The 60,948-nt window shown below is 41.3% G+C and overlaps 1 protein-coding gene across 2 annotated transcripts; it reads left to right on the top strand.

The window, feature by feature from the left end:
* Positions 1-17,760: 17,760 nt before the first annotated feature.
* LOC146986749 (sodium-coupled neutral amino acid transporter 3-like) lies at positions 17,761-55,416 on the top strand. Of its 2 annotated transcripts, XM_085775526.1 has the most exons (16): positions 17,761-17,952; positions 21,422-21,457; positions 22,468-22,561; positions 24,137-24,252; positions 35,207-35,280; positions 37,688-37,780; positions 37,923-38,004; positions 42,120-42,202; positions 42,789-42,847; positions 43,788-43,946; positions 46,982-47,061; positions 48,641-48,741; positions 51,133-51,257; positions 51,377-51,521; positions 54,191-54,294; positions 55,218-55,416. In XM_085775526.1, the coding sequence occupies exons 1-16, from the start codon at positions 17,816-17,818 to the stop codon at positions 55,320-55,322; spliced, it is 1,593 nt and encodes a 530-aa protein (XP_085631652.1). In that variant the 5' UTR covers positions 17,761-17,815; the 3' UTR covers positions 55,323-55,416. The 2 variants fall into 2 exon arrangements, with proteins under 2 accessions (XP_085631652.1, XP_085631653.1); XM_085775527.1 differs by lacking the exon at positions 21,422-21,457.
* Positions 55,417-60,948: the final 5,532 nt, after the last annotated feature.

Here is a 60,948-nt window from a genome sequence, read left to right on the forward strand (position 1 = left end):
ATTCTAGTAATATTATGACTTTATTCTTGTAAAACTATGACTTTATTCTCAAAGTATGTGAATTTTTTTTTTCTCAATCTGGCCCTAATACTCCGTTGTAAAAAACAAACAAACAAAATTATAATAATATATATTAAGCTATACAAAAATTCTTCTTTTTCCCCTCTGGCTGATAATGATGTGTAAATTTAAGTAAAGGCTCAGTCACCGGTGTATTTATTCATGTAAAACTGACTGTTATTATTACCATATTAGCTGCTAAATGCTTACCATTCACCTCCTGTTATTCTCCAGTAGTAGAATAATATAAAGTCAGTGGATTCTCTTTGTTGTGGCTCGTCTGTCTCCTCCTGTCTGTGCTGATGTCCAGCGTTCGCGTTGAGCCGCAGCGACAGAAAGTCATGTGTGATTCTATTAATAAATCCCAGTTTCAGTGAGTCACCACCCCGGTTGTGTGATGTAAAGAGAAGAGGAGCCGCTGCTGCTCGGTGCTGCGCTGCCTCATCAGCTCAACACTCAGCAGGTCACAGCACAGACACACTGGGCCTTCAGAGGAAACACTACATGTGAAGTTGTGTTAACGTGGCAGAGTGATGGGAAACAAACTGATTTGGCCTATTTGTGTGTTAGTGTTGGAGCTGTTTCAGGTTGGATTATTCTCCAAATGCAGCTTATTTCTCTCTGTGACAGCGTGAGTCAGATGCTGCTCATTCATTCCTGTGGATAATCATCTTTAAAGGGATACGCCAACATTTTTTTTTTTGTGTCTTGCCTCACTCCCGAGTCCATGACCAGCAGATAGACACCATCCTTTCCACTGTGCGTGCAGTAACAAGGGAGATAGAGCCGTATCGCCCGTAATTAGCTTAGCTCAAACACTGGAAGTGTATAGGTAGTGTTAGCCTGCCTCCACCTAAAGTCGCTAATTAGCTTAGCTCAAACGCTGGAAGTGTATGGGTAGTGTTAGCCTGCCTCCACCTAAAGTCATCAGAGAGACTTTTCAGCAACTCTAAACGGAAACCGGCGGGCCGATCTTCGTCTCAGAGCTGACAAAACTACGATTACTAAACGATTATACACACATGGGGAGTAAATTCAGATTTTAACAATAAACCTTGACAGTTTTTACACACTGGACCTTTAATGGATGACATAAAGTCATATAGTTTGTCTACCAGTCAGTTTGGTTCTTAGAATGAGACTTGAACTGTTCCTGTTGCTTTAAATGAGCTTTTTGTAGCTACATGTTGCTGTTGCTATAGCAACACAACTGTTACTGAGAAAAGTTTCTTCATCCTCAGTGATTTGATCTTTGGTAGTTAAGTTGTGATGTTGATGTGGAGCTGGATCGGTTCGGTCGTCCTCCTCTACAGAACAGAACCACCGGTTACTGAGTGGTTTCAGGAGATGCAAAGAGAGAGGCAAATTATTGCACACATGCACGCACGCACACACACACACACACACACACGCACACACACACACACACACACACACACACACACACACAATAATCCTGATTAGCGAGTCTTTCTGAAACTCTTGACTTGCTGTGAGATAATTCCTTCCACCTGATGGAGGAGTTTTAAACTCAGAGCTCAAATCCTGTGACGAGTTCTTCATCATCATCATCATCATCATCATCATCATCATCATCATCATCATCATCATCATCATCATCATCATCATCATCATCATCATCATCGCAGCAGCTCAGAGGAACCTGAGGAGAGGAGGATGAAGATGAAGATGATGATGCTGAGGAGGAGCATCAGGAGCTGACAGACAAATCTCTTAGTCAGAGAAATTAATCTCTCCTTCTTCTTCTTCTTCCTGCTGGATCACTGTGGAGCTCAGGGTCTGCAGCAGCAGCAGGAGGAGGAGAGAGAGAGAGGGGGAGGGGGCAGAGGGGAGATGGAGGGGAGACGGGGGGAGAGAGGGAGGGGGAGACGGGGGAGACAGAGGGGGAGGACTGGTCTGTAAAGAGCCAGAAACAGGGAACAGCAGCTGTAAGTTATGCTGTGTTTCCCACCAGCTCCACTCAGCTCGACTCGACTCCAATCGACTCGAATCAACTCGACTCAAATCGAATCGAATCAAATCTACTCGACTTGAATCGACTCAAACCTACTTGACTTGAATCTACTTGACTTGAATCGAATCGACTTGGCTCGGCTCTGCTCGACTCGACTTGAATCGAATCGACTCGACTCGACTCGACTCATCTTGCCCTTTCTGGGTTTCCATGAGGTAAAAGTACCTGGTCCCTGGACCTCACTTTGAGAACCATTGCTGTCGAGTAGCTATAGACATTTTGGCCCTGGATATGAATTGAGGACCTTGTTTTCAAAACACGTTGTTTTTATGTCTCAATGTAAAAACTAACTTTTAAAGTCAGTCGTGGTGTGACTTCTGGCTCTTCCTCAGTCTGAACGACGTACATCCTGACAGCCGAGAATATTCCTGTCAGATATTTTCCTTCCGTTAATAAATGAATCTGTTATGTTCAGTAACTCTCATGAATCTCTATCTGAACCTGGTTCAGGTCTAAACCCCTTTAACTCTGCAGCAGCTGGAACTCCTCACTGCTCCGGAGGTTTTGGGTGGTTTTTGTTTTTTCTGCCTGCAGCTGTTTGGGATGTTTCATTCATTCGACAACAGCACGACACTTTCTCATAATTACAGTGCATGTGTGTGTGTGTGTGTGTTCTGGGGTGTATTTGTGTGCATGCTCAGTGTTGTGTGAAGAACCAGAACAGAGACAGATGGTAGTTGGATGTGTTTTCTGGGTGTTTACTGCTCGTTGCAGCAGCTGCTGCGTTCACTGACACATGCAGCAGCAGCAGCAGCACTTAAACACAGTTCTGTGTGACATGACGTGGGGTTACACACTCAGGCTATTCACTCCTCTGCTGCTATTTATATCCTGAGTGTGTGTGTGTGTGTGTGTGTGTGTGGACCTGAGAGGTTTCATCCTGACTTCCTGCTCCATCGGTTTCACAATCAGACGTTTGCTGACAGATCTATTAGCTGCTCATCATGAGGTTGTGGGCGTGTGTAATCTCTTAATCTGCAGGAAATCTCTTCCTGTTCATGGACAGAAATGGAGGATGGATGAATTGCTTTAGATACAGTCGTTTTGTTTTTTGTTTTTTTTCCCCGCTACTGCGACAGTGAAAAACACACGACACATGTTTGGTTCTGTACGACTCCTTCAGTGAACACGTGTTTTATTAAATCTCTGAGCCGACCTGCAGATGTGATGATGTAGATGGATCAATGACGTGACGCATCCCAATGTCGAGTTGTGTTGTGTAACTGGTATTGTTTCAGAAATATCTGACTATATACAGGAAAATAAGTCTGGACTTTTTAAATACGTAAACTTTTGCAATGCAACTCTGTTTTTTTTCCACATAATTTGTCACATAGAGAAATAAAGCAGTGGTTTTAGGATAAATGCTGCTCAGTGTTGCAAAAATTCTTTAAAATTCAAGTGTATAAATACATAATTTATCAATTTCTATTCAATGTTTTTAGAAGAAAGTATAGTTTTTATAAGTTCACTTAAATCCACTATAGGTGGATCAAATATTTGATATTGATCATACTTTTGTGGTTACACCGTTTGACATTTTCAGGGGGCATTCAAAAAAATTCAAATGAACATGAGAACAAAATGCACATTTTAACAAATATGATGCTTTTAAACCAATTTCTTATTTATTTGTTTTAGAGCTGCGACAATTAATCAATTAATCGAACAATAATCTATTATTAAATTAATCATCAACTATTCTGATAATCTAATAATCAGTTTGAGTCGTTTTTTTAAGGAAAAAAAGTCTGAATTCTCTGATTCCAGCTTCTTAAATGTGAATATTTCTGGTTTCTTTGTTCCTTTATGACAATAAACTGAGTCTCTCTTTGGTTTGTGGACAAAACAAGACATTTGAGGACGTCGTCTGCTGGTTTGAGAAACACTGATTGATGTTTTTAGACATTTTTTTACATTTTATTGACCAAACAACTAATCAATTAAATGTTTAAATAATCGACAATTAATTATTATTATTAATTAATCGATAATGACAATAATCGTTAGTTGCAGCCCTAATTTATTTTCATTTATGAAACATGAATGAATTTGTCACTGACCCAGGTGAGTCTAAGGAACAGGACATTGTTCAGATTCTCATTTCTTTTATAATTAAAAATTAAAAATTAAAATTCATCTTATTGTTGTTGTTTTTTGTGAACACCAACCTGCCGGTGGGAAAGGAGAGGGAAATCAGCCTCGGCTACAATCTCATGCATATTTACATGGAAATATTCATTAATATGTATGTCCCATTTAAAAATAAATGAATAAATAAATCTCAAATCAAGATTCCAGCTCTTCTCTTTCTGTCCGAGTGTCAGAGGAGAAAAAACAGTGGGATTCATCTAATGAGTGACCACATGGGTTTTTCTGTTTTCTTATTAATTGCATTGGAGATTAGGAAAGCTTACGGAGCCAGAGGCCTGAGGGAATGTCATCAAGCAGCAGCGGCAGAATTACAGTGTGAGATTATTACTGCAGGCATCGACCACACACACGCTCAGAGGAAACACAACTGCAGCGTGCATGTAGCAGCCAGAGAGAGGAAACACAACTGCAGCGTGCATGTAGCATGTAGCAGCCAGAGAGAGGAAACACAACTGCAGCGTGCATGTAGCATGTAGCAGCCAGAGAGAGGAAACACAACTGCAGCGTGCATGTAGCATGTAGCAGCCAGAGAGAGGAAACACAACTGCAGCGTGCATGTAGCATGTAGCAGCCAGAGAGAGAGGAAACACAACTGCAGCGTGCATGTAGCATGTAGCAGCCAGAGAGAGAGGAAACACAACTGCAGCGTGCATGTAGCATGTAGCAGCCAGAGAGAGGAAACACAACTGCAGCGTGCATGTAGCATGTAGCAGCCAGAGAGAGGAAACACAACTGCAGCGTGCATGTAGCATGTAGCAGCCAGAGAGAGGAAACACAACTGCAGCGTGCATGTAGCATGTAGCAGCCAGAGAGAGGAAACACAACTGCAGCGTGCATGTAGCATGTAGCAGCCACAGAGAGGAAACACAACTGCAGCGTGCATGTAGCATGTAGCAGCCAGAGAGGAAACACAACTGCAGCGTTCATGTAACATGTAGCAGCCAGAGAGAGGAAACACAACTGCAGCGTGCGTGTAGCAGCCAGAGAGAGGAAACACAACTGCAGCGTGCATCGAGCATGTAGCAGCCAGAGAGAGGAAACACAACTGCAGCGTTCATGTAACATGTAGCAGCCAGAGAGAGGAAACACAACTGCAGCGTTCATGTAGCATGTAGCAGCCAGAGAGAGAGGAAACACAACTGCAGCGTGCATGTAGCATGTAGCAGCCAGAGAGAGGAAACACAACTGCAGCGTGCATGTAGCAGCCAGAGAGAGGAAACACAACTGCAGCGTGCATCAAGCATGTAGCAGCCAGAGAGGAAACACAACTGCAGCGTGCATCAAGCATGTAGCAGCCAGAGAGAGGAAACACAACTGCAGCGTGCATGTAGCATGTAGCAGCCAGAGAGAGGAAACACAACTGCAGCGTGCATGTAGCAGCCAGAGAGAGGAAACACAACTGCAGCGTGCATCAAGCATGTAGCAGCCAGAGAGAGGAAACACAACTGCAGCGTGCATGTAGCAGCCAGAGAGAGGAAACACAACTGCAGCGTGCATGTAGCATGTAGCAGCCAGAGAGAGGAAACACAACTGCAGCGTGCATCGTGCATGTAGCAGCCAGAGAGAAGAAACACAACTGCAGCGTGCATGTAGCATGTAGCATGTAGCAGCCAGAGAGAGGAAACACAACTGCAGCGTGCATGTAGCATGTAGCAGCCAGAGAGGAAACACAACTGCAGCGTGCATGTAGCAGCCAGAGAGAGGAAACACAACTGCAGCGTGCATGTAGCATGTAGCATGTAGCAGCCAGAGAGAGGAAACACAAATGCAGCGTGCATGTAGCATGTAGCATGTAGCAGCCAGAGAGAGGAAACACAACTGCAGCGTGCATGTAGCAGCCAGAGAGAGGAAACACAACTGCACTACAAAAACTCAAAATCTTTCCAAGAATATTTGTCTTATTTCTTGTCAAAATGTCTCATTTCTAGTCAAAACTAACCTCTTTCCACTTAAAATAAGACTCATCACCTAAAAATTAACTTGTTTTTAGATAATATTCACTTTTTTCAAACTAATTTTCACTTGAAATAAGTAGAAAAATCTGCCAGTGAAAGCAAGTTTTTTGTGCTTGTAATAAGAAAGAAAAACTTGATCCACTGTCAGATTTTTCTACTTATTTCAAGTGAAAATCTGCTTGAAATAAGTGTCTAAAAACATACATAACTATGTATGTATATTCATTCATTTCTTTATTTCAGACCCAAGGGGATCCATATCGCCATATAAATACACTTATTTTAGGTATAATGAGATTTGTTTTGACTAGAAATGACATTTTGACTAGAAATAAGACAAATATTCTTGGTAAGATTTTGAGTTTTTGCTGTGCATGTAGCAGCCAGAGAGAGGAAACACAACTGCAGCGTGCATGTAGCATGTAGCATGTAGCAGCCAGAGAGGTGAATCAGCATGCACGGCCTCGTTTTCCTTCAGCTTCCAGTCGAGGAATAACAACGAGGCGAAACGTCCGCGTCCTTCCCGTCTCCCTGCGGCGTGACGTAGGCTGACGTCAGAGCTACACACACACACACACACGCTCGCTGTGTGTTGGCAAACGGAGGTGCTGTTTTGGACGAGGCCTTGAATAAACACAGCCTCTGCTGTTGCGGTGAAAAGACTCCTTTCCTCCCACCAGCAGCATCACAATGTGGCTGCAGCTCCTCCTGAGGACGAGGACGTTGGGATACGTATCAGCGCAGAGAGAGAAACACATCCCTGGAGCTTAATCCCTCCTCGTTCCCAGGTCTCTCTCCAGTACTCTGTTTATTGTTCTCAGTGTTTGGTTTGTGTGGATTCTCACAGTAGCAGAAGAAGCTCCGTTTCCTGTTGCAGGAGAAGAGAGAAACTGTGGAGGCTGATGGGAAACTCAGGATGTTCAACCTGGAGAACAGAAACCCTGCACGTAAAACGGGGGAAAGAAACACATGATATTTGATAGTGTCAGATCAGATTCAGGCCCCTGTTATATGTGAAAATAAATAGGATATCAAATCAAATCAACTTTATTTATATGTGTCTGTTGTCTTAACAGAGTCTGGCAATGAGAGTCGTACGTCATCAATAATCGATAGTCGATAGCGCACATTGATGACAGTGTGTGTTGTTTACTGGGCCAGCTGACTTCCTCTTTGTAGCCAAACAAAGCAGGTGTAAGTATCAGATATGGGTCACTTTAATAGAACATGTTAAAGGGATAGTTCAACATTTTGTCAAACTGGCCCATCACCATAATCCCTATAGTCATAGCAGTAGGTTCGTTACCTTTAATTGTCGGTGCAAGCTGTTTTTAGAACGGCGGAGCAGAGCCGTGAGCTGCTTGCTCAGAGCTACGCTACGGAGGCTCATTATGGGATTTCTTGGTTTCACCTCATCAAACTCATCAAATACACAATCCAACAACTCCACAACGCTCTGGTGGACAAGTTGTGAGCTGCACATTCACCACGCTATGAGATAATAACACAACGTCACCACACAGAGTTGTTTTAGAGGGAAATTCATGCAAAACCACTGATGCACGTTGCCTTCAGGGACAGTTTTTCATCAACAGTCTCTGTATTTCCCTCTAAAACAACTCTGTGTGGTAACGTTGTGTTATTATCTCATAGCGTGGTGAATGTGCAGCTCACAACTTGTCCACCAGAGCGTTGTGGAGTTGTTGGATTGTGTATTTGATGAGTTTGATGAGCTGTGATTACTGAAAACACATGTTAACGCCGGTGTAAACGTGGTGATGAAGTGTCTTCATGTTCCTACAGAATTAAACCTGTTGTCAAGTCAAGTCAGTTTTATTTATAGAGCACATTTAAAAACAACCAAGTGCTTTACAATTATGTGCAAAACCAGAACAACAATGACAAACGAATATAAAAAGTGTTTTATAGGTAGCCGGTGAAGAGGGGCCCATGCAGGGGAATATGGTCACTTCTACTGGTACCAGTAAGGATTCTTGCTGCTGGACTGATTCCAGTGTAAAAGGAGTTACGAGAGTCTAAACGGGAGGAAATGAAGGTGTGAACCAGAGTTTCTAAGTCTTTGATGGACAGGAATGATGTGAGTTTGGCAGCAGATCTCAGATGGAAGGAGCTTGTTGTGGCGGTGGCGAGCAGAGCCGAGGCCGAGCTGCTGCTGCTGCTGCTGCTGCTGCAGACAGACTCGTGTGTTAGTGGATGACATCGTGTCTGCAGAGCAACAGAGCGGCTCAGTTTTGCTGCCAGAGCATGGTTTTCTTCTGGACGCACAGCGCTGCCTCTGTCTCACACCACAATGGCTGCTGCTGCTCTCTGCTTCCATCTACTCTATTGTTTCTGTGCTTCGGCCTCATGCTTCCTTCAGTTTCTTGGTTGTAGCCTCCAACTGTTGGTGGCTCATCATCATCATCGTCATCATCATCATCGCTTCACAAGTCTGAGCATCGTCCAACAGTGACGAGTCTGATCATTGTGAACTTGTAGTTGTAGTTTGAGAGTTTAATGACATAACCAACACGTCTCTATGGAAGTTGTGACTCCCAGTAATCCTCAGTGAAATATTCCACACACTGGATTTGACCTCTTTGAAGCTCTTTACATGACACGACACAAGTGTTATTGGCCTTTGTCCTCTGAAAATCACAACTCAGACTCAATGCACTCATTTAAAAAGACTCATTCAGATTCAGAACTTCATTGTCATCGTACAAAAGTGCAACGACATTGGAGGCAAAACTTTAAAGTGCACATAAAAACACAAAAACATACAATCTACATAAAACAAACATACACACCACTCATAAATACAGGTAGATGTACATTCATACTATAAAATACAACACAAACTCAAATTTACTATGGAAAGCTGCAGATAGAGCCATAAGAAATGAATGCAACTATTTATCTATTTATTTAATTGTTAGGTGATAAATAATTTAGATTTGTTGTATTTATCCTGATTTCATATATTTGAGGTTATAAGAATGCCTATTAGTTAATAATAACTGCTCTCTTCTTATTGGCTGAGACATAGGTATATAACGTGATGTGAGCGTACTTTGGTTCAGTTGTGACTATGGAGACGAGGAGGCCACACTAACATTAATTAGTGTGAATGCTGGAAGCATTCACACTATTGTTCTTCTGTTCGGCCATTTTCTTTATACTTTTGACACTTAACTAGTCCTTCATACTTTGTGCTATTTCAACAATTCTCACATCAAAATGTTCAGCCTTTTCGGGACAGGTGTGCTATGACTTTTCTCTTTTCAACTATTCATACTTTTTGCAATATTCAACTATTTCTGATTTTTTTTCCACATAGAGAATGCATTGGAACAGTCTTGAAACTCTTCAAATCTTCTTACTTCTTTCAGCCTTTAAAGCGTCCACATACTTTCAGCTAGAGACTTCATTCAAATTCTGAGCTGTAGACAAACTTCTAATGTATTCATCCTGTATGTACAACTTTTTCATAGCTTGTACCGTTTTTGAGATAAATCCTTTAAAAGCACATGAGGATTTCTGACAAATTTCACACTTTTCAATGAGTGTGTATGGGGTTGGGTCAGAGTGGGTGACGTAATCGTAGAGTGCAGGAGATCCAAAAAAGCGACTGGAACTTTTCTTCTGAAACTGCCAGCAAAGCTACAAATGACACTACACTCATGATTTTGGAAACAGTTTGTAGCCACGCTTGTCTTCTTTCTCACAATGCCGTCAAAAATGCACAGAGACTCAGAGAATAATTTAAAATATTTTTTAAATGCAGCCTGGTTGCTCTCTCTCTGCCATTCAGCCCAATGCAATTGTCTTCACAGCAGAGTAGCAGGAGCTCAACTTTTTAATTCGCTGGAATGGGCATTATACTTTGTTTGATTTCATCAAAAAATAGTCACAAGTCACAAAAAAGTCCTCTACTTACTTGTTGTGGCTCATTTATACTATTTTCTTTTTTTTTTAAGCATCACTGAAAAATCTCACATTCATCAAAGTCTCAACCTCTCTTCGCACAACTCCAGTGTAGTGTAGTGGTTAAGGTGGCTGCTTGCCAACCTCAAGGTCACTGGTTTGAATCCAAGGGGAGCACTCTTGTTATGTTATGTTGAATTCTGCTCCCCTCCCCCGCCCTCAATTGGTTACAGGTGTTCGTTAAGAGACGCATTAATTGCTAATGCCACCGTTTGCAGCACATCATCACATTACAATGGCAACATGCTTATGTCTGTGCTCTCTGTGGCGAAGCGGCAGAGTAAAGGTTTAGTGATCATGAGGTTGTGGGTTAGATTCCTGGTTCAAATCTTGCCTCAACAACAATTATAGTGAATTATTTTCCCAGTCGTCCTCTGTTGACTTCTGATAACTTGCTTCATGTTGAAACTGCTGCTCTCAGCCTGAAATTCACAGAAATTTTCATTGTAAGTCATTCAAGCTTGACTCTCAAGCTTTCTTGGTGTTGACACAGTGTGTTTCCAACAGGTGCAGCTTTGGGCTCGTTAACTTCAGAGTGAGACAGAGTGCAGCTCATCAACAGACAACAGTCTTTGCAACTGTGTGTACACTGTGGCTTTGAGGCAGAGTGGAAGTCTAATGACCATGAGGTTGTGGGTTCAATTCCTACCTCACTCAAACATTTGTATGGTTTGCACTGTTTGCTAATTCTGCAACAGCGTTCAGCTGCTTTCAGCATTCACACCATTTCCATTCTTGGAAATGCTTTTTCTAGTTATTAATGTTGTTTTATATGCAATAACTTTGTTTAGTTTAGTTTATTAGTTTATTAAGGGACAGTGTGCAATTACATTAATCATTTGCAGAAAAAAAATGAAGAGATGGTTGCACCAGATTTAGCTCACAGCTAATTTCCATCTGTAGTCGCTACACATAACATAAAAAATGTTATACTTAGAGGCTTTGTTAGTTTTGGGTTCAATATGTGCATTAAGGTAATTTCAATAACTTCTCAATAAACACTGAACCAGTCGACTTGTACCAATTTTTTTTAAATTTCAGCCCATGGTGTATCTGAGTTTGACACCTGCTATAAAATATGTTGTGGTTAAATAAAAACCAGATTAAAACTCAACTTTTCCAGAAATCCTACATGTCCTGACTCCACTTCATCTCAACCTGTGTTACTTGTACTTGTCTTGGTTATGTAAGCAGCAGACTTGGCGTGCTCAACTCCACGTATGAACAAGTAAATCGTGTGCCAGTCCAAAAAAATCAAAGTAAAAAAAGGTTGTGACAGCACTCACTTTCAGTTAAACACTTTTTAATTCATAAAAACTGCTCGGCAGCAAGAAACGGACGCGTTTGGGCAATCAGCCGACCTCAGCGTTACCAGGTCAGTGGGTGTGTCCACTATTTAACACAAAGCCAGCTGATTCCAATCTCCATTCACGTACATACACAGAACATTTATAGGCTAAATACTGTATTGAAACAGTCAAAAAATGTCAGAAAATATCATACAGAACCATGAAGAACATTATCATGTAAAAAACATTAACGAAAATACAATCAAGCACTATATTCATAAAAATCGACAAGTTGTGAATGTGACAACAACACTTGTCCCTACTGTTTGATCCTATTAGACCTACATCCTAGACAGTAATAGAAAGAACACACATGGGTCTGTATAGTAACCTCGGCTCTGTGTTAAATAGTGGACACACCCACTGACCTGGTAACGCTGAGGACGGCTGATTGCCCAAACACGTCCGTTTCTCGCTGCCGAGCAGTTTTTATGAATTAAAAAGTGTTTCACTGAAAGTGAGTGCTGTCACAACCTTTTTTTACTTTGGTTATGTAAGCGCCTGAGAAAAGCTCCAGCCTATATAAATCTGAATTATTATTATTATCAGTATTGTTATTATTATTATCATTCCAGAACAGAAATAACAGCTGAAGTTTCTGCTGGATAAAAAACAACAACCTTGTCCTACTTTTAAAGGAACATTTCCCCCACGGCGTTTTAAACTTTGTCTCTTTCACATTCAGTTTGCTCTGAACTTGGACGGAGGAGGAGGAGGTTCTGGCTGATTGAGTTCGTTTCCTTTGTTATTGAACATAATAATTGTAGAAGCCACAACTGTCCAAGCAGCTCTGCAGCTTCCTCCTCCTCTGACCTGAGCTCCGTCGTCCTCTAAAGCCGCCTCGTGATTTGTGCACGGTGTGAGTGGCGTCCCGGTTTCCGCGCCGTGATTGGTCCTCTGCCTCCGCTGTCGTCAGCAGCTCTACAGCTACAACCGTGCATGAATACAGGACACTGGCATTTGCTGAATTCAAGGTGGCGTCTTTTCAATTAGAGCCACAGTGAAATACCTTTTCAGCCTCTCGAGTGGCGCGGCGAGCAGCGGCCAAGAGGCCCCCGAGGCCGGCCGTATAATGATGCCTGGCACAAAGAGCTCCACTGTTCCCCGACCCGTTCCCAGGAAACCACACAACATGTCTCATTGTGCTGTGTTGCTTTGCTGCCCGGCCACGTTGCACCGGCTTCAGCCAGAGAGACACACCGAGAGAGAGAGAGAGAGGCACCGGCTGCTCAGTGAAGCTCGCAGCGCCGCGGTGGGGAGGACCGGCCCAGGTCTGGGTCTAGGTCCAGGTCCAGGTCTATAGGTCTAGGTCCAGGTCCAGGTCTATAGGTCTAGGTCTAGGTGCAGGTCTAGGTCTATAGGTCTAGGTCTAGGTGCAGGTCTAGGTCTATAGGTCTAGGTCTAGGTCCAGGTCCAGGTCTATAGGTCTAGGTCCAGGTCCAGGTCTATAGGTCTAGGTCTAGGTGCAGGTCTAGGTCTATAGGTCTAGGTCTAGGTGCAGGTCTAGGTCTAGGTCTAGGTCCAGGTCTAGGTCTATGAAGACCAGGGCTCATTCATCTCACACTACGAATGAATGTTATTTTATTCATGTGTCATTAAAGGACAATTCCAGGCGAATTCAACTCAGGGGTGTATTTTCATATCATTTTAGGTCTAAAAGAATGAATCTGAAGATTTTCAGTTTAATGTCTCCTGTTTTGCGGTAGTTGTGTCTGTCCCTGCATCGCCACGGCAGCAATGAATGGGAGTGGATGTAAGTTCTGCTGTTTAGGCTGTTTCCATCCCTCAAAGCCGCAATTTTTTTCCACAGACAGCGTCAGATGGAGACTCAAACATGCACCGAGAAGTTTATTTACTTCAAGCAAGCCGACATGTTTGTAAAACTAGATCTAATTCAAAGTCTCCCGGAGTCTCGCGCGAGACCCAGTTGCCGTGCTCGGTGTGTTCAGGTGCAGTGGGAAAAGCTACCGTTTGTGTCATAAACACAGGAATATCAACTCTTGACTTGCTTCAAGTAAAAAAAACTTCTCGGCGCATGTTTGAGTAGCCACCTGACGCTGTCTGTGGAAAAAAATGTACACTTCAAGCAAGTAAAGAGTTGATATTCCTGTGTTTATGACACAAGCGGTAGCTCCTACTGCGCCTGAACACACCAGCACTGCAACTTCGGGCTCGTGCCAGACTCCGGGAGACTTTGAATTAGATCGACTTTTACAAACATGTCGGCTTGCTTGAAGTAAATAAACTTCTGGGTGCATGTTTGAGTCGCCATCTGATGCTGTCTGTGGAAAAAAATTGCGGCTTTGAGGGCTGGAAACAGCCTAAACAGCGGAACTTACATCCACTCCCATTCATCGCTGCCGTGGCGATGCGGGGACAGACACAACTACCGCAAAACAGGAGACATTAAACTGAAAACCTTCAGATTCCTTCTGTTAGACCTAAAATGATCGGAAAATACACCCCTGAGTTGAATTCGCCTGGAATTGTCCTTTAAGGTGCCCAGCCTATAGGGCAGATTTCATACTCATTCAACATATTCAGCATAATACAAACCAAACCAAACCAAACCACATAGATTGTACATTTTGAGTACAAATAATTAATTCTTTCTTAAAGCAGAAGTCAGCGATCCGGTGGTTTTGGCTAATGCTGCGTTCCAGGCAGGCTTTTGAAACCGTAAGTTACAGCTTCAAGTCACGACTTACGACTTTGTAGCGTTCCAGGCAACCCACTCGTGTTTCTCCGACCTGTTTTACCTGTGAAAGTCACTATAACGGCCACTCGTAACTTCTGACCCGTGAACTCGTACCAGATCGAACTGGTACCACTTCACAGGTCGGAAATACACGAGTTACGAGTTGCCTTGAACGCACCATAACTTCTTGTCAGCCGATGGAGTTAGCAGCCCCCGCCCTCGTCATGGATCTATTGGCCCTCGTCCCTACGTCACCACATTCAGGCGCATCCCTTGGCTGCACACACAGAGAGGACTGCCCCTTTATGCCGTTCTCTCTCCTCATTGGATAAAGGTTGTAGGATACAAGGAAAGTTTTCTCCTGGGCTCAGAGCAGAGCAGAGTGACTGACAGACCCGTGTTTCAGACCAAACACTCTATAGAAGTGATTGCTGTCGGAAAATACAACTATTTAAGACTCATATTAACACAAACATTCACCTTACTTCTGCTTTAATTTCCAAGCACTTTTAAAAAATAAATAAAAGTAGCTATAGTAAAGTAGTTGCTCTTCTCTAAAAAAACGTAGGGGCCGTCCATAGGAGGGTTAGGGTTAGGAGGGTTAGGAGGAAAACCGCGATTTCTAGTTGACATTGTTTGACGTCACACTGTGCGAGGGTAAACAGTGAGTTGTATCCATGGAGACTTGTGGAGCTCTAGACGTGACCAGCTGACGGAGTTGCTGTTACCTGGAGCTATTTAGCATTTAGCATTTAGCATAACCATTGTTGTTTTTCCAGTATGAATTTTTCCAGCCTTGTGATTGGCTGAAATGGCCTTCCTGTTAGGAGTGCTATCGCCACCTACTGCTTTGGAATGTGCATGACATTGTTTGAGGCGGATTTTGCGGTTTCATGTGGACGGAGATATTTTTTATCACACCGGTGGTGTGGACGGGAATTTATTTTTTAACCAGGGGCCAGAAAAGTTGCTTGAAAAAATTAAAACGTGTCTGAAAACAAGCTACTTTTTAAATGTGAAGAATCTTATTTTAAGTCTAATGATATTTGTTTTGACTAGAAACGACATTTTGACTAGAAATAAGACAAATATTCTTGGTAAGATTTTGAATTTTTGCAGTGTACTTCTATTGCCAGAGGGAGAATCCCAGACCTCACACATGTTTCAGCTGACAATAACAAGTTCTGAGTTTTGCCATTAGCCAGTTTTTCTTTATAGCCTACTCAAGATTAGAAATAACTTCTGCTTCACAAAAGCCAAAAAAAGCCAAAAAAAGCCCACTACGTCTGATGTGTTAAAATATTATTACCACACAAAGCAGTTACTACGTCTGAAAGGAGCCGTCTGTGCAGCGGAAGAAGGAGCCAGAGGGAACGGTGACAGCTGATTGGCTGCCAGCAGAGCAGCAAGTGGTCGTACAGAAACCCTGAAACCTCCACCGACCCCCCCGACCCCCCCTCTGGTTAAAAAAAAAAGGGAAACGGAGAGAAAAGTGACAAGCAGAAAAATGGAGGCACAAAGACGGTTTGAGCTGGTTGGTGGCTGGTCCGAGCTGGTTCTGCTCGGCCGGGGGTGCAGCTATTTGTGTGTGTGTGTGTGGCCCCCCAGAGAGCTCTTCATTATGGAGCTTGGAAGTGAAGGGAGAGGGGAGGGGAGGGGGAGGAGAGGAGGGGAGGGGGGAGTGGGGGGGGGGTCAGCTGGTCTGAAGACGTCTCAGCAGGAAACCAGGAAGTGGAGTTCTGACGCTGAGCCAAGTGTGTCAGAGCTGAGCTGCACATGAGGAGCTGACGGCTGCTGACGAGTCAATTATTCTGGAGCTGCAGCCAAACACTCATTCATTCATTCATTCATTCATTCATTCATTCATTCATTCATTCATTCATTCACGGTCTCTGGACTCGGGGGGCCATGTGCTCTGACAGAGGGGGAGGGGGGAGGGGGGGGGGTGGACATGTTTTCTTGTTTCTTGGTCTCGTCCACTCAAGTTTACAACATCACAGAGGAACAACAACTTTAATCTACGTCTTAACCTACATCATTGATGCTTAAAGGACTATTCCAGGCAAATTCAACCTGGGGCTCTAGTTTCCTAAAACTTAAGGTCTAAATAAAAGAATTAATCTACAGACTTTGTATCACAGCTCCGTTTACAAACATGTCGTCTTTCTTGAAGTGAACAAAACCCTTGGTGTATGTTTGAAGACATCTGACGTTGTCTGTTTTTATGGGATGTAAACAGCCTAAACAGCCCGCGTGTGGCGCAGTGGGTTGTTAATGGGTCCATTTTCGATAAATATAATGTTTTGTCTTTATAGTTATTTTGATATTATTATTTAGTGGTCTTGTGCCGGTCCAAGAATTTCACCGTGCGCGCGGAGGCTCATGGGAAATGTAGTGTGAAAAAACACTTAACTTTCCAAAACTCCTCGTTGCCCCTTTAAAGGAGACATATCACTTTCTGAAGGCTCTTTAACATAAATCTGGGTGTTTGCCGCCTGGCCCCAAAATGTGAAAATTGACAAATAAATCAGTCATTTTCAGGTTCCTGAGGTTTAAATCCATGTGGTTTTACCAGCTGTTCCCTCAGTTGTCTTCCAGTGATGTAACTAGTTTTAAAATTTGCATAACCCCACCCCTACCTGGTACCAGTAGAAGGGGGCGGGGCCTGATGAGCAGTGGCTCATTTGCATTTAAAGGGACAGACACTGAAACCAGCCGTTCTGAACAGGGCTGTTTGAGAGAGGATGAAAAGAGCTGTGATGTTTGATCCTTGGGGGATTTTGACGAAGCATGTCACAGACATACGACACCTGGGAACTATTTATATATACGTATCGTATCGTATCGTATCGTATCGTATTTTAATTTGTGGAAAAGGTGCGTGATATGTCCCCTTTAAATCAACGGGTGTATTTACAGATCCCTCACTTTTAAAATGAAGAGAGCCATGACAAGTTTTGTACCATCATCGATCAGACTACTGAACAGCTGACCTGGTCTGGCTTGTGTGTGCTAGCTAGTGCGTTTGTGTGTGTGTGTGTGTGTGCGTCCTTCTCTCTTTTTAACATTTGTTTAGTATTTTTAACTTTTTAACATTTGTATTTATCAATATGTATTTATCTTGTTTAAACGTGTACTGACGCTTTCCCCAAATGACAAAAATGGAAAAATAAAGTTCTTTGAATTGAATTGATTTGTGTAAACCAGATGTTGTTCTGGTTCAGTCTGTTCCGGGTGTTGCTACTGGTTTAGGGCGTATTCACACCAGGAAAGACAGAAAGGTTCAGCTCAGACCTTTACTACTCACATGAGTCACTCTGAGCGGTGTTAGGTCGATGAACCGTTGACCTTTGACCTCCAGCCACCATGTGCTCACTCTTAATGAACCTCACAGGTTAGAATCAATAATCAACCACAGGGTCGTTGCTCCTCTGTCTGACCCGCTGCGCCTCCACTGAAGTGAAATGTTGTTTCTAACTGTCCATATCTGTTCTTCCACAGATCCCAGGAGGAGAATAAAAACCTAACGAACACAGATAAATAAACACCACATACACACACACACACACACAGAACCATGAGTGAAGATCAACCAGCAGAGACCGTGGAGACGACTCCTGCTGAGGTCATCTCCATCCCCAACGGGAAAGGCCACGAGGCCGGAGAGGAGATCACAGCCTCGGCCAAAACTCCTCCAGCAGACGATGGAGACAAGTGAGTCGCTCTGACTTCTACGTGTTCGTCTCATCATGGTTGTGTGTTTAACGTCAATCTGCATTTTATTTTAAACAATCTGAGGCCGTATTCAGACCTGTGGCCCGTTTGCTTTGTTTTCATCCAGAGGTTAAAATGATGCAACTGCTGCATTCTTCTTTTGGGGTCGTTTGTGTTCCCATGGTAACAGACCCAACCGGTCCAAAGTTGTAGACAAATGCCAGCTGTTCTCTCATTGGTCAGAAATCTTACCCTGATAAGGAGGAGGAGGTTATCTGGGAAAAACAAAAACCAGTAACCCTTTAATTTACAGGCCGTTAATTAGCTGATAATGTCTAGAAATAACGGACAGTTTCATAGTAATGTCATGTGTCTAATAAAGGAAAAAGATTAAACATGCTTCTCATGCTTTGAATTCTTTGGGGAAGGTCAGAATTTTTCTCCAATAAGTCCTTTGTAACTGATCAATGTTTCTGGACTATTTCTACATAATCATTTGTTATTTCTTGGCCATATTTCTCAATATTACTATGAAATTGACTGTTTTCTATAGACTTTATGACACAAGTTCATCCTCAATCACATTTAGATCAGTGGTTCTCAAAGTTGGGGACCCCCTTGAGAGGTTTCAAGGGGGTCCCCAACGTTTTCTTGAAATTTTACCACTTTTTTCTAGAATTGTTGCCACTTTTTTTGTTTTAGAAATTTTACAACTTTTTCTAGATTTTTTAAAAAACTTTTTGGGAGAAATTTTACCACTTTTTTTTCAAGAAAATGTTTAACTTTTTCTTTTCTTTTCTTTTCTTTTTAGAACTCTTACCACTTTTTTTCTAGAATTAAAAGAAAAATACATTTTGAGATTTTTTACCACTTTTTTCTATAAAATATTTAAATATTTTTGGAGAAATTGTACAATTTTTTTTCCAGAAGTTTCTCTACAATATTTCCAAAAATTCACACCATTGGCCCTAATTTGAACGTACATTGGCAAAAATGTCTCAGAACAAATGCTTGTGTATTTCTGGTGTTTGCTTCAAAATTTTGTCCAATGGGGGTCCATGGTCTTATTTTTGTCAATTTAGAGTCTATGATGTTTGAGAACCACTGATTTGCTATATTACATGATCCAGTACAGAGTTAAATCTACTTACTTCTAATGCCAGAGGGAGAATCCCGGACCATGATGTTTCTGGGATATTTCTACGTAATCATTCGTTATTTCTTGGCCATATTTCTCAGTATTACTATGAAACTGACCGTTTTCTAGACATTATGATGCAATCTCTTGTTATTTCTAGACATTATTGCGTAATTAACGGCCTGTAAATTAAAGGGTTTCCCAGACCTCTGGCTCATTTACTTTGTTCCGGTTCAGCAGCAGCAGCTTGATTGATTGATTGCTGCATTTTTCTTTTTGGTCGTCATTTGTGTTCCCATGGTGACAGTCCCATGGTCAGAAATCTTACCCTGAAGAAGGAGGAGGAGGTTACCTGAGAAAAACACTAAAACCATGGAATAGAGGTCTCAACGGGCCTGGGACTTAAAACCTGAACCCAAACCGAGACATTTGTGTATATTTCTGGCCCAAACCCGGCAAAAAGAAAGAAAAAAAAGGAAGCATGTGATATCAGCAGTGTGTCACGTGTTGTGTCATTTACAAACCGCTCCAGAGCTCGAATGGAAAGTAAGTAAATAGAAATAATCCAACAGAGTCCCGTCCTTACAACAACGTTACTGTTATTCAACAGCCTACAGTATATTATTTAGTATTAGGTTTGTATTTAGGATTGATCTTGGATACAAAACACAAATTTACATATAAATTACATGCATCACTTACAAATTAAAATGACAAATAGAAAATAAATTGAAATGAAATGGATGACAGGAGAGAGAGAGAAGTTTTAAATTTGACGCTAATGACTGATTGGTAGAAGAGAAAGAGGATGGCAGACTGTGATTGGTTGAATTATGAGAATAAGGGTGGAGCGAGATGATAGCGGGAAAACAGGGAAAGGGCTTCGAGGCTTAAAGGGACAGTCTTCCTGTCTGAACTTTCACTTAGCTTTATTATTGATTGATCGTGGATACAAACCACAAATGTACATATAAATTACATGCATCACTTGCACATTAAAATGACAAATAGAAAATGAATTGAACTGAAAACAAACCAGATGAATGAATGAAACAGTTCTAATGGTTCATGGTGTTGATGATGTGGTTGCGTGTCTGGATTGAGCTTTAAGCATCAGTGAACTCTGAGCGAGAGGCTTCAATGGTCACGATACATCAGAGAGAGGAACCATGGTGACGAGGCGGCGGCGCCATGACGACATCACTGGTTCCTCTCTCTGATGTATCGTGACCATTGAAGCCTCTCGCTCAGAGTTCACTGATGCTTAAAGCTCAACTCAGACACGCAACCACATCATCAACACCATGTACCATTAGACTACTGTTTCATTCATTCATTTCAATTCATTTTCTATTTGTCATTTTAATGTGTAAGTGATGTGTGTAATATAGTATATGTAAATGTGTGGTTTGTATCCAAGATCATTTAATAATGAAGCTAAGTGAAAGTTCAGACAGGAAGACTGTCCCTTTAAGCCTCGAAGCCCTTTCCATGTTTTCCCGCTATCCTCTCGCTCCACCCTTATTCTCATAATTCAACCAATCACAGTCTGCCATCCTCTTTCTCTTCTACCAATCAGTCATTAGCGTCAAATTTAAAACTTCTCTCTCTCTCTCCTGTCATCCATTTCATTTCAATTTATTTTCTATTTGTCATTTTAATTTGTAAGTGATGCATGTAATTTATATGTAAATGTGTGTTTTGTATCCAAGATCAATCAATACTACACTGCTCAAAAAAATAAAGGGAACACTTAAACAACACATTGTAACTCCAAATACATCACAGCAATGTGAATGGATGATCATTTTGATTTACATTGATCATTTTTATGTTATGTTGTTTTCAACATACTAAAGTATATATTGAATAACGATTTTAAACTGCAATATTTCATTAATTGAGATCTAAGATGTGTTGTTTAAGTGTTCCCTTTATTTTTTTGAGCAGTTATATAATATAGGCTGTTGAATAACAGTAACGTTGTTGTAAGGACGGGACTCGGTTGGATTATTTCTATTTACTTACTTCGTACATGCTCTCTCTGTCTGTGTTTATATATCAATAAAAAGACTTGATTGTCCTGTAGTTACTGTGTGGTGATTGGCTGCTGAAGTTCCTCTGAGCCAAACGCTCAGCTGCTACCTGCTGCTCTCAGCCTCTACTCATCCCTCTGGTTCCCTGTAATAGATGGTTTTATGTGCAGGAATCAGAGGCTCGATGATAAAAAACTCCTTCACTCAGTTATTCACTTCGTTATGTGACGACTCAGGCTGTTGTTGTTGTTGTGTTTCTGCTCTGTGCTCTCATTGGCTGACGGACGGACTGTAGGGAAACTGTTCCTAACAGTGCCCAGAACGATGCCAGGTATGTATGGAAACACACATATATATATTTATGGGTCAATGGTGTGATTTACTGTAAACCAGTGTCAAGTGGTGTCTGTGGTATTTTTTCATATAAATCTGACTATATACAGGAAAATAAATCTGGACTCAAATGTGGAATAAATGTAATTCACTGTTTTACAATGCAACAACAGCTGTGTTTCCATTACAGATTTTCGCAAAATAAAAGCGATATTTCTGAAACTTCGAAAAAGTGCAATTGCTATTTGCGGGTGTTTCCATTGAAAGGTGTTTTGTGAATGAGCCGCAATCTAGTCTTGCGATATCCCATAAGCAAGCAATGCATCACAAACAACATGTGATTAATTCATCCCCTCCAATCACATAAACCAACACAGCGTGGACACACACAACTCCGCTGACACCGCTGACGTGTAGAAAAGCGAAAAAAGTGTTTCCATTACACTTTTGCGATACACGTTTGTAATGATACGTCTCAAAAACCACCTCATGAGAGCGTAAAAACTTTTTAGCGATATTTGAGAGTTTTTTCGAAATGTAGGTGTTTCCATTACCAGTTTTTCATTTCGATATTTAGGTTTTGCACATTTCAAGGGGAAATGGAAACGCACCTACTGTCTTTCTGGACAAATTTGACATCACTTGTCACATTATTTAGAAGAAAAGCTTTTTGTTTTCGGGCTAAGTCCTGTTCAGTTCAGTGGTGTTAAATGCTCCTATGTTTTGTCGCATTTCATTATCTATATGTTTTGTATGTAATTTCACATAATAAATAGAAACTTGGGGGGGTGGGGATGAATGAGAAAGGGGAAAAAGAGAGGTCTTTTTTTTTCTTTCCATCAGTTCATTTACTTTTGTGCTGCTGTGTTGCAGTGTCAGGTCCTTCCTGTCTTGTGCTGTGTCATGTCACTTGTATTCCACAATAAAAAACAAAACAAATGTAGAACACACACACACACACACACACATATATGTGTGTATAACATCGGTGTGTGTTCTTCTCCACAGTCCTCACAGAACCGACAACAGCGGCTCCAACCTCCCCGGCAGCCAGGAGTTCCTCTCCGGCGTGGACGACAAGAAGACGCCGCGCTTCACAGATGTAAGTCCAACACTCACCTTAGTTAGTTAGGTGCAGGGGTGGAAAGAGTACCAAAAAAATCTACTCAAGTAAAAGTACAGTTACCTTGATGAAATTTTACTCAAGTAAAAGTAAAAGTACTGGTGTAAAAATCTACTCAAGTAAAAGTAAAAAGTAGTTCATTTAAAATTTACTCAGAGTAAAAGTTACTTAGTTACTTTTTTTTGGGGGGGGGGGCAGAGATTGGCCTCACATTCTCCGTGCATGTCTCTGTGTTTCAAATCCGTCCCTTCTCCATCGATACACTGGTCTCCATCATCTTTTAGCTCCTGTGGCACCAACTTGATTCTGACCTTCTGACACTGCAGTTGTCCAGAGCCAATCAGATGGACAGTTACAGTTACTGGCCTAAGGTTGTCACGATGATCATGATACTAACATTTTCAACTCAATATCGATATTAAGGAAAATATTCGATACTCAATACCATTTTCAATACGGATAAAAAAAGAAAAGAAAAATCTCTCTCTCCCTCTTTCACTCACACACACCTGCTTTTTTTTTTACTGTCTTTCCTGTCTGCTCTCAAGGAGGAGGAGGAGGAGGAGGAGGAGGGGGGGGGGGGGTTACTGTAGGTTCTCTCTCTCTCTCTCTCTCTCTCTCTCTCACACACACACTCACTCACTCACACACACACACACACTCACACACACACACACACACACACACACACACACACACACACACACACACACACACACACACACACACACACACACACACACACACACACACACTTGCCTCTTTACTGTAACGGCTCTGAAGCAGTGGGCTGCTTGTCTGTTCCTCTGAGCATGGCCATGGATCTGACTGGGCTCCTACATTTAACTCAACGGACCGCCGGTCCGGCCTTCAGCCCCGGTGTGTCTAGTCATTTAGCCTGCAGGGTCAGCAGTCCCGTTACCGAACACAGCCGGACATGCTCATGATTCATTAAACAAAAAAAGCCCGGACGCCACGGACAGGACGTGAGAAGTGGACATGTCCGGGCAAAAGAGGACGTTTGGTCACCGTAAACGTAGCCAAATAGATGGACATGCCTGATAACGTTGTCTTTAATCATTAACGTCAGCTTTTAACCGCTAGCTGCGGCTAATGGCTAAGACGACAACATAGCGACGAGCCCTGTTACACACAAACTCACGTAGCGGTGAGGGGGAAAGAGGTGTGTGTACCTGCTTGCTGCTGTGTGCGTCTGTGAAGAGAGAGAGAGAGAGAGAGAGAGGCGGCAGCGGCGTAGCTACTTTTGACAGCCCACACAGACGCAGTGCAAGTTCATATATATTTTTTTACTTTGTAACTTAAGCTATTTAAAATGTAACTAAGTAAATTTCTTCCAACAATATGTACTCAAGTAAAAGTAAAAGTACTGATTTTAAAAATTACTCAAAAAAGTACAAGTACACAAAAAAGCTACTTAATTACAGTAACTTGAGTAAATGTAACTCGTTACTTTCCACCCCTGGTTAGGTGTGTGTGTGTGTGTGTGTGTGTGTGTGTGTGATGCGATTTAACATGTGTTTTAATGTCTTCCAGTTTGAAGGGAAAACCTCGTTCGGGATGTCGGTGTTCAACCTGGGCAACGCCATCATGGGCAGCGGCATCCTGGGTCTGGCCTACGCCATGGCCAACACAGGGGTCGTCCTCTTCCTGTGAGTCTACACACACACACACACACACACACACACACACACACACACACACACGTCCTGACGCTGCCAGTTGAATCTCAGCTCACAGATGTTGATGAGTCAGTTTCTTCCCCGTCTGCAATCTCACAGAAATAAACCTGCTAATTGTTTGGTAATTGGCTTGAATCACAGCACACACACACACACACACACACACACACACACACTGATGACACAGGGCACAAGGCTCAGATTAATAACACACTGGAAACCTCTCACTTGTGCTGTGAATGAGAGTGAGTGAAATTACAGATAACCACGTTGTGTTCTCCGTGGGTTTGATTCCCTGCTTCCCTCTTTCTTTCCTGCCCTCCCCCCAAATTTCTATTAATTATGTGAAATTACAAACAAAACATATAGATAATGAAATGCGACAAAACATAGGGGCATTTAGCACCACTGAACTGAACAGGACTTTGCCTAAAAACAAAAAGCTTTTCTTCTAAATAATGTGACAAGTGATGTCGAATTTGTCTAGAAGCACAGTGTTGCATTGTAAAACAGTGAATTACATTTATTCCACATTTGAGTCCACATTTATTTTCCTGTATATAGTCAGATTGATATGAAAAAATACCACAGACACCACTTGACATTGGCTTAAAGGGATAGTTCAACATTTTGGCAAACAGCCCCATTACCATAATCCCTATAGTCATAGCAGTAGGTTCGTTACCTTTAATTGTCAGTGCAAGCTATTTTTAGAACGGCGGAGCAGAGCCGTGAGCTGCTCAGAGCTACGCTACGGAGGCTCATTATGGGATTTCTTGGTTTCCCTCATCAAACTCATCAAATACACAATCCAACAACTCCACAACGCTCTGGTGGACAAGTTGTGAGCTGCACATTCACCACGTTATGAGATAATAACACAACGTTACCACACAGAGTTGTTTTAGAGGGAAATACAGAGACTGACTCTTCATTATGACAGATGTTGGCTGTGGTTCTCTCATCTACAAATGTTTGTTCATTGATGATCTTACGACACGATATGATACGATACCACACAATACGATACGATACGATACGATACCACGCGATGTGATGCGATACGATACGATATGATACGATGCGATGCGATACGATATGATACGATACGATACTATACTATACTATATGATACGATACGATACGATACCACACAATACGATACGATACCACACAATACGATGCGATACGATACGATATGATACGATACCACACAATACGATACGATACTATACTATACTATATGATACGATACGATACGATACCACACAATACGATACGATACCACACAATACGATGCGATACGATACGATATGATACGATACCACACGATATGATGCGATACGATACGATATGATACGATGCGATGCGATACGATACGATATGATACAATACGATACGATACTATACTATACTATATGATACGATACGATACGATACCACACAATACGATACGATACGATACCACACGATACGATGCGATACGATACGATATGATACGATACGATACCACACAATACGATACGATGTGATACGATACGATACCACACAATACGATACCACACGATACGATACGATACGATACAATACGATACAATACGATACGATAAACTTGTGTGTGTGTGTGTGTGTTTGTTACGTGCCAAAAGCAAAGTAAAGAAAAGCAGAAACTGAACTCTACTCTCTTATGTCGATGCAAAAAGTTGGTGCCGAAACCCGGGAGATGGAGAATGAGACCTCTGTGTTGTCTAGCAACTTTTGCATGACATTATTAGTTTTTAAGGAAGACAGAGAGTAGAGTTTGGTTTCTGCTTTTCACACACAAGATCATGAATGAACAAACATTGAAAACTGCTGCAACAACAGATAAGACGACACAGATATACACATGGTAACATGGTAGATGATAAATAACCTTATCCACCGCTCCATGGATTGATTTCTCACCGGCTTCGTTGAGAAAGACACGTTGTGAAGACACAGAGTTCAGATTTAAATCCTCCTCCTCCTCCTCCTCTTCCTTGTCGGCAGCAGCAGCAGGATCATGACGTCACAGCTTCTCTGTATCTGTCTCATTATGTATGTATAGTATGTATTATGTTCATCCTCGGTCTGATCCAGATCCACCGGAGCCTTTTGACCTTTAAGAGTTAAACCAGAGAGAAGCCGAGCAGAGGAGACTCAGACTCTGAAGCTCTGAGGCTCAGTACTACCAGTCTGTATCAGTCTTTATCTTTATCTGAAGCAGCATCGACTCACTGTTGCTGCTTTAATGAATTCCTCCTGTTTTGCGGTAGTTGTGTCTGTCCCCGCATCGCCATGGCAGCGATGAATGGGAGCGGATTGAAGTTCTGCTGCTTAGGCTGTTTCCATCCCTCAAAGCCACAGACAGCGTCAGATGGAGACTCAAACATGCAGCCAGAAGTTTATTTACTTGAAGCAAGCTACTTGAAGCAAGTCCAGAGTTGATATTCCTGTGTTTATGACACAAACGGGAGCTTCCCACTGCACCTGAACACACCGAGCGTCAACTTGGGTCTCGACTCCGCCAGACTTTGAATTAGATCTAGTTTTACAAACATGTCGGCTTTTTCGCATTTCGGGGCTTCAATACAAGACGGACATTACATACGAGCAGCATGGAGGTATTTGGATGTTTTTTGGTGTGTCTTTTTGTTACCAAGACAGTTGGTATCCATTAGCAACCGTCATATGGACATGCACTGCTACGCCGAGACCCCCTGTAACTCAGAGAAGCCACGGAGGACTCTGAAACTTCTCCCAGCCCTTAGTCCACATGAGGGGGAGGAGAAATTTCAATTTTGGGTGAACTATCCCTTTAAGCTATAAAGAATGAATAAGAATAAACAGAAATAGACACATAGTTAGGCTCATGTTGCTTTGTTTCTTTGCTCTGCATCACGTCTCTCCTCCTCCTCCTCCTCCTCCCTCTGACTCTGTGTTTCCTGGTGACGGCTCTGGCTGCTCCACTCACTGTGTTTTTGTGTTTTTGTGCGAGTACATTAAAGGGCATCGGTGTTAAGCCCCTCCCCCCCTCGGCCAGTGAAGGTCAGTGGACTGAGCCTCCTGGAATTAAAACAACACACAGTTTCAGTCGATGAGGAGGATGAAACAGTGTTTCTGTAGCCGGAGAATAAGAAGTGAACGTTCCCGGAACAGCAGAAGAGACACTTTCATGTTTCCAGTCAGACGATGTTTATGTGGCGTTGTTCCTGCACTGCAAAAACTCTACATCTTTCCAAGAATATTTGTCTTATTTCTTGTCAAAATGTCTCATTTCTAGTCAAAACTAATCTCTTTCCACTTTATAAATAAGACTCATCACCTGAAACTTATCTTGTTTTTAGATCATTTTCACTTATTTCAAGTTTATTTTAATTTGAAATAAGTAGAAACATCTGCCAGTGAAAGCAAGGAAGTTTTTTGTGCTTGTAATAAGAAAGAAAAACTTGCTCCACTGTCAGATTCTTCTACTTATTTCAAGTGAAAATAGACTTGAAATAAGTAAAAAGTGTCTATAAATAAGCTACTTTTTTATGTATAACTATGTACGTATATGTATAAATATACATATTTTAGGTATAATGAGATTTGTTTTGACTAGAAATGACATTTTGACTAGAAATAAGACAAATATTCTTGGTGAGATATTGAGTTTTTGCAGTGTGTTCCTGAACGTTCCTCCGTCCGCCGTGTGAACTGGTGTTTCAGGGCGGTCGGTCGGTCATGTCTGGAGGATTTTCCCTCGTGTTAGAAAAAGCTCCTTAATTTGAGCTGAGTTGTGTGACCGTGTGTGTGTCTGAGTGTGTGTGAGTGTGTGTGTGTGTGTGTGTGTGTGTGTGTGTTTGTCTGTGACACTTCGACAGACGCTGAAATGAAATGAAACGAACCGTGAAGCTGATTAATCCACATATCACTCTGATCACGTGCACGGCAGCAACAGTACAGTACGTGATGAAGTGGAGCAGAGTGTGTGTCTGTATGCGTGTGTGTGTTTATATATGTGTGATAGAAGATGAAAGGCTGTTTGTGTGTGTGTGTGTGTGTGTGTTTGTGTAAGATCTGCTGTGAAACAATAGAGGAGCTTCTGGGAAACAAACACACACACAGGCAGCCGGGTCAGTGACATATTTGGCGGCGGATTATTAGGCTGCTGGCGGTTTCTCTCTGCTCCACATTGGACTGCAGACCGGTCCAGAACCAGAACCAGAACCAGCACCGGTCTGGTTCAGTCTGGTTCAGTCTGGTTCAGTCTGGACCTCGACTGTGGGTCTTGTTCCTGAAGGGGAGACGAGACCTAAAAAACCAACGCTCGGTAAACAACCAACAACAGAAAAACAGCCAGAAGCAACCGAGCCGACGAGCTGTTACACAATGACTCTGTTACAGGCGGTTTATTCTCATCTCATCCTCTGCTCTGCTGCAAGGACTCAGGATTTCACTACAGATATAAATAGATTTATTAATTTTATGCCAACATAAAAAAAAACACTCAGATAATACATGATAATTCATGTGTATTCACAATTCATATACACGAATTCGGAGAACGTTTTGTGTATGCCGCCATCTTGCGGCGGCGCCATTGCTGCGGTGACATGTGTCAGTCATAGTAAACTGATTCTCTATGACAGCATCATAAATAGGCTGCATTTGTGATGTTTAGTGCCCCCCAGTAACTGATTAAGGTATCTTACATGAATACCAATATTCATTTAGTAATTAATCATTTGTTTGAGCGATTAGCAGGAAAGATTAGAGTAACAGGGAGATAAGAGACTGTATCATAAACAATATAACATACCGGTACGTTATGCGTGCTGACGTTAGCAAGCCAGCAGCGGGATATTTAATCATGTGGACAGGCTACATGAATAAGATTATAAAAACAACAACAACTTGTGCTTTGTTTTAGATATTCAAGAATATTTTATTGACCAGCTGGCCTCCGATGATCAGAAAAAACGTCAATTACAGGACAGGTCTCTGATTTATGGTCAAAATGACCTGAGCTCCGGATGGGTCGGACATATTTTACACCGGCTTTTAGACGACCATGATCACATCATATTGAAGGGATCAGTGAGACATTCACAGACTGTCACCACGATGTGAAGGTAACGGTGAGAAGGGAGGGTAGCCAGGTTGTACAGGTCAGCTGTGACTGCGTCGCTGGCGGCTGCTGCTGCTGCTGCTGCTGCTGCTGCTGCTGACACGCTGTACGTAACGTTACGGTCTAAACACGGACCCCCCTCCTGAAGTAAGGGGCTGTGTTTTGCTGATATTAGAGCAGTCGAGGACGGCACATGTCCTCCCAGCCTTCCTGGACATGTTCGCAGAAGAGAAAGGGAAGAGAAAAGGTCCACTTGCATTCAAATGCCCGCTTCGCGCACAGAGCCAACAGCTGCCTGACTGTGAGTTGTCACCGCAGTAATGGCGGCCGTTCGATTTCCGGTGACGTCGCCGAATCAGTGTATAGGCAAGGCAATTTTATTTGTACACTGCAAAAATTCAAAATCTTACCAAGAATATTTGTCTTATTTCTAGTCAAAACAAATCTCATTCAAATCTCGTTTTGACTAGAAATGAAACATTTTGACAAGAAATAAGACAAATATTCTTGGAAAGATTTTGAGTTTTTGCAGTGTATTGCCCGTTTTTACCAACAGTTTGTCTCAAAGGGCTTTACATTCCATCACAACAACATCCTCTGGCCTTAGACCCTCACATCCACTGAGGAAAAACTCCATGGAAAACCCTTTTAACAGGGAAAACCAGGAGAAAGCTCAGGGTGAGCAACAGAGGAGGGATCCCTCACCCAGGATGGACAGACGGGACAGAGATGTTGTTACAGACAAGAAAACTGTTTATAGTTTATGATACAGAATGTGGGAAACTAGAGTTGATGAAGGCAGCACAGTCATTATGCCTAGGCCGTTCCTTTTTGCACTAGTCTTGTACATTTTTATTGTTTTAGACATTGTAGGATATATTGTATTACTGTATATATTTCTGTCTTATTCTTAGACATTGTTCCTCTTTGTATTTCATTTTTCCTTTGTATTTGTATTTACACATTTCCTTTTGGAGCGACCTGGCATAAGAGTTTCCTTTGGGATGAATAAAGTTCTATCTAATCTAATCTAATCTAATCAAATCTAATCTAACCTAATGTAATAAAAAACAAAAGGTGCGGTATAAAGTCCAAAAACAAACAATAGAAAGCTGTAATTATTTAATTAGAGCTTCATCAATAAAAAGCCATAGATTCTTTATTGATCTTAAGGGAAATTCAAGCATCCAGTAGCAGCACATGACATACAATTAGAAATATAGAGACATAAAAAAGCAATATAAGATTAGGGTTAGGACAAACTTTTGCATGATGACACTAATTATACATCCCAATATTACATATAATATACTAAAAATAGAATAAATGGAAAATAGAAGAGAAAATTGAGAAAAGAATCTGTACAAATATGTGAAGCTGTGTAGAAGTTCTCCTGAGTGCAGCGTGTGTGGCTGGTTGTGAGGGATTATCAGAACAATAGGTGTGTTTATGGTCTGTCGTTCATCCAGTATCCAGTCGTGTGACGTGTGCGCTCACAGTTTTTGCTGATTGCTTACATACTTTGGCTCATTGTGTCAAAACTCTACACACAAGCAAGATAAGACACACAACACCTGACGTGAAACACCTCACAGCTTCGTCAAAGTAGTTCATGTTCTGAGTGAAGTGTCTAATGTAGGAAACTGTGTGTGTGTTGAAGAATCACAAACAAGGTGCAAAGCAGAGAATGTGTTTAAAGGAATAGTTCACCAAAAAATGAAATCCAGTCATTATTGCCTCCCCCCCTCATGCTGATGAATACTCTGGAGTAGTTTTTTATTCCTCAAAGTGCATCTGGAGACCCGGGAGGCCGGTTCCTAGTCCAACCAAAACTTTATATGAGATTAATAGGGCCAGACACAAAAACGTCCATAAAACTACACAACAACCATTTAATATTCCTCCACAGTGCTCGTCCACTGCAATCCAAGTGTCCTGAAGGGAGATAGTCCAGAGTTTACCCAAAACTATGTCATATTTAGGCTGTAAAAATGTCCTAAATGACATAGTTTCCAGTGAACTCTGGACTATCTCCCTTCAGGACACTTGGATTGCAGTGGACGAGCAGTGTGGAGGAATATTAAATGGTTGTTGTGTAGTTTTATGGACGTTTTTGTGTCGGGCCCTATTACTCTCATAATAGATTACCTTTGAGGAATAAAAAACTACTCCAAAGTATTCATCAGCATGAGGGGGAGTCACTAATGACTGAATTTCATTTTTTGGTGAACTATTCCTTTACAGTAAGGTCCGGTCACAGCGTGTTTCAGGTGTTGTTACAAGAAGCTTCGGTCCAAGGATTCGTTTTTTTAGATGTAAGCAGGTGGTAAAACCAGTGTTCAGTGTTATTGAACGTAACAGATGATTTATTCTATCAGCTCATGTCGAACACACAGAGCTGCAGCAGCTTGTGGCTCTGGGAGGAATCCAGTGTGTGTGTGTGTGTGTGTGTGTGGGGGGGGGGATGTAAAACTGTGAGCAGAGTGTGCCAGTGTGTGTGTCTGAGTGTCAGCAGACCAGAGCTCCCAGTCCTCCACAGGTCAGCGCTGCTTTCTGCTGCTTTTCTGCTGCTTTCTGCTGCTTTCTGTCCACAGCCAAGAGTCGAAGGCTGAGAGCTGAAAGAAAGAGTGTTTGTGTGTGTGTGTGTGTGTGTGTGTGTGTGTGGGAGAGAGAGAAAGTTAATGTGGCCAACAGTAACAACAAAAGAGAGAGAGAGAACAGAAATAGTTGGACTGAGGTGAACTGGGTCACAGGGAGTCAGTCCATTCACAAAACTCCCGCAGTACAAACATGAATAAACTATTTTAGAATATAAAGTATAAATAAACTGAGCTGCAGATACAGACGAGGAGTTAGAACAACAACATAGTAGCACAGAGTCACTGCTTCATTCACATGTGGATGTTGAGCAGGTTAAACAAAATTTCTGACATAAACAAGAGTAGAAAAAAACACTGCTTGTCTCCAGGTTTGTCATAAAAACCAAAAACACACACACACACACACACACACATATATAGTTCATATTCGAAAGGAGTGGCAAGAAGTATGAATTTATTTAATCCCATGACATAAATCGCAAAAAAATGCGAAAAAGTTCTCATAGAGAATGAATGGGAGAAGGTCAAAAAACGAACAAATCATTGGACTTTTCATACTGCCTACTGCTGTCTACTGCTCAGGCATACTTTCACCTAGAGACTTCATTTGAACTTTAAACAGTAGACACAAGTCTTGTGTATTGGTGTATTATTCCACGTTTTGATAGGTCATATAGTTTTTGATCAATCACTGTTCAATGAACATGATCATTTTTGGAGAAATTTTGAGATTATAATGGGTGTGTATTGCACGGAATGTTCGTGTCAGAGTGGGTGACATCATCGGTTAGAGTGGGAGAGAGTCCAGAAAAACTCCAGATTTTTTCTCTTTCCACACTCGGCCCGGCCACAATTTACACTCTACACAATGTTCTTTCAATGTTTCAATGTTTCAAATTCTTTTCCCAATTTGTAGACAAACTTGTTCTGTCTCTCATCATGTGCTCAAAATATCAGAGAGACTTACAGAATTTGAATTGTCAGCCTCTAAGTGCGGCCACGTCTGTCTCTGCTCCTCATTGACTCCAATACAAAGATTTTCTGACAGAAGCAGAACGGACCCCTGTTTTAAAATCGCACGTTTCTGCAAAATATTAACTGTAGAAACACCAGAATCACACCAAATCGTTCAGGAAGGCCTTGTGACGCTCACGGTCTGTGTTTTGTTCTGATAGGAGTTACCGTTTTGTCAGAATAAGCCCAAATGTGAGACCAGTGCAGAGGCAGAAAATCACTCTTTTTCTCCACGATTCTGTCTGCCTCAGCCTGGGGGGCCCCTATCGTCATCGGCAACCACCTCAAGTTGCCGTGGTAACCTCTGAGCCTCAGGCCAGAGCTCGTTAAGGTTCATAAACAATCCACCTGGTGCTCGTTAACATGTTTATAAACACACACACACACATGGAGGAGCTGTGATGACATTAAGTTACCTATCAGAGCTCTGTCTTGACCTTAAAGGGATAGTTCAACATTTTGGCAAATTGGCCCATTGCCATAATCGCTATAGTCATAGCAGTAGGTTCATTACCTTTAATTGTAGGTGTAAGCTATTTTCAGTACGGCGGAGCGCAGCAGCTGGCTGCTCCGAGCTACGCTATGGAGGCTAACGGAATTTCTTGGTTTCCCTCATTAAACTCATCAAATTCAACATCCCAAAACTCCACAGCGCTTTTGTAGACAAGTTGTGACCTGCACAACCACCACGCTATGAGATAATGACGGAACGATACGAAACGGAGCCGTTTTCGAGGTAAATACAAGGTAAATACGGAGACTGCTTGCTGAAAAACTGTCCCTGAACGCAACGCGCATCAGCGGTTTTGTATGAATTTACCTCGAAAACGGCTCCGTTTCGTATCGTTCCGTCATTATCTCATAGCGTGGTGGTTGTGCAGGTCACAACTTGTCTATAAAAGCGCTGTGGAGTTTTGGGATTTTGTATTTGATGAGTTTAATGAGGGAAACCAAGAAATTCCGTTAGCCTCCATAGCGTAGCTCTGAGCAGCCAGCTGCTGCGCTCCGCCGTACTGAAAATAGCTTACACCTACAATTAAAGGTAACGAACCTACTGCTATGACTATAGCAATTATGGCAATGGGCCAATTTGCCAAAATGTTGAACTATCCCTTTAAGATCGTGGGTTTGATTCCCATGTTGACAAAGATGGCAAAACCGGCAGTAGGCCCCCAGAGGAAATTGTCTAGTTGTATTTCTAATTTAGGTATAAATTCATGTAGGCTATACTTATTATATTCAACATACACACCATGTTCTTTAAAGAGGCGTTAGTTCTGTAGAGCAGGAGATGGGTCAGAAAGTCCAGAGGTTTATAATCCAGTATTGTCCTGAGGAGGATTCATCTTTAAATCCAGAGAGTTGAAGAATATTTTTACTGGCACAAGATGTCACAACATTATACTTTATTTTTTTTCCTGATATGTAGGCTATCAGTTACAGTGGAAAAACCCCAGAAGGAGGGAAACCAGGTCGAGTTCAAGCTCCTTCTACAGAACCTTTTGTATTTTTAAATAGGACGTAACTCCAGTATTTTAGTGTTTTCATCCAGGAGCAGAAACAGTGAGTTAGACCAGCAGCTCCTGTCGTCTCATTTCTAATAAATACGTCTTCAAAGTAGATGATTAGACCTAATTAATAATCTCAGATAATGATTATTCCAGTGAGAACAGCAGTAGAAAGAGACTGAGAGGAAGATTACTGCTGCTGCTGCTGCAACAATGAAGATCCAGCTGAGATTAAACAGGACGAGGAGCTGATCGCTGACAGATTAAAGGCTGAGAGGATCTGCACGCAACAGCTGGGGCAGGGGGGCACATGGAGGGGCAGGGGGGGCAGTTTGAGGCTCAGCTGGAGCACCAGTCCAGTGTGAAGGAGGAACCACAGGGATGATTGTGGTCTCTGCTGCAGCATCGAACAGGCGATCGTCTCTGCTGCAGCTGCACAAACAGCTGAGAGTGAAGAGTCTGACACTAACACATGTTGTCTATCTATCTATCTATCTATCTATCTATCTATCTATCTATCTATCTATCTATCTATCTATCTATCTATCTATCTATCTATCTATCTATCTATCTATCTATCTATCTATCTATCTATCTATCTATCGCTGCACAAACAGCTGAGAGTGAAGAGTCTGACACTAACACATGTTGTTGTTGTGTTGTTTCAGGACGCTGCTCACCGTGGTGGCCGTGCTCTCGTCTTATTCCATCCATTTACTGCTGAAGTCGTCGGGTATCGTAGGTACGTCAACCTCGTCTTCATCATCTTCATCGTCTTCATCATCTTCACCTGCTCCTAAACAAACCTCCACTACAACTTTGGTTAAGTTTAGTTAACAGAAGCGTATTCACTTTATTCACATTCACTTGGAAAAAAAACAAAACAAAAAAAAATTCAGTTTTTCTGAGTAATTATTTTTTTCTGACTTACAGTAACGAGATTTCAAAAAGCTCCCACCTGCAGTGTAACGTAAGGACTTATTTCAGAATAAAGGCGACTCCCTCTGAGGTCCCTCTGAACAGGTCGTCTCCTTTCAATGTCAATCCGAATCTACAGGGAACACGGTGAAGATAAGACACATTAGTGGGATTTTCCTTTAAAAATCTACATCACCTTGCAAATCATGCAATTGAATCTGTTTTGTAAGCTGACCTTTATTTTGAAATCAGTCCTTACGCACTCTAGCACAAAACCAGGCCGAAATAAAAAATAATGGAAATACTGAAGTGAAACATTGTGCAGGAGAGGTGGAAGCAAAACAACAAAGGTTGTCTTGATAATACAGAAATTCATTACATTAAAAAAAAAGGCAATTTATATGCAAAATGAAAGATAAAGATTGACAGATCCGAAAAAGAGCTACAAGTCTCTTTTTTAAAGGCAGGCAAGCCCAGCAGTCCCCACACTGCAGGGTTTTCAAGATCAGCAGCCCAGGCAGGTGAACCTTGTTGTGCTGATTGAGGCCTGGGTGGAGCTGTGGGGGAGAAGGGAGAGAGAGACAGACACATGCACAAGGCCGAACCCCTATCGGCCGTAACACCCCCCCCCCTTAAGACAATGAATATGTTACAAAACATGTTACATCAAAACACCATACTATTTATTCATTGCAACCACCTAATACAGGGACTACCGAACCTGGCCTCAACTAAAAACACCAACGATACATTTATCAAAAGTAAACCCTGGGACTACTGTCAGGACAAACGAAAAGGGTCAAAGTGGATCCAACAAGATCAAAATACAAAAAGAAGGCCAACCAACACACTGCCACTCGATGTAAGAGAGTGAGCAGCCAACAGTAGCCATGCAAGTGGGTGCTCCCACCAGATACCAAAATGGCTACCACCATGAGGGAAACTACGAAACAAAGGTTAATTCACTTACAACACTGCGGTGACTCGAGGGCAGCCACAACCTAGCAAACAGTAACACACAAGTGACTCAACAAAAGTGGACTGCAACAGCACAACACAAGAGGTCACACAGTAGCCACTGCTACACAAAATGTTGCCAACTTACACCTAAGCTGCAACCGAACGACCCAACGAACGTACTGTGGAGGTACCACACAAAAAGTCACATCCCAAAAGTTACTGTTACTATTTAACACACAGAATCCCAACGAAAGTAGAGGTAGAGTCAACCCACAAGAGATTGTGATTACACTGCTGTGCAACTCTGCTGAAGAGTGACGTTGTGGAGAGGCACCCTGTAATACGGTTAACTACAGTATCTAGTCTTCAGTGGCTTCCCGGGAGGCTTCTTTAAACGTTGAACTCTGCGAGTGAACAATGGACCAAGGCAAGGTCCGCTGCCACACAGAAAACGTACCCACACCCAGGTTTCACCACCAAAAATAAGAAAGGCAAAATAACAAAGTGGCAAGAGTCTCTCTCTGCCCGACGACTACCTTACAGGGAACTCTCAAGTAAACACAGGCAGGCAGTTAAATCACAAACCATCTTGAAAAGAAGACTACTACATCACACAACAGCTACAAACCTTCACTTCACCTCATGGTTGTTCGATCCCGGACGAGCCCCCAATTGTTACGCCCCAGAACTTCGTTGGCCCAGAGGGGCATAACAATGGACCCAAGCAATGACCCCAACACAAACACAAAGACACAAAGATTTAATATAAAACATAAGAGTGATACAAACAAGTAGACAAACTAAAACAAACAAAAGCCAAGCTGGGAGGCAGGCAAGCCCAGCAGTCCCCACGCTGCAGGGTTTTTAAGATCAGCAGCCCAGGTGAACCTTGTTGTGCTGATTGAGGCCTGGGTGGAGCTGTGGGGGAGAAGGGAGAGAGAGACAGACACATGCACAAGGCCGAACCCTTATCGGCCATAACATTCTTGTATGATATGATATGAATAGATATCTGAGGAGAACTTAAAAAATCTGAATTGGAAAACCAAATGGACAGTCATGAGATAGATAAACTGTACATAGGTGAACATAAACACACAGGTTGGGTTTATGTTCACATGACAAAAGTGATAAACACGTCCTCATGTATATACTTCTATATAGTCTTGTTATGTTATGTTATGTTATGTTATGTTATGTTATGTTATGTTATGTTATGTTATGTTATGTTATGTCATGTTAAATTATATTATATTTTCCCTGCCCACCAGGGATTCGAGCCTACGAGCAGCTCGGCTACAGAGCCTTTGGGACCCCGGGGAAGATGGCGGCCGGTATCGCCATCACACTGCAGAACATTGGAGGTGAGTTCACACACCAACGTCTGTCTACACACACACACACACACACACACACACACACACACACACACACATGCACACACACTGTGTCAGTAACAGCACCTGTGTGTGTGTGTGTGTGTCTCTCTGTCTCCTCTGTCCACAGCCATGTCCAGCTACTTGTACATAGTGAAGTATGAGTTTCCTCTGGTGATCCAGGCCTTTCTGAAGGTGGACAATCCTGCTGGGTGAGTGTCCATCACACACACACACACACACACACACACACACACACACACACACACACACACACACACACACACACACACACACACACACACACAGCTCTCATGCTGCGTTCATAACAACTCGGAGGTCGGAATTCCCAACTCGAAAATTTCCGACTTCTGACATCATTGCGTTCACGCTGCAGGAAGAAAAAAAAACATGGACACCTGAAGCACAAAAAACTTGCTTTCACTGGCAGATTTTTCTACTTATTTCATGTGAGAATTTGTTTTAAACAAGTGAAAATGATCTAAAAACAAGTTCATTTTTAGGTGATGAGTCTTATTTAAAGTGGAAAGAGATTAGTTTTGACTAGAAATGAGACATTTTGACAAAAAATAAGACAAATATTCTTGGAAAGATGTTGAGTTTTTGCAGTGTGGCTCATAGCTGAATAGGAAAAATAAATGCAGTAGTAAATGATGTTTATTTTGGAGGAGAGGAGACGCTGCAGATGAGTGCACATATAATGTTACAGCCTTGATAACAGTTAAACCTTATTTCTGTTACATACAAGGAACCGCAACTTCACACCATACAACAATCACAGCTTAATATAAACATATTTCATATAGGCTACTGCAATAATACACAAAGATATGCATTAAAACCTCAACAAATAACTTAAAATGTCTAAATTCTAACCGTTTAAGACGAGGGCTGCCATGTTTTGATGTTGTCGTGACTCGTTTTATTCCGACTTCCTTCCGAGTCGTCTTGAACGCAGCATCTCAGAGCGGTGCTGCTCCGTCTGCAACACATCAGTCAACAGTGAGTGAACAGCTGTAAATAAATAAATAAATCTGCTCCAGTGACACCGTCGTCCTCTGAAGATTAAAACTTAATCTACTCATGTTTAAAAAAAAACAAACCAAATAACAGCAGAGTAAAATAAATATCCCGTCAGTTCTCTGTGAGGAGGAGGAGGAAGAGGAGGAGGAGGAAGAGGAGGAGGAGGAAGAAGAGGAGGAGGAGGAGGAGAGAGAGGAGGAGGAGGAAGAAGAGGAGGAGGAGGAGGAGGAGGAGAGAGAGGAGGAGGAGGAGGTGAAACCATAGGAGTTCAGTGCTGCAGGTGGACAAACAAACAGCATGTTGGACCCTTTGACCTTCAACCCTCGGCCCAGTTACTGGGAGAAGAGGAGGAGGAGGAGGAGGAGGAGGAGGAGGAAAAAGAAAAGAAGGAGGAAGAAGAAGAGGAGAAGGAGGAATAGGAGGAAGAAGGAGATTAGGAGGAGGAGACACGAATGCGCGTCGCTACAGCGTCGCTTTGGGTTGTGAACGCGCATGACGCACATCCTAGTAATCTGTGATCTGTATGTAGGCCTACTGAAGACGCTACATCTGAACGGCCCCAATGCACATACACACGTGTTTTAACCAAGGAGGAGAACAAAATCACCGAGGCGACCTGAATATGAGACTCGGTTCAAGGTCCGATATAGAAATATATATTTTCAAAATAATAGCTCATCAAATAATTTCTCTCACCATCACTGCCTCTGAACTGTGAGACGCGAGCAATGTTTACTTTATGGTGGAAAAAAAACTACGTGATGCATATTTTGATCGACAAAATATTGAAACAAGTTCTATTTTAATGTCACATGAGCACCTCAATCTCCAAAGAAATAACTATTACAATGAACAAGTGAATGGCCATTATTTAGCCTATCTTTTTTTTTTTTCCTAAAATGAGCTCGCCCTCTCTAAACTAGAGCCACCCGGGAGCGGCTCTTTCCTCACTCTGCTGTGGCTACCTCTGGGATAGTTCAACATTTGGTCAAATTGGCCCATCACCATAATCCCTATAGTCATAGCAGTAGGTTTGTTACCTTTAATTGTCGGTGCAAGCTATTTTTAGAACGGCGGAGCAGAGCCGTGAGCTGCTCAGAGCTACGCTACGGAGGCTCATTATGGGATTTCTTGGTTTCCATCATCAAACTCATCAAATACACAATCCAACAACTCCACAACGCTCTGGTGGACAAGTTGTGAGCTGCACATTCACCACGCTATGAGATAATAACACAACGTTACCACACAGAGTTGTTTTAGAGGGAAATACAGAGACTGTTGATGAAAAACTGTCCCTGAAGGCAACGCGCATCAGTGGTTTTGCATGAATTTCCCTCTAAAACAACTCTGTGCATGTTTTCTTATCAATTTTTTTTTTCTAATCACAGTTTGTGATTATTGGTGATTGTGCACCTGTGTGTGTTTGTGTAGCTTTGGCAAAATATTTCAGCGTAGTGTGTGTGTGTATATGTGTGTGTATCAGTGAGAGATTAGGTCCAGATGGCTGGAGGACAGGACGACAACAGGGGGGATGAGCCGCCTCTTTTTAGCGATGTGTGAACATACAGTGTGTGTGTGTGTGTGTGTGTAGCAGATGTTGTGTCTCTCACCTGATGAAATCAATCAGCTGACTCTGGAATAAAACACTAAAAATAGCTCAGGTTTGTTTCCTGGTAACACGTGGGATGTGTGTGTGTGTGTGTTGTGTCACCGTGGTCACATGACCGTCGTCTCCTCTGGTCGGTAAAAATGGAGTTCATGGGAAAATATTATAAAGTAAATAAAACACTTTTCCTTCGCTAAGATCCATATCTTCCTATTCACTCTTTAAAAAGCAGCTAAAATCTTTTTTTTTTTTTTTTTACAGTTTAAATTTACAACATATAACAGAGACATTACATACACAACACAAAGACATTCACCAGGTATTACAGACTATTACATATTCAATATACTTAGAATATTGTATATTAAAGGGATAGTTCACCCAAAATTCAAATTAACTAAGGGCTGGGAGAAGTTTCAGAGTCCTCCGTGGCTTCTCTGAGTTACAGCGGGGCTCCGTGCAGCACTGCATGTCCATATGACGGTTGTGAACGGAGCTCACTTTTCTTCCTCCAAAAAGACACACCAAAAAACATCCAAATACCTCCATGCTGCTCGTCTGTAATGTCCCTCTTGTATTGAAGCCCCGACATGAGAAATTGTTCCGAAAAAAATTAAATAAGTCTATATTTTAAGCTTGTTTGTAGCGGAAGCTCCCAGCACTGCTCTTCCTGGTCTGTCCAAATCTTGCGCGATTTGCATTGACACCAGTGCAAATCACGCGAGATTTGGACAGACCAGGAATGAGTGAAATTTGAATTTTGGGTGAACTATCCCTTTAAGTATTTACTCTCTCCATATCCCACATCCTTACTCTGTCTCTTTATGATTCCAATCTATAATTTTTTTTTAACCTTATTTCTATCGTCTCTATTTGTTACTGGTCACTTTGTTCTTTATCTCTTTATCTCTGTTCTTTATATCTTTTTTTTCTCTATGTTTATTTGTTAGCCATAGAAAGTTGTTTTGTTGTAATTTGTGACAGGGGAGGAACTTATGTACGAGCCAATCGGCTTCGTTCCCTCCCTGCACCATGGAATATAAATGTGTGCTAAATAAATAATACATTTTTATCTACCCTATTCTAATGTTGTAATAATAATATCCTGGTCCTGAGATATACAAACATGACACATGTGACTCAGGCTAGAGATCAGATTAATAGACGATTTGTTGGATTTTTATATAATGTAAAGAGTTTTGAATTTTCACTCTAATTTTTAAGAATTATCAAGAAAAAACTCTTTATAATCTGTATTCATATCACTACTACTATGGTGATGAACTTCACTGGCAACATCTCGGTTAGACGTTTTGTGACTTTTTTTTTTTTAAATATATGGTTGATTTTTCATCTCTTCTCATCAAAGAATCTGTGAAGTATTTTGATATTTACGTTAATTAACCTAAATTTCATATTCTCTACATTTATCTCAGATGATTCTCTAGTGTTTTGGGGTTTAATCTGTTTCTTTGTGTTTATCTGTATAATAATAATAAAGCAGGTGTGTGTCTGTTCACTCACTCGTCCTGTGATCGATACCCGACACGGTGATCGATCAGCAGAACTGAGACTGAGAGTGGAGTGTTTAACCGACTGATATAAAATCAATACATCTGATTGTGTGTCTGTGTGTCTGTGTGTGTGTGTGTGTGTGTGTGTGTGTGTGTGCAGTGAGTGGTACCTGAATGGGAACTACCTGGTCATCATCGTGTCCATAGGGATCATTTTACCTCTGGCTCTGATGAAGCAGCTCGGTGAGTCTGTCTGTTGGATACTAATATATACACAATGTGTTTTATATACACAGTGTCTGTTACATACAATGTGTTGTTGACTTTGTGTTATATTTCATATGATGAGGTTAAAACAAGGAAATAATCAAAATGACTATTATGGGATAATGTGATGTAGCAGAAGGACAAACTGACAGGAGCATTAAAGCCTCTTCTACTACTTCTACTTCTACTTTGTCTTTCTCTTACTATCAGATTTTTCTACTTATTTCAATTGAAAATAGGCTCGAAATAGGTAAAAAGTGTCTAAAAACAAGCTACTTTTTTATACATAACTATGTATTTATATGTATAAATATACTTATTTTAGGTAGAATGGGATTTGTTTTGACTAGAAATTAGACAAAGATTCTTGGAAAGATTTTGAGTTTTTGCAGTGCAGTGGAGTGTAGATAATGTTAATCTGCTGTTTCTGTGTGATGAAGCTGATGGAGCTGTGTGTTTCTGTGTGTGTGTCTGTGTGTTGTGTGTGTGTGTGTGTGTGTGTGTGTGTGTGTCTGTGTCTGTGTGTGTGTGTGTGTTACTCTCTGTGTGTTGTGTGTTTCAGGCTACCTGGGCTACACCAGTGGCTTCTCCCTCAGCTGCATGGTCTTCTTCCTGGCCTCAGTAAGTCTCTACCTCACACATCATGCAGCTTCTTTCTTTCTCGCCTCTTTTCTGGCAGGAACATGAAGGCAGCGCGTTCAGCTGCTCTGGGATCAGCTTGTTACAAAAAAATGTTTATTTTTTCATCTTCCCACCACCTCTTTAGTATTCCCTCTCTCCCTCCCTCTCTCTCTCTGTGCTCGTGGCCTCGTCGCTCGGTGTTTTCTGCAGCTCCGTCTCTCTCTGACCTAGATTTGTCTGTGAGCTGTAATCCACGCTCTGCTCTGCCTCCATGTCTCTCTCCTACGGTTACGGTGGCCCGGAGGTGCAAAACACAACAGCAAACAAGAAAACACAACGGCAAATCAGAAAACACAATGTTTTGTTTTGCCGTTGTGTTTTCTCTTTTTGCACTGCAAAAACTCAAAATCTTTCCAAGAATATTTGTCTTATTTCTTGTCAAAATGTCTCATTTCTAGTCAAAACTAAACTCTTTCCACTTTAAATAAGACTCATCGCCTAAAAATTAACTTGTTTTTAGATCATTTTCACTTGTTTCAAACTAATTCTCACTTGAAATAAGTAGAAAAATCTGCCAGTGAAAGCAAATTTTTTGTGCTTGTAATAAGAAAGAAAAACTTCCTCCACTATCAGATTTTTCTACTTATTTCAAGTGAAAATCTGCTTGAAAGAAGTAAAAAGTGTCTAAAAACAAGCTGCTTTTAATGTGATGAGTCTTGTTTTAGGTATAATGAGATTTGTTTTGACTAGAAATAAGACAAATATTCTTGGTAAGATTTTGAGTTTTTGCAGTGTGTGTTGTGTTTTCTCTTTTGTCGTTATGTTTTCTGATTTGCTGTTGCGATTTGCACCTCCGGGCCACCGTACTCTCCTTCTCTCTGTTTCCTAGCTGTGTCTCTGTGTCTCTGTGTCTGTGTGACGTCTCTTCTCCTCCGTCCAGGTGATCTACAAGAAGTTCAACCTCCCGTGTCCCTTCGTGGACTTTGCGTTTAACGGAACGTCTGCGGCCGCCGTTCCTCCTCTCAACGTCAGCGCCGTGGACCCGGGCGGCGAGGTCGACCCGGCCTGCGTCCCCAAGATGGCCAACCTCAACTCCCAGGTGAGTCAGCTCAACACCTGTCACCTGCACGTCACCGAGTCTCAGTCTGTCTCACTGTCATGGCAACCGACACCGACACGTCACGTCACAGTCGTCCTCAGCATGACAGCATGGAGAACACACACCTGCTGGTCTGAACCTCCGATCTCAACCACTCCTTCTCTGCAAAAACTCAAACATCTTACCAAGAATATTTGTCTTATTTCTAGTCAAAACTAATCTCATTCTACTTAAAATAAGAAACATCACATAAAAAGTAGCTTGTTTTTAGACACTTTTTATGTCTTTCAAGCAGATTTTCACTTAAAGGTGTACAGAAATGGCGTTTGTCCTGTTTGTCGCGCCGAATTGTCACGAGCTGCAACACGAGTTTACCCGAGTAAGGAAAACAAATTTGATTGGTCGTTATCGAGCGGGCGGGATATTCAAAGTTTGGCCCGAGCTCCGTGTGTGTGTGTGTGTCTCAGACGTTTGAATGACGGATTACGGATCCAATATCAGTGGCTGGTGAAGCGTGTACAGGCTGACGTATAATCCTTGCGCCTGCATTATCCAATGCGAAAAAACCCCCCCACACTTTCATCCTGGATTTACTCAAAAATAGAATTTTGCACAAAGTTTGGCCTACATCGTCTGATAGATGAGTTATTACACTAATTTTATGACCCAGAGTGGGCTTAAATTCAATTTTCTTTTCTGTACACCTTTAAAATAAGTAGAAAAATCTGATAAAGGAGCTAAAGTTTTTCTTTCTTATTACAAGCACAAAAAACTTGCTTTCACTGGCAGATTTTTCTACTTATTTCAACTGAAAATTTGTTTGAAAAATGTAATTTCTAGTCCAAACAAATCTCATTATACCTAAAATAAGTATATTTATACATATACATAGTTATACATAAAAAAGCAGCTTGTTTTTAGACACTTTTTACTTCTTTCAAGTCTATTTTCACTTGAAATAAGTAGAAAAATCTGATAGTGGAGCAAGTTTTTCTTCCTTATTACAAGCACAAAAAACGTGCTTTTACTGGCAGATTTTTCTACTTATTTCAAGTGAAAATTAGTTTGAAACAAGTGAAAATGATCTAAAAACAAGTTAATTTTTAGGTGATGAGTCTTATTTTAAGTGGAAAGAGATTAGTTTAGACTAGAAATGAGACATTTTGACAAGAAATAAGACAAATATTCTTGGAAAGATGTAGAGTTTTTGCAGTGTTCTCTCTCTGTGACACGGAGGTCATGGACAGGGTTCCCACGCGTCCTGGAAAACCGGGAAAGTGGTTGACCAATTTATTCCAGTCAGAAAAAACACATGGAAAATGAGAAAATGTTTTAGTTTTTTAGTTTAGTTTATTTATTTAGCACAAATTGCATTGAACACTGTGCAAAGGAGGGAACGAAGCCCTTGTTGGCTTGTAGAATTCAATATACAGGAACAGAGTAAGAGCAAGGATAGAGGCAGATGTTTGGAGAGTTCATGTGGACAGTTTTAAGATTCCTTCAGATTCTTTTTGCAGATACGATGAGAAGACACTGGCCTCTAAAAGTGATATTAAACTGGTGACTTGATGTTGGAGAGGACGTCAAGAAGAAACTGTTGTTACTGAGCCTCGTTTGATATGAATCAACATCTGAAGTAAGAATAAAGAAATTATGAAAAGGAAACCGGAAGATCTTGTTTCCTGTTGGATAGACATTCACTTTCTCGATTGGTAGGAGTTGGGATTTTCTAAAAAAAGAGGTGCAGATGGTGCGTATCTACTAACTAGAATATTGAACAAGCTTGAGTTGTCCTGGAAAATTATTTATCACATCATGACGTCTGCTACCAGAGCTCAGTTTGACTATTTCAGACCCCACTTAGGATTTCTTCTTTCCTAAAGAAAACTGGACTTTGAGTTGCTGTGTGTTTCCAGTGTTGGAGCTGTCGTCTCCTCTGCTGAGTGACAGATAGAGGAGCAGCTCAGAGCTGCAGTGACCCTGGGCTAAACACAAAAACTACATGTTTTTATGTTGTTCTATGATACATTTGTCATAATTTCTAAACATGAAAGAGATGATTTCATAGATGAGTCAGAGCCTCAGACTGCACATCTTTAAATCAGACTTCTGGGGCAGAGAGAGGAAGAAACATAGAAACAATCATGTACAAAATAAAAGTGGTGCATCTTCACTGGCCACACGATTCAATTCGATTACGATGCATCACATCCTTAATTTTCTATGTTGCCACACATGGCTTCTTCATTAGTTAACGTGACAAATATGATAACTTTTTATTTACTGTACATAAAATTAAATAGGAAATATCATTTAAAGCCCCAGTGTGTAACTTATTTGGCTTTTTATTAGCAAAAATCAAATATGTCTTTCATAAATCCGTATTTCACTGAAGTGGAATCACAGCCGCATACAAATGAAATACTAAAAAGTTCCTCTTTAAAGATGCACCTGTTCATTTCTCAAAAACAAAACGTAAAAGTCTTGGCATTGTGCTTTAAAATAAAAATACATCATGACCAACATCATCAAACTTAGTGTTTTAGGTGGGATAACTAACTAATGTCTGTCTGAAGTGAATTAGAGCAGAGAGTGGGAACCCTGAGTGAGTTTGACCTCTGTGGGTAAAAGAGTGAAGTGGGAAAGACCTGACATTTCTCTAAGTGCCTTTATTCTCAGTCTGAAGCCTCACAGTGGGACAGAGGCTGTAAATCAGTGTGTGTGTGTGTGTGTGTGGGTGTGTGTGTGTGTGTGTGTGTGTGTGTGTGTGTCTGTGTGTGTGTGTGACATTACAGTGAACACACACAGTCCAGTCTTCATTAACAACCTTTATTAAACATGTGAGTGTCTCTGACTGGGCTGCCAGCTGCACTCAATCACTGGACAACAGTTAGCTGCTGTGTGTGTCTGTGTGTGTCTGTGTGTAGGTTGTGTAGGTTGTGTAGGTTGTTTGGTTGAGTAGTTGGTTGGTTGGTGCTGGGGCGTCTGGGATGGCGCTTGTGTATCCATGGTGACCTGTTGGGATTGATTTTCAGACGGCCTACACCATCCCCATCCTGGCCTTCGCCTTTGTGTGCCACCCCGAGGTTCTGCCCATCTACACTGAGCTGCGCAAGTATGTTCACCTGCCGGACGAGAGAGTGTGTGTCTGTGTGTGTGTGTGTGTGTGTGTGTGTGGCAAGCCATTTTAACATTTAAAGGGATAGTTCACCCAAAATTGAAATTTCACTCAGCAGTGCATGTCCATATGACGGTTGCAAATGGATACCAACTGTCTTCGTAACAAAAAGACACACCAAAAAACATCCAAATACCTCCATGCTGCTCGTATGTAATGCCCGTCTTGTATTGAAGCCCCGAAATGCAAAATTGTCCCCCAAAAAATGTAATAAGTCTATGTTTCAAGCTTGTTTTGTAGCGGAAGCTTCTCGAAGCTCCTCTTCCTGGTCCGTCAAATTTGGACGAAGGGTCTGTCCTCTTCCAAGTTCTTCCAAGTTCGTCCAAATTTGACGAACTGGGAAGAGGAGCTTAGACGGACATTACATACAAGCAGCATGGAGGTATCTGGATGTTTTTTGGTGTGTCTTTTTGTTACGAAGACAGTTGGTATCCATTTGCAACCGTCATATGGACATGCACTGCTACGCCGAGACCCCCTGTAACTCAGAGAAGCCACGGAGGACTCTGAAACTTCTCCCAGCCCTTAGTCCACATGAGGGGGAGGAGATAATGAGTGAAATTTCAATTTTGGGTGAACTATCCCTTTAAAAGCCAGACTGGATATGTGTTGCAGATATCTGTAATTCAGTTTTGCCGAGTCAAAAAGAATATTTCCGATATCATTCTTCCTATCTAAAATTGTTGTTTCAGATATCCACAACTACGTTCTTCCTATAGGACAAATGACGTCACTGTAACCATTCATGTGTATGGGGTTTGTCATTACAGATATCTACAGTTCAGGTGCAGATATCCACTATGTGAATTACAGATATCTGTAACTGAACTACGACTAGTACTAATTCCAGTTTGAGATATCTTTAATTCACCTCAATTAAAGATATCTACATGTCCCTGTTCAGATATCTTAAATCAAGTTTTGACTAAGCGAAATGAAGTTGTAGATATCTGTAACTGGAATTAGTACTAGTCGTAATTCAGTAATTCACATAGTGGATATCTGCAACTGAACTGTAGATATCTGTAATGACAAACCCCATACACATGAATGGTTAAAGTGACGTCATTTGTCCTATAGGAAGAACATGGTTGTGGATCTGAAATGTTCTTTTTGACAAGAGGCAAAACTGAATTACAGAGATCTGGAATAAAAAATCCAACTATTCAAAATGTAGTTAGGACCAGTCAGAAAGACGTTGTTGATATCTACAATGTTAATTCTGGAGAGTCAAACTTAGCTTTTAAATGTTAAATCCGCTTGCCATAGTGTGTGTGTGGTTGTATGTGTGTGCGTGCTTTGTGCTCGGCTCGTCACATCCTGCACATGCACCGACTGCTCCACTGTGTGCGACCTGTATCGGCTGCTGCATGTGTCGGTCTGTCACCTCGCTGAGTATTGATGCTGTATCGGTAATTTACTGTAACTACGGTAACTGGGCTCCAAGATGTGTTCTATGTGTGTGTGGTTGTGTGTGTGTGTGTGGTTGTGACATGGTAATATGTTGTGTTTTCAGTCCGTCCAAGAAGAAGATGCAGCACGTGGCCAACATCTCCATCACCGTCATGTACGTCATGTACTTCCTGGCTGCTCTGTTTGGATACCTGACCTTCTACGGTGAGACATCTATCTATCTATCTATCTATCTATCTATCTATCTATCTATCTATCTATCTATCTATCTATCTATCTATCTATCTATTGTTCTATCTATCTATCTATCTATCTATCTATCTATCTATCTATCTATCTATCTATCTATCTATCTATCTATCTATCTATCTATCTATCGTTCTATCTATCGTTCTATCTATCGTTCTATCTATCGTTCTATCTATCTATCTATCTATCTATCTATCTATCTATCTATCTATCTATCTATCTATCTATCTATCTATCTATCTATCGTTCTATCGTTCTATCTATCGTTCTATCTATCGTTCTATCTATCTATCGTTCTATCTATCTATCTATCTATCTATCTATCTATCTATCTATCTATCTATCTATCTATCTATCTATCTATCTATCTATCTATCTATCTATCTATCTATCTATCTATCTATCTATCTATCTAAGCCTCCTGTTGCTCTTTATGAGATTCATACAGTTGTATTTCTTATATTATTTCATTATCAGTCTCATGCTGTAGAATGAAACACAACCAGAGCAGGTTTGTAGTGCCAGACATGTGACCATGTGACCATGTGGTCATGTGACCATCACCTCAGATCTACAGACTCAGAAGCATCATGAAGCTCCTCTGCCCTCTAGTGGTCAAACTGTAGAACAGCACCGTTATTATTTAAAAAGGTTTCATAATTAAAGGACAATTCCAGGTAAATTCAACCTGTGGATCTAGTTTCTAATGTTTCAGCTCTAACAGAATGAATGTGTAGATTTTCTTTCTACTGTAGTTGTGTGTGTCCCTGCATCGCTGCAGCAGCGTAGAATGAGAGCAGACAGATCTGAGGCTGTTGAGGCTGTTTACATCCCATAAAACCAGACAACGTCAGATGTCTTCAAACAGACACTGAGGGGTTTGTTACCTTCAAGAAAGACGACATGTTTGGAAACAGAGCTGGAATTGGAAAAAACAAACGGGAGCTTCAGACCTGTAAACATAGTTATAGCCCTCTACATGAACATGTCGTCTGTCTTGAAGTGAACAAACCCCTCGGCGTGTGTTTGAAGACATCTGACATTGTCTGTTTTATGGGATGTAAACAGCCTCAACAGCCTAAGATCCGTCTGGTCCCATTATACGCTGCTGTGGCGATGCAGGGACAGACAGAACGACTGCAGAACAGGAGACAGTAGAAAGAAAAGCTGAAGATTCATTTTCTGTTTCTGTACGTTCACACCAAAAGCTTCCAAAGCTTCAAAAACACCAGAAGTTCATTCATTTTCAATGACAGTCCGGCGACCTGAGCGACCAAAGTGTTAACTGCCGTCAGTTGCTGTAGTGGTCTTTCTCTTCCTCTCACCGCCCTGGCTGACATAGCTTATAAATTGACGCGTGCATGGTGCGATGAAACCATTGTCCAAACGAAGTTTCACTGTTAACCACAAAAGGATTTATTTTGTTTTTTACACAATTCAAACTAAACATGTACCTTTCATGCACGGCACAGCATGTCACAGTCAAAGAATTGTGTTCTTCCCCATCAGCAACACCTGTCCCTTGTTCATCTCAATCAAAATAAAACCCTCGTGACCTGTAGTGCCTGATGTCACTTCCTGCGTTAGCGGAAGTTACCAAATCCAAACCTACCAAAATAAAACACAAAAAATAAACACCAAAATAAAACCCAAAATGGCTCTTACAGCTGCTCTTCCAAAGCTTCCAAAGTGTCACCAGACGAGAAGTTGAGTCTCGGTTAACTTCGGCCGCAAGCAGTCAGAATAGAGGTGTGCTTCGGCTTCTTTAAATGACCAGCGTGATCGAACTTTGACGTCAGTCACGTGAAGAACGACCAAAGCAGCTAAACATATTTTTCCTCTTTGGAAGCTTTTGGTGTGAACGTAGTTAGAGCTAAAATATTAGAAACTAGAGCCCAGGTTGAATTAACCTGGAATCGTCCTTTAACCTCCATGTAACAGCATAATGCTGATATTCATGAATTAAATGAATCAATACTATGTGTTATTATCAATAATCAGTATGTTTAGACTACTTTTACAGAGATGTGGCAACCTTATTTGGTGTATATATTATAGACACATTGTCAGCCTCTATGATGGACGGGTTGTAGATTTACAAGCTTTTGTCTACCTTGCCTCTCGACTTTTTCCTTTTTTTTCTGTCATTATTTCTTTTATTTATTTATTTATTTATTTTTCCTCTCTCTCTCAGTTTGTTGGTGGGTGGGTTGGGGAGGGGTTTGGAGTTCTGCGTTTGTGTTTTCATGCAAATCTTGAAAAATGCAGAAAATAAAATAATCTGTATGTTTTAGAGCGGCTGATGTTGTTCTGGTTGGTTCTTCACCTCGTGTCTCCTCTGTGCAGGTGAAGTGGAGGCGGAGCTTCTTCACACCTACAGTCGTGTTGATCCCTACGACACACTGATCCTGTGTGTGCGCGTGGCCGTGCTGACGGCCGTCACACTCACCGTGCCCATCGTGCTCTTCCCCGTGAGTCACCGCCCCGACACCCGAGGTCAAAGGTCACGCAGAGTTTTATCAATTTAACTGTTGTGAAACTGTTGTTGTGTTGTTGTTGTTGTTGTTGTTGTTGTTGTTGTGTTGAACAGGTGCGCAGAGCGATCCAACAGATGTGGTTTCCCAACAAAACCTTCAACTGGCCTCGCCACATCGCCATCGCCTTCGTGCTGCTCACCTTCATCAACCTGCTCGTCATCTTCGCCCCCAACATCCTGGGCATCTTCGGGGTCATTGGTGCGTTCAAGCTGTGAACATATAACAGAGTTTATACAGAGTTGGTCCTGTCGTTCTGCACTTTAACTCCTAATATGTCACATTATATAAAATAACTAGAACATTTCCTCTGGGGAAATTTTGAATGGGCCACGGGGCTACTGCCGGGCATATACCATCTCTGTCAACATGGGAATCAAACCCACGATCTTAAGGTCAAGACAGAGCTGATCAGACAGACACATGATCATCTTTCTATAAGCACTGATATGGAGGAGCTGTAACCACATTAGGTTAACTGTGTGTGTGTGTGTGTCTGTGTGTGTGTATCTCTTTAATCACATGAAGTTACCTGTGTGTGTTTGTGTGTGTGGGAGAGGAGTGCGCGCAATACACGCGCATGTGTATACCTGTGTGTTTTGGTGTGTGTGTGTAACTGTAATCACATTAAGCTACCTGTATGTGTTGGTGTGTGGCTCCAGGTGGATTGTTTATAAAGTTAACGAGCTCTGGCCTGAGAATCAGACGTTACCACAGCAACTTGAGGTGGTTGCCAATGACGATAGGGGCCCCCCAGGCTGAGACAGACAGAAATGTCAAGAAAAAGAGCGTTTTTCTGCCTCTGCACTGGTCTCACATTTAGGCTTACTGTGACAAAACCGGAGCTCCTATCAGAAAAAAACACAGACCATCATCACTGTAAGGACTTCCTGAACGATTTGGTACGATTTGGTGTTTCTACAGTAAATATTTTGGAGACGCTGGCAATTTTAAAACATCGGTCCGTTCTGCTTCTCTCAGAAAATATTTGTATTAGAGTCAATGAGGAGCAGAGACAGACGTGGACGCACTTAGAGGCTGACAATTCAAATTTTGTAAGTCTCTCTGATGTTTTGAGCACATGGTGAAAGACAGAGCAAGTTTGTCTATAAATTTGGAAAAAATCATGTGTGTAGAGTGTAAATTGTGGCCGGGCCGAGTGTGGAAAGACAAAAAATCTGGAATTTTTCTGGCATCTCTCCCACTCTAACCGATGATGTCACGCACTCTGACACGAACATTCCGCGCAATACACACCCATTATAATCTCATAATTTCTCCAAAAATGATCATGGTCATTGATCAGGGATTGATCAAAAACTATATGACCTATCAAAACGTGGAGTAATACGCCAATACACAAGACTTGTGTCTACTGTTTAAAGTTTAAATGGAGTCTCTAGGTGAAAGTATGCCTGAGCAGTAGACGTTTGTTAAACTCCAATGATTGGTCTTTTTCGCTTTTTTCCCCGCCCGTCCCATTGACTTCAATGCAAGTTTTTGAGCAAAAACTGTTGAGAAAAGTAATAGTACACCGATCCCGATCAAGACGCGCGTTTTGATATATAATTTGTCCTACAACTAGTAGCCAGTGCCCGGTGCGCTTGCCCCGTGGCCCTAATTAGGGTTTTATTGCAGCTGTAGTCATCAGGAGTGAGATCTAACTGAGAGCGGTGTGGTTTTACTTAAGCATTAAAGCAGAAGTAAGTGGTCCGGTCGTTTTCGCTAATGCTGCGTTCCAGGCAGGCTTTTGAAATCGTAAATTACAGCTTCAAGTCACAACTTACGACTTTGTAGCGTTCCAGACAACCCACTCGTGTTTCTCCGACCTGTTTTACCTGTGAAAGTCACTATAACGGCCACTCGTAACTTCTGACCCGTGAACTCGTACCAGATCGAACTGGTACCACTTCACGGTCGGAAAAATACGAGTTTCCTTGAACGCACCATAACAGTCCTCGTCCCTACGTCGCCACATTCACGGCGTCCCTTGGCTGCACACACAGCCCTGCATGCCGTTCTCTCTCCTCATTGGATAAAAACTGTAGGATACGATAAATGTTTTCTCTTCGGCTCAGAGCAGAGCAGAGTGACTGACAGACCCGTGTTTCAGTCCAAACACTCTATGTAAGTGATTGCTGTCGGAAGATACAACTATTTAAGACTTATATTAAAGCAGATAACAGCGGCACGGCCGTTTCGGCTAATGCTGTGTTCAAGGCAGGCTTTTGAAACCGTAAGTTACAGCTTCAAGTCACAGCTACGACTTGGTAGCGTTCCAGGTAACCCATAGCTCGTGTTTTTACCGTCCTGTTGTCTGTGAAAGTTCCCTATAACGGCCACTCGTAACTTCCGACCCGTGAACTCGTACCAGATCGAACTGGTATGACTTCACAGGAAGGAAAAACACAAAGTACGAGTTTCCTTGAACGCACCATGAGTTAGCAGCCCCCGCCCTTGTCAGGCATCAATTGGTCCTCGTGCTACGTCACCACATTCACGCGCATCCCTTGGCTGCACACACAGCCCTTCATGCCGTTCTCTCCCCTCATTGGATAACACTTGTATCCCACAAGGAAAATTTTCTCCTCGGGTTACAGCAGAGCAGAGTGACGGAGAGACTCGTGTTTAGGCTGAAATACTTCATGTAAGTGATTGCTGACGGAAAATAGGACTATTTAGGACTTATATTAACAAAAACATTCCACTGATATCTGCTTTAACACAAATATATCACTTACTTCTGCTTTAAGTTCAAAAGTCTCAATTCATCATTTTCATTTCTTGTGGTGGAAAAAACGAAATATGAAGGATTTATGAAGTCATGTATTTATATTTACAGTATATGAATGTGTTTGTGTATTTTCCAGGTGCCACGTCTGCTCCTTGTCTCATCTTCATCTTTCCGGCTGTTTTCTACATCCGTATCGTTCCCAAAGAGGATGAGCCACTGCGCTCGGCGCCCAAGATCATGGTGAGAATCACACGACAACAGAAACATGAGAATTTAAGTTAATAAAGTCAATTATGTAATAAATTCACTTCAGTAGAGTTGTGTTTAGTTGAGTTTAAGTTTTATTTTATCTTAGTTAAAATGTGGCTTCAATGTGCAGTGACGTTTAAGACACTGTGGCTAATATAAGTGACCAACAGTCATTGAAAAATGATGATGAACTAATAATTGACAGATATTTTCAGTGCATCAAGGTTATGTAGTTTTAAAATGTTCATGAGTTTTTATTTAGTTTTTCAGTTTTCTTTCAGTTTAGTTTTAGAGAGTTCAACAAGTGATGAATCAATTTTAGTTTAGTTTTTATATTAAAGGCTATTGAGTTTTGAATAGTTTTTATTTAGTCTTAGTTTATTTTTTAGCCTATTTAGTTTTTATTTAGTCTTAGTTTAGTTTAGTTTTTATTTAGTCTCAGTTTTTATTTAGTCTTAGTTGTAGTTTTTATTTAGTCTTAGTCTTAGTTTTTATTTAGTTTTTATTTAGTCTTAGTTGTAGTTTTTATTTAGTCTTAGTTGTAGTTTTTATTTAGTTTTTATTTAGTCTTAGTTGTAGTTTTTATTTAGTCTTAGTTGTAGTTTTTATTTAGTCTTAGTTTAGTTTTTAGCCTATTTAGTTTTTATTTAGTCTTAGTTGTAGTTGTAGTTAAGCTATTTCAACTGGATGTTGATGAGATTTTAAAATAACTCAAATCTAAAAGATAAAAAAAAAGAGGAACAAACAACAAAGATCAATATCGACATTGACGTGTTTGAGGAACTGGAGACTGGAGTTACTCACATGTAACATATCAGATTTATATATTTAATAAAGTTCATCATCAGTATTGATTATCAATATAAACCTGATCAATTAACTAACGTTGGATGTCTGTTGCTCTTCTCTCTCAGGCCGCCTGCTTCGCTGGGATCGGCTTCCTGTTTATGATAATGAGTCTGAGCTTTATCATCATTGATTGGACGTCAGGCACCAGTAAAGCCAGCAGCGGTCACTAAGCTCCGCCCCCTTTTCCTCATCCTCCTCCTCCTCCTCTTCCTCCCTCTTCTTCTTCAGGTTTTATATTGTTACTTAGAGTCTGTGTCGTTGTTTTTTGGTTTTTCATGTTTTCATGTTGACGACGTCCCATCGTGTCCAACCAGAGAGCAGAGCCCCCCCCCCCTCCCCCCTCTGGTCACATGACACATGACATCATCATACTGTAGCCTACTTCCTGCCAGTAGAGTGAACTCACTGAGCTCAGGTGTATGAAGACCAAGACCAAGACGAAGATGAAGATGGAGGCTGTGCCTTGTGGACGGAGATGAAGAGCAGCACTTGTCTTTATACACCTGTCCTCCTCACCTGTCCTCAGATCAGTCTGAGGGGCTCCATTCATAGTGACAGATCGTCTTTAGTATTGTTCTCACAGACTCCAGACCAGTTCCACTAGCAGCACCGTGGACTGACTTCTGACTGACCTCTAACTTAAACATTAAGGAGCACAAACAGAACATTTAGGGGCACACTCTGTAAATCAACTTGCAAGGCAAATATTCACATTTCCTTCTCATTAAAGCAGAAGTAAGCGATCCGGTCGTTTTGGCTAATGCTGCGTTCCAGGCAGGCTTTTGAAACCGTAAATTACAGCTTCAAGTCACAACTTACGACTTTGTAGCGTTCCAGGCAACCCACTCGTGTTTTTCCGACCTGTTTTACCTGTGAAAGTCACTATAACGGCCACTCGTAACTTCTGACCTGTGAAGTCGTACCAGATCGAACTGGTACCACTTCACAGGTCGGAAAAACACCAGTTACGAGTTGCCTTGAACGCACCATAACAGTCCTCGTCCCTACGTCACCACATTCACGCGCATCCCTTGGCTGCACACACAGAGAGGACCGCCCCTTTATGCCGTTCTCTCTCCTCATTGGATAAAGGTTGTAGGATACAAGGAAAGTTTTCTCCTGGGCTCAGAGCAGAGCAGAGTGACTGACAGACCCGTGTTTCAGACCAAACACTCTATAGAAGTGATTGCTGTCGGAAGATACAACTATTTAAGACTTATATTAACACAAATATATCGCTTACTTCTGCTTTAATGATCCTCAGACACGTCGGTCTGACGCCTGTGATGATAAACACAGAGTCCAGATTCTTTGAGTCGCTGCTTCTACATTTAACCAGTGTTAAAAAAAAAAAAAAAAGACGACGAATGACCTGGTTGCAGATGAGGAAGTAGAGAAAGATTCTCAAATTTTAGGGGCAAAATGTCCCCATGTAGTGTCAGTTGTCTGGAGCCCTGTATATTATTATAATGATTGTTATTAGTATCGTGATTAAAGGGATAGTTCAACATTTTGGGCATATGCTCCTATCGCCATAATCCCTATAGTCATAGCAGTAGGTTCATGATCTTTAGAGGTCTGAGGGTTGGAGCATTTTTATTTTTTAAGTTACGTCACAGCAGAGCCATGCTGCGTAGGAGCTGTCCATGGTTACGTTACCAAAAGTCTCTTGATATATCAAACAAAGACAACTATGGACTGTGGAAGTTTGAATCGTCAAAATACAGCAGTTATCATGACGTGTACCCAAAAAAAAACAAACAAAAGGAGCGGGGGTATACTTTACGGCCCAGACTGCATGTGTTTTTACGCTTCCAGTCAACAGACGTAGAAGTGCAACTTTCCACAGATAGAAGTTCCTCTTCCACTCAAAAACAGTATTTCAGTCAAATTTTGTCAAATTCTTCGATATTCCGCGTTAAAAACAGATTAATTGGCCATTTCCGTAATTCTGTGATTGCGGAAATCATAGGGCCATATATGACTATAGGGATTAGAGCTGTAACAATTAATTGATTATTCGTACAATAATCAATTATTAAATGAATTGTCAACTATTCTGATAATCAGTTTGAGTAGTTTTTTCAAGACAAAAAAGTCCAAAATCTCTGATTCCAGCTTCTTCAATGTGAATATTTCTGGTTTCTTTGTTCCTTTATGACAATAAACTGAGTCTCTCTTTGGTTTGTGGACAAAACAAGATACATTTGAGAAACACTGATTGATGTTTTTTTTTTAACATTTTTTAACATTTTATTGACCAAACGACTAATCGATTAATCGTTTAAATAATGGACAGATGAATCGATAATGAAAATAATGGTAAGTTACAGCTCTAATGGGGATTATGGTGACCGTGGTGTTGAACTATCCTTTTATTTGAGAAACTGTTAGAGAAAAACACAAGCACATCCACTCTGAGATCCAGATGTTTCCAGATGTTTGTTTTTACTGAGTGACCTGGAAGTGGTCACTCAGTGTTCCCTCCTCCTCCTCCTCCTCCTCCTCCTCCTCCTCCTCTTCCTCATCATCGCCCACCTGGAGGAAGATCTGACGTTGTTTCAGAGACAGAACCAAAACTCGTCGTATCCAACAGCAACAACAACATAGTCTACTTGCCAACAATGAGTACCCGGAAATGTTGAGTACCCCAAAGTTTTGTGTTAGAAATAGATAGTATGGGTCCCCAGTATTCAGAAACTGCCGGATGCTAACTTATATATATTGGACAATTAGCATAACAGACATAATTAGCATACATTAGCATAATTGCCTATATGGGCAATATTTCAACAAAATTGACTTGGCTGATCTGGGCAATATTGGAGTGGTTTTAGGGGGTTGTTGATGATGCTGAATCCATTTCTGACATTTTCAAAATTCAAAATGGCTGTCTAAACCGGAAGTGACCAGATTTTGAAATCCATCAAAATCGGCCCACTGGCGGTTAAAATCTGGTCACTTCCGGTTTAGACAGCCATTTTGAATTTTGAAAATGTCAGAAATGGATTCAGCATCATCAATAACCCCTAAAACCACTCCAATATTGCCCAGATCAGCCAAGTCAATTTTGTTGAAATATTTCCCATATAGGCCATTATGCTCATTTATGCTAATTATGTCAATTATGCTAATTGTCCAATATATATAAGTTAGCATCCGGCAGTTTCTGAATACTGGGGACCCATACTATCTATTTCTAACATAAAACTTTGGGGTACTCAACATTTCCGGGTACTCATTGTTGGCAAGTAGACCAACAGGGTGTGTGTGTAAATATGAAGGTGTTGTCATGGTGGTTAGCAATAGCACTTTCCTTTGGAACAAGAAGCACAACTGGTTCTTCTCCTGTAGCTGCTGCAGCCCGTTACTGATTACATCATCATTATTATTACTATTATTACTATTATTATATAATAATAGATAAAAGAGATTCTCACATTTAAAGACTAAAAACTGATCGATTAATGTAGATGATCAATAAATTAGAGATATGTCGGTGGTGACGTGGATGTTCTTCTATCTACAACTACAACTTTACTTGAACTGAGTCCTACCTGTGAGCCTTCATCCTCCTCCTCCTCCTATTCCTCCTCCTCCTCTTCCTCCTCCTCCTCCTCCTCCTCCTCCTCCTCCTCTTCTTCTTCCTCTCCTCTCCTCCTCCTCCCCCTCCTCTTCTTCCTCTTCCTTCTTCCTCCTCTTCTTCCTCTTCCTCCTCCATGTTCCTCTTCCTCTCATCCTCTTCCTCCCTCCTTCTGTTCCCCCCTCCTCCTCCCTCCTCCTCCTCTTCTTCCTCCATTTTATCCTCTTCCTCTTCTTTCTTTTACTCTTTCTCCTCTTCTTCCTCTTCCTTTTCTCCATCCTCCTCTTCCTCCTCCTCCCCCTTTTCTCTCCTCCTCCTCCACTCCTACTCTTCCTCTTCCTCCTCCCTCCTCCTCCTCTTCCTTGTCCTCTTCTTCTTCCTCATCCTACTCCTCTCCCTCCTCCTCTTCTTGCTCCTCCTCCCCCTTTCCTCTCCTCTCCTCCTCTCCTCCTTCCTCTCCTCCTCCTCCTCTCCTCCTCCTCTGTAGCTGCTCGTTCTCCTGGAGGTTTTCTGTTTAAAGTGTTTTTTCCGTGTCGTCGTCGTCGTGGTTACATTAAAACAGAAGAATTGCTCCGTGGCTCCTCGGTGTTTGATTGATCGTAGCTCTGAGCCTCTCGTGTTGTTGTTGAACCTTAAACTGATCAGAAGTATCAATCAATCAATCAATCAATACTCCTAAGTCTCCTCCTGCCATTGATAATATATAATTAACTGTTGTTTGTTTTAAACTTCACACTGCAAAAACTCTCAATCTTTCCAAGAATATTTGTCTTATTTCTTGTCAAAATGTCTCATTTCTAGTCAAAACTAATCTCTTTCCACATAAAATAAGACTCATCACCTAAAAATGAACTTGTTTTTAGATCATTTTCACTTGTTTCAAACTAATTTTCACTTGAAATAAGTAGAAAAATCTGCCAGTGAAAGTAAGTTTTTTGTGCTCGTAACAAAAAAGAAAAACTTGCTCCACTATCAGATTTTTCTACTTATTTCAAGTGGAAAATTTGCTTGAAAAAAGTAAAAAGTGTCTAAAAACAAGCTACTTTCTAACATGATGAGTCTTATTTTAAGTAGAATTAGATTTATTTTGACTAGAAATGACATTTTGACTAGAAATAAGACAAATATTCTTGGTAAGATGTTGAGTTTTTGCAGTGCATGTCTATGGTTTATTCATTATTAAGTGTATCAGTTGAATCTGATCCAGTGATGAAATGTTAAGATGCAAAACCTCTCGATGATTGTTCGTTTTTTATGTTTTATGTTGGGTTTTTTTGTCTTTTTTTATTATAATGACACCTGTCTGTTCTAGTCAGTGGTGTTTCTTCATCATCATCATCATCAGTGATAGAGTTGTTTATAACTAACTGGGAGCTGCTGTACTCACTGTTTTTATATCTGATCTAATAACAGCAGACACAGTGAGACGCTGTAGCTGAGTGTTTGTCCTCTCAGTCCGTCACACAACAAACCTCTAAATGTCCATTAATGGGGTCGCTTTGATCCAGTTTGATCCAGTTTGATCCAGTTTTGATCCAGTACTAGTGTTGGTGGTCGTTCTAATCTTTATGCAGAAGGAACAAACTGGAGCTGCTCCGCTCTGTGTCTGCTGCTGCTGTCGGTTTAATCTGTCCCCGACTTCACTGCAAAAACTCAAAGTCTTTCCAAGAATATTTGTCTTATTTCTTGTCAAAATGTCTCAATTTTAGTCAAAACTAATCTCTTTCCACTTAAAATAAGACTCATCACCTAAAAATGAACTTGTTTTTAGATGATTTTTACTTGTTTCAAACTAATTTTCACTTGAAATAAGTAGAAAAATCTGCCAGTCAAAGCAAGTTTTATGTGCTTGTAATAAGAAAGAAAAACTTGCTCCACTGTCAGATTTTTCTACTTATTTCAAGTGAAAATCTGCTTGAAAGAAGTAAAAAGTGTCTAAAAACAAGCTGCTTTTAATGTGATGAGTCTTATTTTAAGTAGAATGAGATTTGTTTTGACTAGAAATGACATTTTGACTAAAAATAAGACAAATATTCTTGGTAAGATTTTGAGTTTTTGCAGTGTTCCTGTTTCTCTCTTTAGTCTCTTAACATCTGGCTGCATGTCTGCAAAAAAAAAAGCATCAAGTGAGTTTCATACTAAAAAAAAAAAGGTGCACACACACACAAACACACACAAAAACCTGCACAATATATATGCACAAAAACATCAAC

Source organism: Trachurus japonicus, chromosome 5 (assembly GCF_045865225.1).
Source record: "Trachurus japonicus isolate A0001 chromosome 5, Traja_1.0".
Taxonomy (NCBI): Eukaryota; Metazoa; Chordata; class Actinopteri; order Carangiformes; family Carangidae; genus Trachurus; species Trachurus japonicus.

Bases quoted from the DNA above. Each gene is read 5' to 3' on its own strand.
- LOC146986749 (XM_085775526.1), top strand. From the start codon at position 17,816: ATGAGTGAAGATCAACCAGCAGAGACCGTGGAGACGACTCCTGCTGAG. The intron at 21,458-22,467 runs GTATGTATGGAA...TCTTCTCCACAG, and splicing joins AGTGCCCAGAACGATGCCAG to TCCTCACAGAACCGACAACA. The intron at 37,781-37,922 runs GTGAGTTCACAC...CTCTGTCCACAG, and splicing joins CACACTGCAGAACATTGGAG to CCATGTCCAGCTACTTGTAC.